Genomic DNA, 70242 nt, shown 5'->3' with positions numbered 1-70242 from the left:
ACAAGTGTTTATATGAATCTGTGCTTTCATTTCTCTTAGTTAAAACTTATTAGTGAAATGATTGGGTCACATAATAGGCATTTATTTAACTTTATAAGAAATTGCTCAACTCTTTTCCCAAGTGCTGTACCTTTCCACATTCCTGTAAGCAGCTGGGAGAGTCCGGGTCCTCCGTGTCCTCTCTAACAGCTGGTGCGGTCAGTCTTTTCCCATCATTTTAACAGATGTGTGTGGTATCCCACTGTGGTTTTCACTTGTATTTTCTGGAGGACTAAAAAGGTCAGCATCTTTTTATGTACTCATATGCCATCCACATATCTCCTCTGGTAAAATGTCCTTCACGTCTTTTGCTCATTAAAAAATTAATTTTAGATAATTGTAGATTCACATGCAGTTGTAAGAAATAATAGAGAGAAACCCCTTATATCCTTCACCCAGTTTCCTTAATGGTAGCATCTTGCATAACTAAAGTACAATATTACAAGATCTCACATGAAATTCAGATTTCACCAGATTGGCGGGCGTCCATTTGTGTGTATTTAGTTCTGTGCAGTTTTATCACATACAGGTTCCTGTGAGCGCCGCCATGGTGAAGACACAGAACAGCTCCAGCCCCAGGATCCCGCATGCTGCCCTTTGACTTGGTTGTTTTCTGTTCTTTATTTTTTTTATTTTTGTTGGTCAAACTAACTTTCTTTCTTTCTTTCTTTCTTTCTTTCTTTCTTCCTTCCAAGAGAGAGAGGAAGGGAGGAAGAGGGAGAAAGAGAGGGAGAGAAACATCAATGTGAGAGACAAATGACCAGTTGCCTCCCATACGTGCCCTGAATGGGGACCGAATCCTCAACCTAGGCATGTGCCCTGACTGGGAATTGAACAGGTGAACTTTTGGTTTGCAGGACGACATCCAACCAACTGAGCCACACCGGTCAGGGCGGCTGTTTGCTTTCTTATCATTGACCTTTGAGAATACTTTATAGATTTTAAATACAAATCCTATATCAAATATATAATTACAAATATTTCTTCAGGTGTCTCATCTTTTTATCCTCTTTTATTTTTATTTATTTACTTTTAGAGAGAGGGGAAGGGAGGGAGAAAGAGAGGGAGAGAAACATCAATGTGTGAGAGATTCTGACCCAGCTGGCGACCCTGGCATGTGCTCTGACCGGGGACCAAACTGGCAACCCTTCGGTTCATAGGCTGGCGCCCAACCCACTGAGCCACACCAGCTAGGGCACATCTTTTCATCTTTTTTACTGGCATCTTTGAAAGAGCAGACACTTTAAATTTTGATGAAGTCTAATTTATCAATTTTTAATTTTATGAATTATGCTTTTCTTGTTATAAATCATGCTTTACTTGTCATTTGTGAGAAATCTGGGTCTAATTCAAGATCACAAAGATTTTCTCCTATATTTTTCAGAAGTCCTATAGTTTTGGGTCTCTCGTCCACTAGACACAGGTAGTTAGTGAATACGTTTTCAAACAGAAGTGTGTTTGTGCACTACTTTGTGTAATAAAATTCACCTCCTGCCCTGGCTGTCATGGTCGTGTTGGTTGGGCATTATCCCCAAACCAAAAGGTCACCAGTTCAATTCCTGGTCAGGGCACATGCCTGGGTCATGGTCTCCGTCCATCCCCAGTCGGGGCACTTGCAGAAGTCAACCAGTCAATGTTTCTCTCTTACACTGATGTTTCTCTCCCTCTCTTCCTCCCTCCCTTTCCCTCTCTCTAAAATAAAATAAAATAAAATAATTTTTTAAAAGCCAACTCCAGAGGTTTAGCATTCCTCCCTCTGGCCTGACTGCTGGTTGGGATGAGGTGGACTGTCAAAGACACTTTGCAGACCAATAGGAGAGAAAGTCAAGGGACAATTAGGACCCCCCAATGAACATTCACATGCACCCACCTCCTGCCAGGTCCTGTGCCAGCTACATCAAGACTATATTATGAAGATTTCCTGCTCGGTGCCTTAGCAACACAAGGGAAAGATGAATTCTTCCTTGGAAGAAATCAGGCAGGCTTCCTAGAAGAGGCAACTTCTCCCCTGGGCATTCCATGTGGGAAGGGCACAGGGGAAACAGCCTGAATGAAGATGTGGTGGTAGGGGCGGGGGTGGAGGGGGGTGGCATATATCTGAACAAACATGAAGCTTCGACACTTGGGGGAGAAGCAGTTGGCTGTGGGCTGGGGGCCAACAGCTCAGACTTGTCTTTCTTATACTGTGTGACCTGGAGCAGGACCCTTCCCCTCTCTTAGCCTCCTCTTCCTAATTGAAAAAATGACAGAAGCTCCTACCTCCTTAGATTACTGGGAGGAGTCAGCAAGATTAGGGCCCCAAAGCATCTGTTATTGTCTTGACACATAGTAGGTGCTCAATAAACAGTAGGCAGGAAGTGTCTGTTCAGTTTCAGGCCAGCCCCCAGGACCCATTTGGCTGCAGTTTTACTTCTGGGGGGTTTAGGGAGCCAGGAGAGACCAGCTTTCCAGCCCTGTGACCCCGTGAAGTGTTTCCTCCCCTGTGCTCCCCTCAGACTTCGCAGCGAGACGATGGCACCCCCTGCGCACACGCCCCTCCGAGGCCTGTGGGGGAAGAATGGGCTTCATTTCATTCCAGAAAGTGTCCGGTCCTGCCAGTCGTGGTTTTTATCTCTTACATTTTTAAGGCCTGACGAGGACTTTGAATAAAGACTGCCTCTGTCTCTTGTTGCCAACTGGGCATTTTCCTGGCCCTCTCCTTAGTAATGGGAACTGAGTGAGCGCACTCGCCTCTCAGCCCCACCCACCAGGTGAGCTCAGGGAGCAGACCCCTCTTTTGGTGGCCAGGAAGTTTGGAAGACTCATTAAATGAACCTACATGGTCCCAAACCAGGGCTCATGCTAGGAGTCTCTTGGGAGGCCCTTTCCACACACCTGGCACCATCTGATTTTCACAGCTGCGCCCCGGCGCTGGGAACAGCTGCGTTATTATAACGCACCATTTCACAGATGGGAATATTGGGGCCCAGAGAGAAAAAGGGAGCAGCTCTTCACACCCCCAAATCCTGGCCCTACCATAGACATGCTGTGCCTCAGTTTCCTCATCTGAAAACTGGAGTTCATGCTTATTGCTCTTTGTCTCGGGGTTGTGAGAGTACACAGGCTAGCCGAGTGGTAACTGCAGCCCCTGGAGACCAGTGGAAATATCTTTTCATTATTTCTCTGTCACCACATTACCCTTTGTGCCTGTGAGGCCCCGCCTCTGGCCTCCAGGGCTCAAGGCCAAGGCTCCCATTTTCTAAGTACTCACTGCAGGAGGCAGAGGTTCAAGTATTAACCTAAGATCGTAACAGGTCGTAAAATTTATGTTCCCTTTACAGTTGAGGCCACTGAGGCCCAGAAAAGTTGAGTGACTTGCTTCAGATCACAAAGCCAGGATGTGGCATTGAACCTAGGCGGCCTGGATCCTGAGGCAGTGACTGTGTGGGGCTGGAGGAGGGCTTGTGCGCATGCGTCTAGCTGCGAAGCGCATCTTTGTTGCTGCGTGCTCGTGTCCAGCACGTTCCCCACTGCCCCTCCCAGAGTCTTGGCCTTGCAGGCTGCAGGGCGGGCCTGCCCTGTGCCACGTGACCCGCTCTGGCCCTGGCCCTGCAGCTGCTCCCCAGATGTGCCCACAGCGTGGTCTTCCAGCCGCCAGGCCGGCGCCTCTGGGCTGGGACTGCCGGAGCTGCGGGGGAGAGACCTTTGGCTCTGGCTGTTCCCGCTCGCCCGCCGCCCCCCCCCAGCCCCTTGTAACAGGAGACCACAAGCGCCCCCCTCCACACTCTACCCCAGAACTCTGCACTCAGCCAACACTGCGTCTCTGCCCATCACACCGAGAATAAAATCCAAAACCCTCCCCAGCCTGCAGTTCTGTCCACCACCACCAGCCCCACCTCCTGCCCCTGCCTTTCTCTCACCGGCCCTGGGGTCTCCTCTCCTAAGCTAGCCGGGTCCTACCTCAGGGGCTTGGACTTTGCTGTCCCCTCTGCCCAGAACACTCGTCCAGATCTTCCCAAGGCTTCTCGCTCTTCAAGTCTCAGGTCAAATGCCACCTCCTCAGAGGCCTTGTTAGAACCTCCCTGGGCTATTCACTTTCTTTCACATCCCCCTGGTCTTAATTATTAATACGATTTATTAGCATCTGAAATGATATTTGTTTTCTTGGGGATTGTCCATCTTCCTCTACCCCAATGCCCTCCCCAGGCTGTGAGCTCTAGGGGGCAGGGACTGTGGCTCCTTCCATCACTGCTGTGTCCCTAGAGCTGAGCACAGGGCCCGGTGCAGAGACAGTAAAGGACTTGTTCAAGGTCACAGGGCGCAGTACTTAGAACGGAGTCATATGTAGAGTAATATCTGTTGAATTAATGAATTGTTACCTTTTGGTCCTTGGTTTTTTCCTCATGTGCAAAATGGGGACAAAATTTTACCTTAACACACAGAGTTATGACATTTCAGCATTTAGCACATGGTAAGCACTCAGAAATGGGAACAAAACAGTTTTGTGTGCTTCCAAGGGGTCTCATTTTCCATCCCCCTACCCCGAAGGAGGAGGCTATATATGGGCACATGAGGGGGCGCTTCAAGCTTTTTGTCCTTAACGGCTGTGAAACCTCTGCCAGGTCCCTCACTCATTCCGGAACTCAGCTTCCCCATCTGCAAAGTGGGGATGGTTGCCGGCCCTCCATCTTAAGGGTTTTCCGCTGGCTCCAAGGTCATTTTAGGGACTGTAGGGAGTCCAGGCCTGGGTCTATCTTTTGCCTCCCATCCTGTTTTCCAGAGAAGCCCCAGAACAATGGACAGAGATGCTGGAGCATGCCAGTCTGGGCCCCTCCCTGGTTTCCCTGCAGATAGAGGGTGTGGGGCCTTCCTGTGGCCCGACGAAGGACCACTTCTGCCCTAGGTCTCAGGGCCCAAAGGGAAGGGCAGAATAAGGGCCCAAAGCCTTAGCTGGTGTAGCTCAGTGGATTGAGCACGGGCCTGTGAACCAAAGGGTAGCTGGTTCAATTCCCAGTCAGGGCACATGCCTGGGTTGCAGGCCATGTCCCCATTAGGGGGCATGTGAGAGGCAACCACACATTGATGTTTCTCTCCCTCTTTCTCCTTCCCTTCCCCTCTTTCTAGTAAATATTTTAAAAAGAAGGAATGTATATATAAGTTAGGGGTCCAGAGAAGTTCCTTCTTAACCTGCAAGGACTTTACATACCCACAGAAAGACTCAAATGCACACACCTACACAACCAATACAACACAAACACAACACATATATGTAAACAGACAACTGACAGAAACACCTCAACACACACACGCAACAGAGCAGCCTGTCCACACGCACAGCCCGGCAATGCATCATTACATACACACTGACATCAAGGCCCACGACACAAACCCAGATCTGCACAACCAACGCACCAACAAAAACACAGAGACCAACACCTGACAGTCTCACCTAACAGAAACACACTAAGACAACGCCGCACAACAACAAACACAGTGCACAGATACACAGGCTGTACACTGCACCACACATGCACCAAATGTAGTACACACCTACTCCCCCATGAGCGCTGCTCACCCCAGGATGCGGACACACGCACCCACACCTTTAGAGAAAACAGACAAACACAAACCAGCTTCCCCTCTGCGAGCCCTCCCTACAATGCACGCACCAACTGATACCGCCTTTACCAGCTCTGAGACCCCATACTGCCTCCTACCACCTCTCAAATATAGAAACCACCCCACAACACACACACAGTTCAGGATCCTGCATAAACCCAAGGACCCACAACTGCTCAACCACACCCATCCGGATCCCAGGAACTCCTGTCCAGAAGGCGGGCCGGAGCCCTACCCAGGGCAGAGGTATGTGAGCTGGTCTGACTCTGGAGGCTGCACAGGCTGATGCCACAAGCCAGGAGTACCCCAAATCATGGCCCTCTCTCTGCAGGGCCTGACAGAGACCACCCCCTGTGATGTAAGGCCCATGCTGGACCACTGACATGGAGCAAGGGATACTGGGCAAGAGGCCTCCTGGGGGGCTTTTGTAGTTTTCCCTTATGCCCACTACGGGATAGGCTGGAGGCTCCTGAGACCTCCCTCCCCAGCCTCCTGCCTTGTGTCTGGCCCAGCCCTCCTTGACTCACCTGCCTCCCTTACACCTGGCTCTCCTGCCCCCAGGGCCCGGAACAGGGAGGGAACCAGCTGAGGGAGTGTCTCTCAGGGCCTGGCCAGCTCCCTGCCCACCTTGCAGAGCCCCGAGCAGTCCCACCCTCTCTGCTTTCCCCAATCTTAAGTACTCTGTCACCAGGGGTGGCACCTCTAGCTGCACCCTTGCCTCCGGTCACAGGTGTGGCTGTATTTCTCACATACTATGACTCATGACAATCTCTTAAGTCTTTTTAAAAGTCTTATTATTTTTTTTTGCTGATGCAAAAGTAAAGCTGATCTCGTTAAAGGAAGTTGACAACTCAGAGACACTCAATGAAGAAAGAGACCTCTTTCCTAGAAGACAGGAGGGCGAGGTCTCTAGGAGAGCCCAAGAGCCCCGGGTTCTCGGTCAGTCCACTGCTCATGCTCTGTGTGAGCACAAGTCACTCCACTTCCTCGAGTCTCAGTTTCCCCATCTGTGAGAGTGCAGAATGGTATGAGTCCCCATCTCTAGGAGGATGAAATGAGTTAAGTCACATAAGAAGCGTAGAATAGTAGCCAGCAAAGTCAGCATCCAACAGACACTAACGATTATTACGCTGAGGATGACTCTGCCACCTCTCTGAGAGGTGAGCCCTGTGAAATAATCGGGTACACGCGCCATCACTGAATTACATAACTTTAGAAGCATTAAGTGCCAACCATTCAATCCTTAAACAATTAGTGCACTTCTACTCTGTGCTAGCACAGCAGTGACTGGATGAGAAGGCTGGGCGGTACATCCAAGCAGCCGTGGTCAGTTGGGAGTAACCAAACGGGAATAAACGCCACTGGCCAGGCGGGTAGTCCCTGGGGACTCAGGTGCTGCAATACGTGGGCTGCGGTCATCCCAAGGGGGTACTTCATAGGAATTAGCGAGCGAAGCCCCTTATTTTGAGTAGATGAAATGTGCCTTCCAGGGGCATGTTCTGTAGCACCTCATGCAACCCACAGCACGCGCAGTGGTCTTGCAAAACGGCCCTTGCTGAGGAGTTCCCGGTGGGATGGGGGAGACAGTCACTGTGGTGGAGAAGCACAAGGGGCCGTGAGAAGTGTAGTCTGAGGAGAGCCCCTGGTCAGCTAAGAGAGGTCAGGGAGGCCTTCCTGTAGGAGGAGGCACTATCCCAGCTGAGATGAAAAAAACATGAGGAAGAGCAAGGCTGAGGCTCCCGAGGCCCAGCACTGCACATCTGGAATGTATGCAGGACACAATTACCACATCAAACTAAAAAAAAACTTCAAAGTCCGAAAATACACAACGTGGTGGGGATGTGGGAAAACAACTCTCCTCCCCTGCTGGTGAGTGTGAAAGCTGTTACTCTCACTTGAGAGCTCAATGTGGCAACACTGAGTAAAAGTGAACCTCGGAACACCCTGTGATCAAGCAACTTACTCCCACGGATACTCCCTGGACGTCCTGCGCAACGAGGCGCTGGAGACAAGGGCAGAAGTGCCGGCGCTGTGTCTACAGCAGCGACAAGTTGGAAAGCACCTACCTGTCCACCGACGGGCGGGGGAAATGAACCGGCGGGAGAATGGTACACAGCAGCCATCAGGAACGGACTAGACCTGGGCATGCGCACGCACAAAGAGGGAAAGCGCAGAATACATTTTTTTTTTTAAGTGCAAATTTGAAAACACACCAACGACGCTAATACATTTATGTGTAGTAAACGTGTAAAAAAAATGGCCTGGAAGAAAACATGCCAAGTCACGATGTTAGTCGAGGAGTGCCAGGGTAGCACACAGTCTTGGAGCAAAGGCCGGGGGCATTATCCGTGGAGCTTCGTGCTTCAGAGAGCGGTTGGGAGGGGAGCTACCGCAGCCAACTGCCTCCGGCTGTTAGCTCCGGGTGGTGGGAATATTAGGAACACGGAACACGACTTTTCGGTCATTTCTACACGTCACAAGGCTAAAAACTAGGCTAGCAACGAGAAAGGGGCATTTCCGAGCAGAAGGAGCGTTTCCAGCGCGGGGAAAGGTCTTGGGGCCAGAGACGCGCGGGCGCGCGGGGCAGCCGCGGGGCTGGCAGTGGCGGCAGGCAGGCTGGCCGGCGGGCCCCGGGGAGCTGCGGGAGCGCCGGCCGCCCTTTGCCGGGGAAGCTCGGCGCTGAGCTTGGGCCCAGCTGGGTGGGGAGAGGCCCCGCACCCGCGCTTTGTTCGGGGCGCGCACCCCTCTGAAAGGCATTCCTGGGCACTGGGCCCCGCCCCTCGGGGGCGCCCTGCGGCTGGACCCGCCGCGCCGCGCAGATGGGCGGCCCCGGCTTCCCGCGCCGGACCCGTGGGAACCGAGCCCGGAGGGCGGGGGCGGGGGCGCCGGGAACCGCCCCGGGGGAGCGGCGCGCAGATGGGGCGGGGGCCGCGGGAGGCGGCAGATGGGTGCGAGGCCGGCCGGGGGCCGGGCGACAAAGGCTACGGGCAGATGTTCGCGGCCAGATGTTCGCGGGGTGGGGAGCCTGGGAAAAGCCGGCCTGCTTTCCCGCCGCCGCCCTCCCCCGGTGGCCGATGGGGGCGGGCTGGAGCGAGGTGCGGCTGGTGTGCCCGCCGCCTGGGGCAACCTGTCAGCGGGTAGCTGGGGATTCCTCTAAGGGCGTCTGTGGTGGAAGCATTTCACCTGTGCCGCCCCGCCCCCCACCCCGACAGTCCCACCGTTCTTGCCCTGAAGTTAAGTACCAGAAACACACCTGGGGTGGGCGGGGGGGGGCGAGGCAGGGGTTGCGTGCCCGAGCGTCCCGGACCCCTGTGACCTCCTCGCCTCCCCGAACTCCACCTGTACGGCGTTCTGCTCCTTGGGAGCGTCAGTTCACACCCCTGTCTGGGTAACCGCCGCCGCGACCGCCACCGTCAGCACCCCCGCAGCGACAGCGGCGATGCGGGCCTCCATTCGTTAGGCACTGAGAGGCGCTTTAGGTCGTGCCCGTTTCACTCTCACGGCCCCCCTCCCCTCCGGCTCCGTGCGAAGGCGCTCCGAGGGGCGGCACACCGGGATGAGGAACGTCGAACAGGGAAGTTTCAAACGACAAGCGCTTTGGCGACAGTCACAGCACGTCTGTGGTGGAGCGCTAGGTTTGGCGGCCAGGGTCCTCAGAGCCTGTGGGTTTCCACGTACCCCTCCCAGGGCTTCCTGCGTGCTAAGTGCCTTGCAGGCCTCCCTCCTTCGCTCAGTCAGCTGGCATCGGTGGGGCGCCTTCTGCGCGGCCCTGGGCCCGCACTGGGAGGTTAGCGTGGATGGGACGGACAGAAGTTTCTGTTCTGTAGCCCGTATCTGGGGGAGAGAGGCACACAAAGCACAGGGTGATGCAGTACGTATTATTTCATGTGGTGACAAATACCGTGGATAAAAATTATGTAGTCAGGAAAGGAGAGGATAGGGAGGGCCAGAGTGGGGGTGGGTTGCAATTTCACATGGGGTTGGGGGCAGGTCAGCAAAACCTCTCTGAGAAGCTGATCTGTGGGTCAAGAACTTGTGCTCTCACTTCCTTCAGCTACTGGGGGAAGGCTCTGGGGCAGAAGTGAGCCTGGTGTGTTCCAGGTCAGCGCGACTTCAGCTGCGTGAGCGAGGCATAGGCTGCTGGGAAGCGAGGTCAGGGAGATAGGGGCTGGGGGAGGGCGTAGCCGGATCCCACAGGCCACAGCGAGGACTGCAGCTTCCACCCTGGGTGAGACAGGAGCCACGGGAGGGTTTGAGCAGGGGAGACTCATTGCGCTGAGTCGCAACAACCCTGATCAGTGGCCACGAGGTTATTATCCCCACTGTGCATGAGACGTAGCCCTGCCATCTTGGGCCTTGAGTTTCTCCATTCGTAGAATGACTGTTTAGATCAGTTTCTTAACTTGGAGGCTCCTGGGTGCGTTTCAAAGTTAGGTGAATTTGGTGCATTTTGGGGGGATTGGGGAAAGGATGAACAGCTTCTAACACATGGCCAAAGGGGTCTGGGAGGAACAGAGAAAGTGTTCCTAGCAGCCTTGTTCATAAGAGCAACCAATCAGAAACAACCTATGTTCACTGAAAGGAGAACAGCTAAAGGAACGAAATACACCATGTGGCCCTGGGACAGACGCCACGAGAGGGCACTTCCGCCTTCCGCCAGGGATTTGATACTAAGGATGCCCGCAAATGAATGAGATGACACCTGCTCAGGAAGAACAGCCAGCGGGAAAAGGCCTGTTTGTCCATCGCCAACTGGGGACTGGTTGAACGAAGGCTGTTTTCTCCATAACGGAATGCACGCAGCCCTGAAAGGGAATGGGGAAGCTCCCTGTCATCCTGATCTGCTAAGGTCCCCAAGGTGCATTGTTAAGTGAAAAACAAACCAAAAACACAAACCCAAAACAAGTTGCAGAGTGGTATACATAGGCTGCCATCACCTGTGTTTAAAACAGAGGTAAACAAACAAGGAAAAAAGCTCACGTACATGTTTTCTTGTGTCTAAACAGGACACCGATCATGGCGGCTGCCTCCAAAGTGGAAAACGGAAATGCTTGTACATTTCAGAGTTTGTTCTATGAGCATGCTTCATCCACCCGAAAATGAAATTAAACTGAAATGAAAAGGAGAGAGGTGTGGACCCAGAGAAGTTTAAGGGAGAGTGCTGTGTCCCCAGGGGGTTCCCCGCTCCAGAGAGTCTATGGTTTAAGCAGTGGGAGAAACTCACCCGAACCTACCACAGGGCTGAGAATTGCTCACAGTCACGGCCAGCTGGAGGTGCGACCGGGGCTGGGGGTAGTCGCTGAGCCGGAGGCTCAGAGACAAGAATATTTTTAGAATTTATTTATTTTTAACAGTTTTGAGATTATGATTATATTGAAGATATAGATATATACGGATGTCTTACTACACTGAGATATGTCATGTGTCATACAATCTGCCCGTTACAGGTCACACTGTTCACCCAAATGAGCTGTGCACTTGTCGCCACAATTAATTTTCAAAAAATTAATCACCCAGAAAAGAAATCTCATACCTCTTCACAGTTACTCCCCATGTCCCCTGACTCTCAGGCCCCGGCAGCCACTGTCTGTCTCTGTGATTTCCCTATCTGGGTATTTCATATAAATGGAACCATAGAAAATATGGTCTTTTGTGACTGGCTTCTTTCATGTAGCATAATGTTTCCAAGGTTTCTTTAAAACTTACGTGTTAAATGCTGAGAGAGCTCAGCAAGCTATGGTAGGGGTTACCTCTGGGGTTGGGTTGGGGGATCAGGTTCAGGCTGAAGGTAGACCCTCCCCTTCCTGTGGTGTGCGCCTGTAGGGTTTGCTTCTTCGTAAACACAGGTTCCTTGCATTAACGCTGTAAAAAGTGATAACGTCTATTCATTATAGAGCATTTGGAAATACAGATCAGCTCTGGACAAAAGTTAAATAATCCTTATTTTTTTCCTACACCCATAAACACATAGGGAAAACCTCTGTTGGAATATTGGGGGGGCTGGATTTGAGCAGGGTGCAGGAGGGGAAGCTAATGCACGGGGCGCAGCAGTGGCGGAGCGGGGGTCCAGTGATATCCACTACTGCATTTAAAGGGGCAATGATCTGATGTTCTGCTCCGTGCTGTAATTGGTGAATATTCCTCCTCCCAGACACCTGCTGTGAAGACCTCCCTCTGCCCCCTCCCCAGTCTCTGTGACTGATCACAAAGGTGGACTTCTGTCTTATTAGGGGAATCACTTATTTGTGAGCATTTTGGTTCCTGGAGAGTATAAACCAAATAGGGAGAACAATTCAAGCATCACTCAGTTAAAGAGCCAGCACATAGGAAGAGTTTGAAATCTGCCAGGGCACCAGGCCGGTATACAGTAGGTGCTGTGGGCCTCAGTGTCTCCTACTGCAAATGGGGTCCCAGCAGTGTCACCCTCAGGGTGTGGTGGCGATTGCTCCACCCTCTCCAGTCGGGTATAAAACAGTGGTGACTACGAGTTTATCATTGACCTCGCTCTCCAGGTGACTGCCGTTGAAGCTCCTTGAGCCTGTCGCTCACCACGGTTCCCACTGGCATTCTCCCAGCCTCACTGTGGCTCACAGACCTTCACCTCCATGTTGCAGGCAAGGAAACGGAGGCTGCAGACTGCTGCGGGTGGTAGGGGGCGTCCAGGACAAGGGCACTCTCACTGTCTGACTCCCAGGACCAGGGTGCAAGTGGGGTTGGGGGCTGGGAGGAAGGGACTCTTTTCTTCCGCCCTCCCTCCCTTCTCTGGGAAAATCCAACAGGTGGTGGGGCCAAGGAGCTGGGGGCCATTGTGCGCTGGCCTGGGAGGGTCGGAGGGCCCAGTGTGTGTCTGGGAGAAGATGGATGCCTTCATTACCATGTGAATCCTGGGAAACCGCCGCTGGGGCTGGGTGGTGGGTGGGCGTGGGCCTCGGGGGCCGGGGGGGCCTGGTGTTCTCAGGCCTGGACCACACAGCGGCTGGGATGGGGGTCCCCGTGGAATCCTGAAGGGCCCATTAAAAAAAACAGATAATGGGATTTTCCCTCTTGTTTAATTTCTTATTTTAGTCCATCTCCATCCTGTGGGGCTTAAAAGAGACACAGACTGAAAACAAAAAGATTTTTTTAAAGGAAGAAAAAACCCTTTTTTCCCCTCTCAGTTGCAACTTTCCCACCGATTGCTCTGAACATTTGGGCCTGAACAGTTCAAGTCCGAGCTTTTCCCACCAGGCGCACAGACCGGCCTCTCTGGGGCATTTCCCAGCGCTGTTTACTGAATGGCTTTCTCACTCGTGTAAAATATGTCCCAGGTAAATCCAGGGTGATTAGCAAATAGTTGCTGAAGTTGCTGAGCCAGTTGGGAGAAACAGGTTTTAGACTTAAAACACACAAAGGTGTCATCAATTTGGCTAGAGCAGAAAGGACTGGCCAGTGTTTGCAGAGGAGGCAGGCGGTAGAGAGAAGAAGAGAAATCTAAATAACAACAATAACCAGTAGCTAGTGTGGACGAAAAGGGGCCACTCGGTAGCCCTGGCAGGCTCAGGGGAGGCCTGTGTGATGGCCTCACAAACTCAGAGACCTGAAGTCACCATGTAGGATGGTCTGAAATGATAAACTTTCTAACTCAAAGCAGGTCATGTGGAGCAGTCCCGTCCCAGGCTAGTCTTCCCTGACAAAATCACTGTTTACTTTAGCTGAGGCTGTCTGTTGTCTCTCTGCATCTATGGAAACCTGTCTCTGGAATGTCAGATTTCCTAGTTCTGGACCCCCAAAGCACAGGCACCCCACCAGAGGGAGACCACAGAGCCCCTCTTCATTATTGTTATCGTGTGAGTTGTGGGCTGTTAACTCTCCTGTACCCACCTGCATTAAAAAAGTAGGTGTCTATCATTTTACTTTTTATCCAATCCCAGAGGTTCCCTCCTCGAGTTGCTTTCTCCCGCCTCCCTAACCTACCACCAGTGGATTTCATGTAACCCACTTATATCTTCTAATTGTGATGCGTATGATAAGGTGCAAAACTGCCATTTTCTGGCACATTTTCTGACTCCGTTGTGGCTTTGCTTCTTGGCAACTGTCGTCAGTTTGGCACAAATAAACTCATAAAAGTTCTTACAGGCTTGGACGTTTCTTACATTGACACTAGGTTACCCCTGTTTTACAGTTGAGAAAACTGAGGCTTTAAGTTAGTTGGCAAAGACCACCCAGCAGGAGAATGGCAGAGTCGTCACTTCAAGCCCTGTTCTTCTAACTCTGGAGTCTGTGCTTTATCTGCAGTTTCTCTGTGAGGCCAGAAGAGTGGAAGACACAGGGAGGTCCATGGACACACCAAGACTGGGGCGTGACCCAGGCAGAGGGGAGCAGGGACTGCAGAACGAGACCTGGGACACACAAACTCACACACACACGCGTGGGCAGAAAGTCAAACAGTGTACAGTCGCCAGCCCTATAGGCAAAGCCTTCCCCCAAGCCCTTCACAAACCTTAACACTCCCGCAGTCACACAAGGTCTTCCTCTCTCACACACATACCAGTGCGGGCACTTGCTCACAGATGTCCTCACAAACACACACAGTCAACATACCAACATGGATCCAGGCACATAAAGCACATGTTCACAAACGCAACCAGGGAGAAACACATTGACAACACTTTCCCCAGTAAGATTTCAACACCTTCACACTTGCCCACACACTTGTACACACCTAACACTTAATTCTCACAAGAACACACTCTCTCACACACAAATACACAAGCTTCACAGAGAGCCTCTCAAGCAGAAAGGACCCGGGTCAAGCAGAAAAGGGCTCGGCCCCCCAGGCAACTCCACACCTTGGCAGCTGGCTTTCCAATCTAGGTCCCCTGGCTTTTCTCTCCTCCCCAGCGCCCCACCATCTGTGACACGTGTCTCCCTGTGCCTTCAGCTTCCCTCCCCCACTTCAGGGCCCAGCTGGACCCCAGAGTGGCCTGAGAGCAGGTGGGCAGCCAGTTTTTAGTAGCAGTGTGTGTGTGTGTGTGTGTGTGTGCGCGCGCGCGCGCGCGCTCGTGTGGTGGGGTGGCGGGTGCCTGCTGGGAACAGGCACGCAGAGGCCTTGAATGCAGCACCAATGGGCGCGGCCTTACCTGGGTCCCCTCCCCTACTCCCAGGGCTGGTCCCAGGCAGGCACAGGGTTCAGCCACTCACAGCTTTGAGGAGAGCAGGGCAAAGAGGAGAGGGAGACAAGGCCTGTCACAGACCCTGGTGGGCAAATCCCGGTCCCCCGGAGGTCAAGCAGTCTGCGGGTTTGCCTCACCCAGTCTGCTGTCTGGGCATCAGACGAGATGACAACTGACCAAAATTGGAACTGCAGGTTGTTGACTGCAGAAGTAAAATCGATATCAAAATAATATGCACGCATGTGAGTTCCATCGGAAACACATAATAAGCGTAGGAAAATATCCGAAGTCTATGTTAAATTACGAATAGCAGTAATCTCTGAGTGGCATGGGTATGTTGTTTTATTTTCCCATTTTTGAAAACACATATTCTAATTTTGTACAAGGCACAGATGCAGTTTCTGGATAATAAAAAGTTTTTATAAATGAGTCTTTAATGACATGAAAAATGACAAGGGGCCGGTAGCCTTACGTGAGCCCAGAGCCAGGGAAGGCTCTCGATCCCTGTGCGGACAGGTCCCCTCTCTGTGTCTTCATTCCTTCACCTGGACATCGGAGACTCCCGTGGCGAGTGATGGCGAGGGATGTGTTAAGGAAGTAAAGCAGGTAAATGCTCGTACTGGTGTGTGGCACATAGTAAATGCTCAGTAATGGTGGCTGCTGTTATTAATCATCTGTGAAGTTTTCTGTTTACACTTTCCAGTACAGATTGGATACTGCACGCTGGAAGCGCACCTGCAGGGGTGGGTGTGCGTGAGTCCCCTAGGCTGGCACATGTGCAGGTTCACGGGTGGACATATAGGTCTGTGTGTGCACACGTGTGCTTCGTGCACACTGAAGTCTTTATGTCGCACGAGGCAGGTTGCACTTGCATGGGGGCGTCAAGCACAAGTGCATGCAAACCGGATCATGGGCACTCGGCACTGAGACAACACCCTGGGTCGGAGAAATGCCGTTCTCGGTTCTCTATCCCAGCACGCTCACTCCCTGCTTCCCTTCAGCTCAGCACTGCTGGGAATTTAGGCTTCTTCCTGGCACCTGACTAGATCCAGGGACCTTGAGGGGTGATAGGGCATTTTGAAGGAGGTCAGTGGTATGGGTTAACAACCTCCAAGGAAAGGCAGTTGGTAAGTAGAGTCGGGGCACTGGGGTTGTGGCCCTGCCATGCTGCTGAGGGGTATCTGGGCCCACCCTCTCCATCTCTCTCATCCATCCACCCCTTGACCCTGGCCCTGGCCCTTTGATGTCTCAGAGCATCACCCTCAGGGCTCTGGAGCCTCATCCCTGGCTTCCTAGTCTTCTCCATTTCTAATGCCTGGACAGGACTGTGTCAGTCCTCTGTCCAGACTCCTTCCTGGGCTCCCCACTCCCCGCAGGATAAAGCCCAAGTTCCTAGCCTAGCCTGCGGGGTCTGCTCACCTTTCCTCATGGCTGCTGGCCTTCTCCCTCTCCTCAGACTGGGACCCTCCCTGGAAGCAGGGGTGAAGAGTGAGTGCCAGAAGGGAGCATCTCTCTTCGCCCCTGTTTATATGTGATCTGGAGTCTAGCAAATCTGCATTCAGATCTGTTTGCTGTTTCCCAGCTCTTCCTGACGCTGGGCGGGTTTCAGACCCTCTGAGTGTTAGATGCCTCCTTTGCCAGAGGGAGGTAAGTTAGTGTTTCTTTTTGCTAGGGCTGGGTTCATTTTTATTTTCAATTGTATTTGTTTTGAAAAGTTATGTTCACCTAGCTCAAAATGTTAATAATATAAAATACACAGAAGATAACATAATACAGCAAACATTTCCTCTCACTTCCTTGGTCTCAAAGTTACTCTTTTTAAACACCTTGTAGACTCTTGCATAATTGTCGTCTGTGTGTTCTCCATGGACGTTCTGTCAGCCCTTATAGCCACCTATCTAGGAAAGGGGGAAACTGAGGCTCAGAGACAAGAAGCTACTTGGCCCGAAGTAGTCGACCCAACATAAAGCGTGAATGTCCAGTTACCCAGTGCCTACTCTGTCCCAGGTCCCCAGGACTGTCCCAGACCTGGGACGTTCAACACATCATTCAACAGATCCTGTGTGCCCTCATCCTCTGGGCACTCGGCTGGGTGCTGGAGACGGCGCCATTTTCCGGGTAGGAAAACCGAGGAACAGGAGGGGAAAAACCGCCCTGAAGTCACAGAGTGATAATCAGCCCCGTTTTACTGGTGGGGAAACTGGGGCACAGAAAAGAGAAGTGACTCGCCCAAGGAAACCCGTCCGGACTGACAGAGGATAGACTGAGAAGCTCCCACGGGTTGCTCGGCCTCCGCGAGCAGCCGCACGCCACTCCCCGGGGGCGTGTCCAGCCCTGGCCCCGCCCCCGGCCCGCGGCGGCGTTCCAGTCAGCAGTCAGCCCCGGCCGCCGTTTCCTGCCTGCGTCGCTGGGCGGGCGGCCGGCCCATCTGGCGGCCCCCACGGGGCGGGGGAGGGGGGCGCGGGGAGGTGGCCCAGACTCGCTGGAGCCAGGCGCCGGCCGGGCCCCCTTGCCCGCCTGCAGAGCCCAGGTGTGGCCGCGGCAGGGGAGGGGGTGTGCCTTCCTTCCCGCTCGGCCCTTCCTGACGCACCCGGGCAGGATGCAGCCGCCTCCCGCCCCTCAGCCTCCGCCTCCCACGGCACCGCCGTGAGTCGTGGAGGGAACGCGAGCTCTAGGGGAGCGGCGCTGGCTGGAAGCCTCAGGCCCCGCCTGCCTCTGGTACGCGCTCCTTGTGAGACCCTGGTCGAACCTTGCCCTTTTCCGGGGGCACTCAGTTTTCTCATCCGTGCAAGGACAGCTGGACTCTGACCTCCTGGATCTTCCAGGCTCTGGCCTCGCCCCTCAGGGACCCCAGGCAGGATTGTGAGAGCCAGAGGCAGCTATTCTGCCTCAGATCTTGACATCATTCATTCATTCACCCATTTCTAGTCAGTCTCCCCATCACAACGCAGCCCCGGCGCTTGACCCGTGTTCCCCGCTGTGCCCATGGACTGCATAATGCCCAGTACATACCTGGGGCTGGGGCCTGAAAGGACATTTCAAGGCTTCACCCCCCACAAAGCTGGAGCCTTGTCTGGAAGGGAGGTTCTTATCCATTTCACAGCTGAGGAAACAAGAGTGGGCAGGCCCGTTCCAGTTCCCCAGTGGCAGCCAGCCCTGCTCAGTAGGACCCTTTCTTCTCCAGACAGCCACCAAGAAATGGAACCCGGAATCCAGTGTCCTGACATGTCCAACAGCACCTCTGGTGAACATCACAGTCTGGGAAGCCAGGCACCCTGGGTTCAAGTCCCCTCTAGGAACTTAAGGTCTGTTTCAGTTTCATCTGTAAAAATGAAGGTACCTACTCCACGGGGTTGTTTTAACAGTTAAGATTCCTGAAATGCATAGCACAACGCTAGACACATGGTAAGTACACACGAAACAGCGTGTGTACTTGGGCTGTCAGCAGGGCTGGTCTTCCCCCTTGCAGTCCCCTCCCATCCACTGTAATTAAGGGAGAAGGAGGCTGCAGAGACTCCAGCCTCAGGGACAGAACTTGGGGGTTTTGGAGCAGTTTCCTAAGAATCCACCCCCACCCTGGGGTGAGGCTGGAACCAGGCCCACCCAGGGCCCAGCCCAGAAACCCACCCCCGCCTCTCGGGCGTGCAGGCCCAATCCGTGCCCGGCCTGGTGCCATTTTTCCATGGGACTCTGGCGGTGGCGGTTCACATCTGGAGTCTAGACTCGGAGGCTCTGCGGGCCGGGCCTACCGCCCGGGCTGGGCCACCGCTGCCCGCTGTTTGCTCAGCTGAAGCTGGTTAATTGGAATTAGAGTGGCCTCTGCGGTGCTGGCTGACCGGGCGGGCCCTGGATGGCCGCTGCCGAGGTCTGTGGAACATCTGGCCCGGCCAGGACGGTCATTAGGTGGCAGGCGCCCGGCGCCACTGCCACCTCAGCCTCCGCTGGGGGCCGGCGGTGACTCAATGAGGCCTTTGTGGACCCTGGGCCACAGAGCCAACCACACTGTGTGCCTGGGCTGCCTGCCTCATCTGCTGCCCTCAGAGGGGCCTTGTTCCAGGACCACACGGCCTTCCCTGTGGAGGCAGTGAGTGGGAGAGATCCGAGAAACCCCTGAAAGGAACCCACGCCCTCCACCCAGCCAAGAGGAGCCTCTTCCTACCCTTTCTTTCCTTCCCGTAGAATCCTAGGCCCAGAGAAGTTGGATGGCTGGCTCAAAGGTGCCCAGCACACCGGCCAGTGACTCAGGCCCAGGGAGTGGAAAGGAGTTGTGCAGTCCTCAGGGAGCTCCGGGAGTTGGTTCAGAGAACACGAGGCCAAGTCCATGCCTACGGGCCGGCTGCATCAACCCTCTCATTTGCACCCTGGGGTTGTATGACTGCCAAAGCCCAAGACTGTGAGAACCAAGGGACATCCTCTGAGGTGTGTGGTACATGTAACAGTTCAATAGCCAGCGAGGTCATTGTAGCACTTCTGATTCTCTACTCATCCGTCGTCTTTTAGGCACTTCCAAACTGTCTGGAAGTCACTGTCATCATCCACCTTTGAACCTGAAGCTTGGTCAAGGGAGTGCCCTGGGCTGGGAGTTGAAGGACTGAGTCTCAGGCCAGTGGGCACCCTCTCCCCTCTGTTTCTCCACCCAGTCACCCCACACCAAGCAAATGCATGAGGGCTGTGCCCACTCCTCGCCTGACCCGCTGGGGGTTCCCCTGCAGGCCAGGACTGCTGTCTTCTGCAAACCTTGGGCTCCAGTGGCCTCTCAGAAGTGCTGGGCCCACTCCCTCCCCACCTCAGCGTCTCCAGTGGCTCTGGCCCTTGTGTTGTGACCAGCATTGCTGGGGGTGGGGGGAAGGAGGTGGCTCCTAGGCTCAGGACTCTTGGCCTTGCAGTAGTCATTTCTGGAAGAACCTGGGGAATGACAGCAACTTGGCCTTGACCTCAAGGGCGATGGAGTCCAGGTGCCCTCCAGCTGAAGCCATGCTGACGATGGGAGCAGGGGGGCTGGCTGCTGCCAAACTGGGAATACAATCTAAACTCTTCCCTGGGGACCACAAAGGCCTGCCTATCCCTCTGGCTTTACAGACATGAGTCCCTTTGCTGGGCGAGGCCAGCCGTTTGGTACCAATCCCTCTTCTCCCTCAATGGGGTGGGTGGAGAGGTGACACATCCAGCACCTGTCAACAGGCTTGCTGCCCCCTGGTGTTGTGAGAGGAGGGCTCATGGGCCCCCTCTGCTGGCCCGAGGTCATCCTCGGGGTGCTGAGCTGGCACGCTGGCCAGGCGCTGGGTGGGCATCCAGAACAGAGGGGCCCAGAGGTCTGGGCCTCCTCCCAGGTTTAGATCGTCCAGTCCCCAGGAAGGGGCTTACAGGGAAGTTGAAAGGTTGGGGGGGGCAGTGAGAACTAGTAGGCCGAATGTGAGATGCTGGGTGCAGAGAACCCAGAACCCCTCTGGGAGCACGACGTTCTGCCTGGGCAATGGGATGAGTTTTTAATATGAGGCAAAGTCAGTCCACAATACAAAAATCTAAAAATCAGACCCATTTTTCCCACCTGGCACCTGCGGCAGTGGGAGAAGTTGGGGGCTTCCTTTGCCTTCAGGTGGTGGGGAGGGGCAGAGGAAGGCCAGAGAAGGGGAAGAGGGAACCAGGCCACAGGGGCCCAGCGGCAGGATCCCGCTGCCCTGGCCCCTCCCTAGAGTCGCCGGGCCTCTGGCGCCCTCTGCCTGTGCAAGCCTGTGCTGGTCCGTCCCCGCCCGCCTGGTGCGGCCCTCCGAGGGTCAGGCAGCGGCCACGTCACTTATCCTTCTTCTCCTGCCCCTTTGATGGTGAGGCCTCTGTTCCTTCTTTGGGTTCTGTCGCAGCTGCTGAATCCTTAGGATTTGACTCCTCGTAACTGACAAAAAAAACAACAACAACACACACACACACAAAACAATAAAAATAACACATTTAGAGGAGCAGGAGAGCAAGATCCTCGTGTCCCACCAACCATTCCGCTGTCCCAGAAAAACCCCTGGGCTCATGAGGAGCGCCTGCACCTGCTGTACCACCCAGCCCCCGCCAGGGCTTGTCCCCACCCCACTGTGCACCACCCCCTCCCTGAGACAGGCGGCTCTGCCTCCCCAGTGCCCCATGGTGCCCAGTGATGCCAAGGGCAGTGGCACATGGAGGAGAGGTTGGGCTTTGGCTTCTCGACTCTTCTGCTGGAGACAGGGGGAAACGGGCAGCCGGGACAAGGCTACGGGAGGGGGTTGCTCTACTGGCAAGCGGCAAGGTGCCACCCTCGAAGGCGGACACCCTGGCTCAACTCTTACTACGGGCTCCACTTATTGAGCAACCGAGTTCATGCCAAGGACAATACCCGTGTTTCCTCACCAGAGCGGCCCTGTGAGGCAGAATGCACCCACTTACAGATGAAGAAAGAGAGACTTTGAAAGAAGAAAGTGACTTGCCCAAGATTATACACGTACAGCTAGTAACAGTCTCTGCTGCTCTACGACAAGGGCCGTTGACACCCACTCTCATGAGAGCCCCCGTTACCGGTGAGGACACCGAGCTCCGGGCTGCCCTGCCTGACGGCTGTGGAGGAGCTGCCTCTTGCAGCTTGCCCCCCGCTACGGTCCCTACCCCGTTCACTGGAGCTGGGGTGTCTGCCCTACCTTGGGCCCCGGGGCAGTGGGGGGAAGCGGGCAGGTGGGCACCCGCTGGGCATTACATGGCGCTGGGGTTCTGCGGGCGCCGGCGGCGAGGGCCGGCTAGCTTCTGCTGCATGGAGTCGGCCAGGCTGGCGGGGGAGCCCGAGACCGTGGGGAAGTGGGTGAGCCTCGGGGTATGAGGCAGGATTTCCGCGGAGGACTCGTAGCTGTGAGAGACAGATAGAGATACAGAACACAGAGATGGCGAGGAAAAGACTAAAGGACAGAGACTCCTCTTCCCGGGAGCGGGGAGCAGAACTGTGTCTGTCTTTCTCTCTCTCTCTGCACTTCTGGGCTCTCTGGAAAGAAGCCACTGGTACTCGGAAAGTAAGAAAGGGAAGGTGTGCCGATACAAGGGGACTCGGGGCAGCTGGCGCCAGAGGTCCGAGGGCTGCGGGGAACACCCTCCCGTCGCACTGTCGTGTGAAAAATCAAGAAGCAGATGCCACCCTCTGTGCAAGAACATGCGCCCACACACTCGGTCTCAGGTGCAAAGACGTCTCTGAACGTGGCCACACCGAGAGAGCTGGCCTCCGGGGGGTGGCTGGGGCACTGAGGGCGTTGTCCCTCTCGTGGAATTCTGAACCACGTAAGTGTGTTGCCTATTTGAAAAGACGAAGGGGGGAGTGCCAATCAAAAAGGAAAGGCAAGCAAAGGGTAAGGTGGAAAATTAGGGAGAGACACAGAAAGAGATGAGAGAGAGACCACCTACTTTTTCACCTCAACCTAAGAACCTCCCGAGGGGTGGGGGCGGGAAGAGGGGGGCAGAGTGCCTACACAGCTGGGGTCCGGAGTTTGACCTCACTCGGACACAGCAGGATGGGCCAAGACTAGGTGAGAGCCAGAGGCTGAGGGCAGGTGTTGAGTTTAGGGATCAGGTCTCACCCCTGGCTCCAAAGCACCCCCAGATTTGACACCAAGTTCACTTTAGCCTTGTCTCAGAGTCCACAAGGCCCTGCCAGGCCAAGAGATAAGGGCAGTCAGGCTGGGAGCGTGGGGCCTCTAGGCAGGGCAGGTACGGGGGAGGGTGAGTCACAGGTTCCCTCGGAGGCAGCCAGGTGCACAGAAAGCCCTGGCGGGCGCTCCAGGGACAACTCGGAGGCCAGGCAGGTGGAGCTGGGTGGAAGGCCTGAGTGGGCAGCTTCAACTGCAGCTGGCAGCTATTTCTGGGTCCCGGGCAGGCGGGGTCAGTGGTGCTGGGGAGCAGACACCTGCTGGAGTCACGCAGACTTTGGGATGTGGGTGGGGCTATGCCTGGGGTGTGGCTGGTGTGCACGCGGCCATGGGGAAGGGGCACGTACGTGACTGAGAGAAAACAGCTAACTGTGGGTTACAGGCACAGAGGCGCCTGAACAGAGACCGGCACTTGATTTCTAATCTGGGACACCTCCCACCTCACTGGAGGCCCCCCTTTTACTCCAATGTGAAAGCTGGGGCCTGGGGAGGAGAAGGACATGCCTGGAGTCACACACTCGGTGGCAGCTGATAGCAACTCGGGACGCCTGAGAGTGAGGCAGCCTGGGGGGCGGGGGCGGACGGGGAATTCTACACCAGTCAGTTCCTTCTCGAGACAGCTGGCCTTCGGCCGTGGGGGCTGTCTGGAGAGACCCGGGTCCTTGGCTCCCCTGGCTCCCGGCCCAAAGAAAGGTTCTTGCTGGTGCCCACAGGTCATGCACCCACATGCGGGTGGCAAGGGTGAGGGGCGGGGCTGGCGGTGGGAACAGTGTTCCCCTGGACACGTGTGAAAACAGCCCCGGCAGGCTCCGCCGGCTGCCTGCAGGTGAACCTGTGCCATGAGAACGTCTGCCCCCACCCCCGCTCACCTGAACATCTCCGTCACCTCTCCCTTGACCAGGGCCACCAGGACAGGAAAGCCGATGCAGGCGGGGACCAGGTACAGGAGGGCAGGCTGTAAGAGGACACAGGCTGGTGAGGTGGTGCTAGGCAGAGTACCTGCTCGGGGCCATGCCGATCACCCCAGCCCTTTCCTGGGCACGACAAGGACAGCGCTGCCCAGGTTCACCGAGCCAGTCAGTGGCTGGGCCTGAATCCGGGACTCCCGGTTCCCAGGCCAGGCTGCTCCTCCCTGGGAGGGAAGGCACGAAACCGGCTGGCAGCATCTTGGTCACCTAGGACATGAGGTTCAAACATGCGACCTGCTGGGTTAGCCCTATTCCCAGAGACCCTCCTTCCCTAGGTCTGGGGCCGGAGGTTCGCATTTCAGTTCACAGGCCAGCACTCAGTCCACTGACCACACCAGCCAGGGCAGCATTTTAAACTAAAGCCCCAGGAAACACTGATACAATAACATGATGATGCTGACGACACAGCTGCTATGGGTGGGGCACCTGCTGTGGCCTGTACTGGGGTCACCCAGCTGGTTGCTGGCTCTCCCAGGATTCCTCACACACAGGTGGTCTGGGCCCAATGCCTGCACTGAGACTCCATGTGAACCTGGGTTTGGAGGACAGCAATTGTCCCAAGGGTGCTTATTCACGGAGCACTGACGTGCACCCTGCCTGCACTCAGGCCTCCCAGGGGTGTTTCAGGCCCTCTGCGCACCCTTGAGGAGTGTCTTCCTCGTGCCCAGGAGAGGGCTGATGCTTTGGGAGGCGAGGGGACAGCCCAGGCCCCAGAGGGTTAAATGGCTACCTGGGGGTCGAAACTCAGGCATTCTAGACTCTAAAGCCATTTTTTCCTTGTAGCACCTGAGAGTGGACTCTGCTCTTCAACCCTCCACAGCCCCAAGGCTCTCGGTCCGAAGCCCCCATGGGGCCCCCTGCTTCCTTCTCCACCTCTGCCTGACCACACTGGCCTCGCTTCGGTCCTCATGGTCGCCTGTAGCCTCGGGACCTCCGCACGCATGGTCGCTGCTGCCTGGGGAAGCCCTTCCCCACTCTGCCTAGATCCCTCCTCCTTCGGACCTCAGCTCAGCTGTGACTTCCACGGGGCAGCCTTCGCTTGCCTGGAATCAGGACCTCCTGTTGTACACTCTCAGGCCGCTCTGAGATCTCCACGGCATGCCCTGGCCATTCTGAACAGAACATCCCTGCAGACCGCAGCCCTTCCCCTGCTAGACTGGGACCTCCGTGAGGACGAGTCACAGCTGTCTTGTTCATGGGTGGATTCCGGCTCTCCGAAGAGGAAAATACTGAGCAAACGGTGTCTTCGTGGATGCTCACAGAGTTCAAAGGATGTCTTGGAGATGACTGAGTGAGGGGACACTGTTCTTAAGGCCAAGCCAGCTCCTGGCCAGCAAACAGGGCTCCACAGACCCCCGAGTGTGGCACTCAGATCATTTTTGGCAACTGTTTTTCTGGCTGTGAACCACAGCATTTCACATTAAATTATCCTTGAATCTAACAATACCACAATACTAGCATCTGAGTTTCACAGATGACACACCTGAGGTTCAGATGGAGGCAATGACTTGTCAGAGGTAACACAGGGTGTCTGTAAGTGGTCGAGTTTGGATTTGAACCTGGGCAGCTGGCCTCCTCCACTACGTCACTTCTCTGCTATGAGCTAGGCTTTGAGCCAAGAGCAACAGAACTCACAACGACAAAGGTCCCCACCAAACCTCATGAGGGGCAGCCAAAGCAGGACTCACAGCTGATGGGAGGGGCTCCCTTGGGAGGCGGCGAGTTTGTGACTATTGGAAGGACACAAGTCTATTATTTTCTCTTCTCTCAAGGCACCAGGGAAGCTTTCCAAAGAAAGTCGTGCCAAAGAGAGGCTGTGATGTACAGCTCGGGGTGGTGAGTAGGGGGCTGGGTCTCCTGGCTTTTCGACCTGCCCTGGCTTTGCTGTGACCACGGCAGAACCACTCCTCCGCCTCTGTGCAATGCAAGTCCCCGAACACCTCTGAGGGCTGTTCTAGAAGGCTTCTAGACCCCCAGCTTAGAGTGGCTTTATTTTTAAAAAATCCTCACCTGAGGACATGCTTATTAGCTTCAGAGAGAGGGGGGAGAGGAGGAGGGAGGAAGGGGGGAGAGACATGAGAGACATGGGTCTGCTGCCTCCCACAGATGCCGGTCAGGGATCGGACCCACAACCTTTGGTGTATGGGATGATGCTCCAGCTAACCGAGCCACCTGGCCAGGGCCAGAGTGGCTTTTTGATAGAGGTTCGATGGGTCGGAGGCCGTGTAGGTAGCAGACCCTTACCAAGGGAACCACTGGCCCTGGGACTGCCTGTGTCTTGAAGAGTGAGAGGGACTTCACAGCACAGGCTGCCCTTGTGTCCTGGATCCGCTTCCCATGGTTTTCAGGGAGACGACCACATGGACGACTGGGAAGAGCCGCTCGGCTGCTCCTGGGGAGCAGCACAGGTCTGGGCCCAGGGGACAGGAGTCCAGACTCCAGCTGGGGCCCAGCCTGACTTGCCAGGTAATCCAGGAAAGTCTCCTTTCCTGTCTTGGCTACAGCGTCCCCCAAAAGGAGAGGGCCGCCTCTCCTGCCTCCACCCAGCTGTGGGAGAGCTCCCAGAGGAATCCTCTGTGTCTAGCCATGGCGGAAGGCAAGCCTGCCACCTGGTGGCCACTGGGGGAATGGCTCCGAGCTTCAAATCAAGCGGGCTGAGAGCTAGAGGACAGCCGCCTAAGCTCCTTCCCCAGTCCAGGCTCAGTCACTCTCTGAGACTTCCTTGACAAGTATAGGTGACTCTCAGCTTGCACAGACCCCAAGGCTGTTTAGACCAGAAGAGAATGAGAGGTAGCTCCCACTGGTTCTTGATTTCTTCACCTATGGGTAGAGGACCTTGGGTCTTAAATCAAGCGTAAGGTCAGCAGCTTGTCCAGGGTCCTGCAGCCAGCAGACAGAGGGGTCTGGATTCCCACCAGGGCTCTCCCAACACTGCCTTCCCCAGGACACAGGTTTGAATCTCGGCTCCACTGCGCACTTGCTGTCTGGCCACTGAACTCCAGCTTCCTCATCTGTTCACAGCGACCCTCATCAAGTCCCGAGTGGAGCCTGGCACATGGGAAGTGCTTTTATTTCCAGTAAAGAGTAATTCTGTCTGCTTACTTTGCCCTCCAGTCTTCCCCTGTCCAGGTCGCACTGCCAATAGCTCCCAGCCCCCACCCCACCCCAGTTCACTCTGTGGCAACTCCATATCCACCTTGGTGAGACAGGGAGGCAGAGCCTGGCCAGCTTGGGGGGTGGGGCCTCAATGCTCCACCACTTTCGGCAGGGCAGGCACTGGGCTGACATACTCACCACCACCCCAGCCCCATTCTTCTGCCTCCCCTACAGAGGCTGAGAAGTCACATCTTCTCTTTCTTAGACTCCCTGCAGCTGGGGCCAAGTGACACTGATCTGGCCCACGAGACATGGGCAAAAATCTGCCTGTTTCTTTATTTTAGAGAGAGGAAAAGGGAGGGAGAACAAGAGGGAGAGAAACATCGATCAGCTGCCTCTTGCATGCCCACAAATGTGGACCTGGCCCACAACCCAGGCATGTGCCCTGACCAGAATCGAACTGATGGCCTTTCGGTTTATAGGCTGATGCTCAATCCACTGAGCCACACCAGCCAGGGCGGTTTTGCCCTTTTGATGAAGGCAAGAGGCATGGCTGGTGGTGTTTCTCCTCCTCCTTGCCGTTCATGTGTATGCTGCCTGGATTGTCTTTCATCAACCATGAGTGAAAGGACAGGATAATCAGATGTACTTGCTCTGACATCACTGGGTCACGCCTACCTCTGCATGTGACAAATACACCTTGTTACCTGCAGTGAAGCACTCCTGAGACACGGAGGACGGCCCTGCTCACCTGGGCGTGTTTAAAGATGTGCATGATGAAGATGGTAAGGCCCAGGCCGAAGATGTAGGCTGCAAAGCTGGTGTAGAAGTAGGTGTGGGTGTTCTTCTTCAAGCTTCAGGGAAAGGGTGGGGGGAAGAGGAGGAGGGTTAGATGCAGGCCTCCGTTCTGAGGGGCAGCTGGGAAGACGGTGCAGGCTGTGAGGTGGCTGAGAGCTCTGGGCTGGGACGGCCCGGGGGTGGGTGTGCCCTCTGGAACTGCCCCTGCTATGAATCTTTGAACCAGTCACTTCCCTTCACCAGCCTCAGTTTACTCACCTGCAAAATGGGGAAACCACAAGCTATTGCTCTGGTGGTTGTAAATATCAAATGCAATAACCTAGCACAGTGGCTTAAGATTCCAGCCACCATAAAAATCACCTGGAAAACTTGTAAAAAAAAAAATACAGAGCTCAGGTCCAATTCCCTGATCTAATAGGTCTGGGGCGAGGTCCGGGGATGTGAGTTTTGAAAAACGCAGGGGAATCTGATACAGGTGGACCATGCTTTTAGAGAAACTGGAAAGCTAAATTATTACTTTTAAATGCAAGCAATGCAAATAGTAGTTGAGTAACCCATTGTGAATACCACGCAGGTGCTGACTGCATGGGCAAGTGCCAGAGTGACTTCTTCCTGGTCACTGGTGATTCATCCACGACTAGCCTCAGAACAGCTGAATCCCGTGCAGCCTGGCGCTGCCATTATATGACTTTCCTTTACAATGCCAGTTCATGACCTCTGCGTGTCCCCAGCACCTGGGACAATGCCTAGCAACATTTGTGAAATGGACGAGTACTTCTGACTCCCTTCTCTCCTTGCTCTGGCTGTTTCTAAGCCTTGAGCTACAAGCATATTGAGAGCTACTCTGCTGTGAAGCCTGGGGTGCAACTGACTCCCTTTGGGAATGTTGCACAAATTCCGGAACCAGCTCTGAAGGGCTTGCTTCTCCTGCAAGTCCAGGCTAGGAGTGGGATTCTGCCTCTGAGGATGCTGGCAGCTGGATATGTGTCCCCAGCAAACAGTCCGATGACTCTCGTGGGTTTCTCTTTGTGTCGCCTCTGAATGGCCAAGAGTAGAGCTGGCTGGCACAGACTGGCCTCTCTTGGCTGTGTTCTCGAGGTCCAGAGTGGCACTGCGCAAATGACCCAGATGGATACGAGGGGAAGGGCTAAGTTTCACATGCAAACTGGATGTCAATGATACTGGTACCGAGTTTTTCATTACCATGGTCAATGCAATGACTGCTTTTGCAACTACTGGGCACGAGGAAATGAAGTTCATAAACCACCTCAAAATTAAGCACACACACAGCAGCCCTCCACTGGGACAACCAAACGCCACCTGCTGGCAGCAGGTCCAGCTGTCCAGGTGCATTATTAACTCAATCTGGACATTTCCTGTGTTTTAACTGGTGACTCAGGCTGGCCCCCGTCTCTCCCCCTTGTGCTCATTTTCTACAATGGACTGAAAACCTCTGAGTAAGGAGAGGGTGGGGGACGGCTCGAGCAGCTGGGCCATGGTGACCTGACCCCCGGCTGATAAAAAAAGATAATGACCGTGACTACAGCTGGATTTCCCTGGAAGTTACCGAGGTCAGCCTATGCCCAGCACTCTACAGATCTGCTCCATGCTCCTAAGGCAGGAACGCTTGTTTACCACTAATGTAAGGATGAGAAACCTTATCTGGAAAAGGTCAGTTCACTTGCCAAGGTCAGAGGGAGAAGTGCTATGTGTTTAATTCTCTGGCCTATGAGTCTTCACTTTTTTTTCCGCCACAGGCTCTTTGAGCACTTAGAACCTCAAAATGCAAAATGCAGTAAAATCAGAATTGCTCTGGCTGCTGTGGAGGTGCAGGGTCTGGGCCCCTGAAAGCCACTGGAGAACCCTGCCAGGGGAAGGCCCTTCACTCACAGAGCCTAAGGGTTAGGGGTCCTAGGTAGCTCACCTGATGTCAAAACGCAGGAGCAAGGCAATGAAGATTCCTGCAGGGAGAAAGCAAGGGTTAGACAGCAGCTAGGAAGTCAGCACCTCAGCACCTGGGCCAGGGAGGAACCAACACACAACCGGGTCCCCAACCTGGTGTTCCCAGTCATGGAGCAATCGACAGGGCCAAGGGAGCTGGCACTGCCAGTTGCCAGCAGAAATCCTGTTTCTCTACCATTGGGCCTAGAATAGCAAGGTCCCAGGAGTTTGCTTTGGCCTGGGACCACACTGATCTGGCACCTCAGAGCACCGTACTACCACAATGGCTGCACCTATCCAAGTGTTCGTGGAGTGCGCCTGGTACCAGGCACTGCAGGCCATAGTGGGCAAGCCGAACCACTGCTCTCAGAGCTTAGGCACAGGGGCACGGAGTGTGCATGCTGCTCGGGTAGAACCAGTCAGTGTAAGGTGACAACTGTGAGAGGCCACTTCCAGCGTCTTGGGACAGTGTAGCAGGGTTAGACCCAGGCTGGGGGGAGAGGGGGCAGGGGGCAGGCTTCTTTGAGGAAGTGACACTTGCCAGGGAGAAGGAACAGCATGTGCAAAGGTCCTGAGGAAAGAAGGCTCGGGGGATGCAGCAGGACCCAAGGAGGGCTAGTAAGGTTGCAGCCCAGAACAGGAGATGGAGGGGCTACACCAGCCATGCAGGGTCCACACGGCACGAGGAGGAGCTGGGTCTCCATCTTGAGCAAGGGGACACATAGGAAGAGCTCTAAGTGGGAGAACGACTACACAGCGAGTTTGAAAAGACCCCTGTGGTGGGCGCAGGGAGAAAGAGCAGGAGCACTCAGGGGAGGGTGGTTAACTCTGCCCACCTGCTGCACTCCTACTGGCACTTCAATACCCGGCCCGGCCACCCTGAAGCCTCAGCGTCCCTCAGACACACCCTCCGGCTTCTGGATGTTGCTCTCGAGCGCGCACACACACACACACACACACACACCAGTCTGTGTCTCCCTCACTGGTCTTCGGGCTCAGCAGGGCAAGGGCTGAATCTCATTTAGTTGAGAGCAAGCTCTCAAGAACCAAAATATTCTTTGCGGATTAGCACTGACTGGCAACACATGCTTGATTTTATATATATATATATTTTTTAAAGATTTTATTTATTCATTTCTAGAGAGGGAAGGGAGGGAGGGAGGGAGGGAGGGAGAGAGAGAGGGAGAGAGAGAGAAAAATCAATGTGCGGTTGCTGGGGGTTATGGCCTGCAACCCAGGAATGTACCCTGGCTGGGAATCGAACCTGCGACACTTTGGTTCCCAGCCCGCGCTCAATCCGCTGAGCTACGCCAGCCAGGGTGATTTTATATTTTTTAAAAAGATTTTAATTTTTAGAGAAGGGAAGGAAGGACAAAGAGAGGGAAAGAAACATCAGCGTGTGAGCGAAACACTGGTTGCCTGGTGAACACCCCCAACCATGAACCTGGCTTCTAACCCGGGGACCAGGCACGTGCCCTGACTGAGAATCAAACCGGTGACCTTTCAGTTCACAGGCCAGTGCTTAGTCCACTAAGCCAGACCAGCCAGGGCCACACACTTAATTTTAAAGAGGGAAATGAGTTAGTCCCTACTGTAGACTGGGTGTGAGCAGGGAGTTGGTGAGTGGACTGCAAATGCTGCCTCTCTGGAAACAAAGTGGGGAGTTTGGTGCCCCCTGGTGGCTGAATTCTGCAACTGTTCTCCAACTGACCCAGGGGTCAGAGCTCTGCCAAGAGCTTTCACTATTCCTGATGCATCTGGTCCTCAAAACAGTGATCTCCAGCAACCTGTTCTTCTTTGAAGCCTATCACTTGGGCTCCGTGAGGGTATAATTGACTTCCATTTATTGTGACTGCTGAGAGACCAAGAGACATGTGGGTGTACGCAGAAATGCAGAGCTGTCCCGTGAAGTCCTCAAGCCCAGACTACAACCAACAAGGACGCCGGGGAAGCCTGCGTGGGGAACCTGTGACAGACCTCGCTGCCGAGTGAACCGAATACTGGACGGGACTTAGTTTCTTCTGCCTACTGGAGCTGCCTCTTCCTGGGGAAGCACGTCTGCCTGCCCCACGGCACTGCAAGTTGTGGGAACACCCGGGTTCAAGACCATACCCTCTGTTCCCAAGGCTGTGGGCAAGTCTCTTTGAACCTCAGTCTCTTCATCTGAGAAATGGAAATGCTGTCGGCTTCATTGGGCTGCTGGGGGCAGCGAAGACAAGGTATAAAAGGCACTGAGCGCAGTGCTCGGCTAACGGTAGCTGTTGTGATGATCCTACTGCTGTAATAATGACCGTTTCACCAGCAGTTCTGACGGTGTCACCTGTTTTGGCACTCGGTCAGACCTGGTCTCGGTCCTGGCCCCGGTGCTTGCTAGCGGGTCAAGTTAGGGAAGTCCCCTCACTTCCGAGCCTGTTTCCTCAATGGCGTGAGAGAGAAAGTCTCCGCCTCCCCACTGCATGCAGCACAAAATGAAAGCATCACAACACCCAGGCTACGAGAATTACTATTACTTCCTGCAGTGGGAAACAAACTGGCTTTTAATTTGTTGCAAACTTTCTTCTTTTGCACATATTTCTATGCCTTTTCCCCAGCTTTTGTAATTTTTATCTATCTATCTATCTATCTATCTATCTAATTGAATGTATCAGGGTGACACTGGTTCACAAAACCAGACAGGTTTCAAGTGTGCAACACATCAAAATATCATTGGCACACGGCATCGTGAACACATTGTCTTGGCAAAGTCCCTTCCATCCCCCTCCCTCTGGCAATCACCACTGCTGTCTGTGTCTGTTTTACACACACACACACACACACACACAAAACATACACATGCATACATATGTATAAAAACACATATGATTTTGCACAATCCCTGTACCTTCTTTCATCCAGCCCCCAACCCCACTCCCCTCTGACAGCTGTCAGTCTGTTCTCTGTATCCATGAGTCTGTCTCCTCTGTCAGTTTATTTTGTTCGGCAGATGTCACATGTGAGATCACATGGTATGTGTCTTTCTGTGGCTGGCTTACTTCACCTAGCACCATACTCTCCAGGTCTGCCCATGCTGTCGCAAAAGGTAAGATTTCCTCTTTTTAAGCAAGCACTGGGGTCCTTTGAACCCTCCGGGGCTGGGGAATGGGTTCGCCCTTTGGACGTTCACTCGCCCGTCGCCAGGCCCTGATCAGTGGACACAGACACCCAGACCTCAGCCGCTGCAGCTGCTCTCGGAGTGGCAGCTCAGCTTTGCCCTTAGTCTCTCGACTGGTCGTTGCGCTGCTGGTGCCCCGAGAAGAGGCAAGGCCATGTGGCCTCCGGGGAAGAGTGCCCACAACTGGCCTGCAGACGAGGGCACCTGTGTGCACACCCACAGGTGCACCAATAAGCACCCACACATCAATAATGGGTTCAAGGGCCAGCTGTGTAGACAAGAAAGAGTATGCACGTAGGCCTCCACCAGGAGCGCAGACCCAGGAGCCTACACTCTTGGTGCCCCCACGTTTATACCCGCCGGCACGTTCTCCCGGAGCCTCCCAGCACCAGGAGGGGAGGACCGAGGGGTCCTGGCGGTGTGGCGCATCTGTACCTTAGGAATGTTGGTGAGGGGAATGGAATGCACGTGCGAGAGGGGTCAGGGTCTTTTCAGACTGTCATGAAAAGCGGTGCTGTTTTTCTAAGTGTGTTTCACTCTGTCACATGCACCTATCTATTCTTGTTGAGTAATGTCTGTTCACCCCGGCCGGAAGCTCTGAGAGGACACTCTTGCTCACTGCTGTCCCTCCAGTGCCCAGCCCAGGGCCTGGCACTTGACTGGGGCTCTAACACGTGCTGAGGTGGATTCCTTCCGCAGACCCTGGGCTGAGCCAGGGCTGGGGTGCGGAGTCACCTTCCCCCATCCCTTTCCCATGGGGTAAGGCTGTCTGGTTCACAGCGTTGCTCCTCCATCCAGGGAATACACCCCCAACCCCAGCCCGGTCACCTGGGATGACGATATCGCCGAGCCCCAGCATGGCGAAGTTGTCCGCTTCAAGGCCCTTCTCCAGCAGATCCTGGGGAAACACCACTGCAAGGGAGGCAGGGAGGCGAGGGGTTGGTGACGGCCCAGCTTACTTTGACCCCTGGTCCCCACCTCTGTTGTAGGGAGCTCACACGGCCGCATTTCTGGGTGGGGGGTTGGGACAAGGAGATGAGACGATGCTGACAGGCTTGAGGGCAGTGTCTTTATCTGAAACCACAGCTGGTGGAGCGGGGAAGACCCTAGGACCATTTAGTCAAAGGCGCAGTGCCTTTATTGAGCTATGTAGCAACACAACCCTTTGGTGAAGGGGACCGACCCTAAAACCAAGTGCCATATATAAAAGCGTACACAGTGCTGACATCTGATGGGCTTTCGGACTCAGCACAACAGGGGTCTGGCCAGACAGGGCTGTTTGTTTTAAAGGAGGGGGAGCCTGGGCTATGGGCTCTTTCTAGGTCTGTTGCAGGGAACTGGCCACACCTACTAATTCCTGGCTTAAGGCCTCTCATTCAGAAACCCCGCTGGCAGGTCTGTTCGGATAAATGCAGACTGAGAGACATGCCTCCCCGGGTGTCCAGTTATGGCCAGAGGCAGCCATCCCACCTGGATTTCACCCTCAGGGCCCTGAGAGCAGAAGAGCAGTTAGGTGTGGGCTCCAGGGTCAGAACCCTGGCTGTTGTGTGACCTCTCTGATGTGTGACCTCGCACAGGTGACTTAATAGCTCTGTGCCTTGGCTTTCTCACCTGTGAGACGGGCACAACACCAGAAATGAGCCGGTAGGGCTGCGGTGAGAATCAGAGGACTGGCACGTTGTTAACCGCCCCCTCACGCCTTCCACTAACCCAGTCCCAACTCCACGTGTGCAGCCCCTGCAGGGGATGGATCGAGTGTGCTGTAGGGCTCAGACAGCCAGGACAACCTGGCCCCTGAGTTCCTGACCTCCCTTGCTGCTTGGGGTGGTCATGTGGCCCAGCTCAGGTCAGTGGTCGTAGGCAGAGGCACACTGGGGGTTGTGGGTAAGCTGGAGCTTCCCTAACAAGCGTATGGCTGCCCTTCCCTGCTCATTTCTTCCTGCTTTGACTGCACAGTCAGAGTGATCTACAGGTCTTCTCCTTCAATCTTCTCGGTTCTGGAACCATTCAATTCTCAGGGGCAGATACGGAAATCAGGGTCCAGAGAGGAGAAGTCTCTTTCCTAAGGCCTCACGGACAACAACTGTCAGATCTGGGATTCAAGGCCAAGTCAAGTCCCGTGACTTCAGCACATGTGCACTTCACCACTCTGCTCTTCCACCTCCGAGCCCTACTCCTGGCAGTGGAGGGCAGCTGGCCCTCTCCCCTAGCTGGAGAGCCAGACTCCAGGCACCAGAAACCAAACTACGATAGAGCCATTTCCCTGGTCGGAGCCTTCCAGTGGCTCATGACTCCCTACCCAACGGTGTCCAAGACCCCTGGCACGATGGCCTTGGCTGTGCCCAATCTGGCCTCTTTCCTGCTGCTCCCTGAAACTCAGTCACACTCCCTCCCTGAGCCTCTGCCCCCCGGGCCCTCCACAGTGTCTGCTTCCAGCCCCTTGCTGAAGCTGCACTCACTCTGCCTTTCATGCCCACACTGCCCCTGCGTGCTCGGTGAACGCGTATTCATCCTTCACGACTCAGGGAAGCTTGTCCTGATACCTGGGCTGGGTTCGTCCACCGAAGCACGTGGGGAACGACGGTTGCCCCGGCCTGCCCGGCATCTGGCCTCTCGCTCTGGAGAACTGTCCTCACCCGGCACCCCGGGATCTGGGTGGCTGCTAATTCAAACACTGGGCCTCGAGGCACAGGGGAGAACAGTGACCCAGGCCCATCCATCCCGACGCTCCATCTCCCCGACGGGAGTGCCTGGCTCATGGGCCGGGGCAGGCCCTGTCCATTATTTACGCCAAAGCCGGGAGGAACTTGTTTCCCTCAGGGGCCCGGAGCTGGGAGCACTGCCTTTAGGAGCAGCGTGGCCAGGAGCCCCGCCTGGCTCACGGAGAGGCCCCGGCTCACAGAGAGGCCGTCTGCAGCAGGGCAGAACCAGACTGCAGGAAAGGCAGCCACTCACTGACCCTCCGAGGCCGACTTCGCTCCGACTGCCGTGAGCCAGCACCTCCCACGGAGCTCACTCACTGTTCCCGCCTTCCCGCCAGGACCCTCCCCTTCATCCTTGCTGTCACGCCTGTGTGGGACGGCTTCCAATTTGGGTCTCCTGATCCCAGGAGGTCACTCTAGAATAGTCTAAGGCTCCAGCTCTAAGGTAATCATGCTTTCCCCCATCTCCCTTGCTGAGGACTGTTTGGATTTGAGCCTGTGACCCAGTTCTGGCCAGTGAACTATAAGGGAGGCTGCAGGGAAAAACATTTCTCTCTGATGAGAGAGAGACAACGTTCCCTCTTTCCGCCTCAATGCTGGGAACTGCGGGACCATGAAGGGATGAGTTTAAGGGACAGGCGGGCATGCTAAGGGCGGCGGGGAGGGAGGAATGAAACCCAACCCTGAGGCGCTCCACCAGTGGGTTTGCTATTGTGTGCAACAGCAAAACTCCCACACTGCTTAAAGATGCTTGCTGCTGGGTTTTCTAGTATTCATAAACGGCAGATGCACTAAAACACACGACCAGGGCAGCACGAGATGCGTGGGATAGATGGCGCCCAACAGCCAGGCGCCAAAGGGATCCGGTGAGGGGCGAGTCAGGCCCCCGCGTCTGCAGCGCCCCCGCGCGCCCTGCCACAGGAGTGCCGGCTGCCCCTGTTTCCGGCTGCCCTGTTTCCACACGCGCACCCATCCCAGCTCAGCCCACAGCTCACTGCTCCGCTCTGTGATCGAGTGACTGGAGGCCAGGACTCGGGCAGAAGGTGGCTGGGTGTGAACATAGCCTGACGAATCAGCTGAGGACACCGACACCAGGCTGGAGACACAGGAGGGCTCAGAGGAGGATGGGGGTGTGGGGAAGAGCTAAGGGACGGGTATGACCAACACAGGGGCCACAAGGGAAGGGCCAGTGGGCGGGGGCAGAGGGGCTCCCCATGTGGGTTGGTCACTTACATTTTATTGGTGCCTCAAAGGACCTGGCCACTGTCACCATCACATTGGTGCCAAACACCTAGAAGGAGAAGAGAAGAGTCTGGAAGGAGGTAGGGATGGGGTAGGACAGAAGGGCTGACCTCAGGGTCCCCAGTGACCTGCTGTCTGGGACCTGCAGGGAGAGGGCAGGGAGCTGGGAGGGGCTCCAGGGCGGACGTGAAGTTGAGAATAGCTGGCCACCAACACTGGTCATTTGGACACTTCATGGGGCTCCTGGTTCTGGGCAGCAAAGAGGGGCAACGCAAAGCAGTCAGGAAAGGGCCTCCGGTGGCCCGCGCCAGGCACCTGATGTCTGTCCGGGGCTCTGCCCTGCCCAGCGATGCCCTTCCTTGACCATCCACTTAAAGTGAGGAGAGGCTGCCTGAGGCTGGAGAAGGGCTGACCACGATCCCACAGTGATGCCTCTTGGTGTGAACGCAGCAGGCCCCTTAGCCCAGGGCTGTGCAGCCAGAGCGTGCAGACCACAGCGGCCTGTCCTCACAGCTCAGTGCCCGCGCCGGCCTGTTACTCAGCGTTAACCACCCCTGCCAGGGCCACCGTGAGAAAGAGAGGAGGGCGGCTGAGCGCACTGGGCACAGGGTGGGCTCTCGGTCGGGGCGGGGGGGGGGGACCTGCTTTTCTCCTCTGTTTTGTGGATGAGGCCAACTGGGCCCACGGGGGACCTCCTCTGGGGCCCCGACTTCCAGGCCACGGCTGCGGCCCTCGGCCAGGTGACCGCTGCCCGGGCCCAGGAAAGGGGGAGGGTGCAGACTCACCCAGAAGACGTCGTAGATGAAGAGGCCGCCCAGCAGGATGCAGCCGGTGCTGACGTTGTTCAGGTGCAGGAGCTCCACCCCGTTGAGGGAGAAGGCCAGGCCGAAGAGGTTGTTGGCGATCCAGTGCTGGGGAAGTGGGGAATGAGACCGGTCCGCTGTGCCCCCTTGCCCTGCCCCACCCAGGCCCCTGCCCGGGCTACCTACCTTCCTCAGCAGGTACCAGACGCCCACGATGCTGCTCAGGCCCAGGCACACCAGGTCCTTGGTGTCAAACTCATAATTGATGATGTCTGGGCAGAGAGGCCGGGTAAGTCCACTCCCCGGGGCGGGGCTGCCCCTCCCACCTGTCAGCCCCTGGACGGAGGAGGGCATGGCAGTGGGCACTGTCAGAGGCTCATAGGCAGGGGGTGCTCACGGGAGCCACCCCCAGCCCCTCCACCTTCCTAGAGGGAACGAGGCTCAGAGAGAACACAGGCGCATTGCTACGGCATGCGGGGTCAGTGGGAGGGGCTGGAAGCACAGGGGCTGCACCTGAAGGTGGGGGACCCTGGGGCAGGCAGTTCTCTTTCTGAGCTTCAGTGTCCTTATCTGTAAAATGAGGATCATGTCCCCTCCCTGACAGGCTGCTGTGGGGAGCAAGTGAGACGGTCCTTATGAAGTGCCCGGCGCACAGTGGGGGCTCCATCAGGGCCAGCTGCCACTGAGCCCAGGTCTTTAGCAAAGTCCCAGTTCTTCCAGGAATCTTTCTCTTTTCCCACCAAAGGGATCAAGAAGGCCGTAGGCAGCCCCAAATCACTAGTAGGGAAGGAAGAAGGTAGGAAATGGGGCCTGGAGAAAAAGCAGAAGGGAGTCGCCAGGTCAGCTCCTCTGGGAGCGATGTGGGCGAGACCAGTCTCTGTCACTCCCCAGGTTCCTGCTCAGGGAGCCCAGAGTGAGGGGGGCCTGGCCCAGGGCCACTGGGCACCGCCATTTCGTTCAGATTCCAGAGCGCAGCAGACTGCTGGTTGGCGCCACTTCTGTCCTTTCCTCTGTTCTGACAGTGCCCTGGTGACTTTTATTTGGACATGAGGCCAACCAGCTTGTGGCCACATTTCCCAGCTTCCCCTGTTGCCAAATGGGACTAGGGCACAGCTGCTTCTCTTTCCACGCGGGGGGCTGTGGAGTGACGCTGCGCCACCCCAGGCCCAGCCGCCACTGAGTGCGGCAGATCAGGATGGGTGCAGCCCGGGGCCCTGAAGGCTGTGGCGCAAGCTTAGCCTTAAAAAAACCTTCAACAATCATTTCTTGGGCACAGATGCACTAGAGATGCAAACAATAATCATACAAAATCGCTGCTCTCTAGGGGCAAGACAGAACTCGCAGGCTCCAGGAAGAGAGTGCGACATTCACGGGCCCAGACTTTCACGCGAGAAACACCTTCCACTTCGTGATGCCACTGACCGTCCTGCTCCAGCACGTGAACCCACGTCCTAACTACTCCCCGAAGTCCAGGCTTTCCCCAACACTCTGTCCTTTTCACTGTTTAAAAAGCCATGGAACCTCCCTGTCAAATTAGGTGGGGAAGTGATCACACTAAAAACACTCTCGTTACATGATAAAAATAGCCACGACAGTCAGCTCTACTGAGCGTTTACTACCGCCAGGCAGCACGCTGAATGCTTCCTATTCATCACCTGCTTGCGGCCCAACAACCCGCCTACAAGGGAGGTAACATCATCATTTTTATTTTACAGGTGGGAAAAAAAAAGCCCCAACAAAAACACCCAAGGCTCAGAGAGGTAAAGGCGCTCGCCCAGAGTCCCCCGTGCAGGCAGTGGCAGAGCGGGGATGTGAACCCGGGCGGAGAGACCCCAGAACCCACCTCCTCCATCACTAGCTCAATGGTGGAGTCTCAATGTCGGAGGGACAAAGGTGGGGGGGGGGTTAGGGAGACACCCCCGGCAGGGGAAGGCGGGCAGCACTGACCTTCCTTGTTCTCCCCGGTGCCCTGCGTGAAGAGCAGCTGGTACTGCCGATTTGGGAAGCTGGCCGGAAAAAGCTTATTCATGAAGGGGCTGGAAGAAAAGACAGAGTGGATTGGCACACGGAGCGCCCGTGAGCAACCACAGCCCCGACAGCCCCACGAGGCCCCCGTCCCCAGCTGTGGTCTCCAGCAAGCACCCTCACAGCCGTCCTGGTGGCAGGTGTCACTGTGCCCATTTGACACTTTAGGAAACAGAGGCCCTCAGCAGGTAAGTGACTGCCCAGGGTCACATGGGGAGTCGGTGTCTAAGCTGAGACATGAGCCTCAGGCCCTGGGCTCTAGTGCTTCCATACTGCCTCCTGGTCATCACCCAAGGAATACACACAGGCAGACTTGCGCGTACAACACAGTTTCTAGGACAGCAGTGGATTCCAAAGTCTGGTCTATGCACTGTCTGTACAAGAGTCCCTCCCTCAAGAATGCATATTCCTGGACTCCCTTCCAGACCCACTAAGTCAGATGACCTGATGGTCACCCTACTCCCTTGACCTCGGAGGCCTTTTTACAAACTCGCTGGACTTGATCCACCAGGTGAATCACAGCCCCTAGGGCAGAAATACCCCCATTAACTCCAGGATGGGCTTGGCCTCTTCACTCATTACCCAGCTTACTCTGCTTCCTGGCCAGGCAGGGAACAGACTTCCTTTTCTGGATCACCTACAGAACAAGGTGAGCGTATCAGGCCTCTTGGCCCAACCTGGTCCCGGGGGTGGCAGAATGTGGAGTGGCGACAAGCTTGGGTGGCCTAGCCCTGAAGCCTAATCTGTCCTGCAGCAGCTCTGCGGCCCTGGATGAGCCCCTTTAGTGGCCGTCTGCATGTGGGGACACTACCACCTGTGTCAGGTATTGCTGTAAAGAGAGGGGAGAGGGCAGGGGAGAGGCCAGCCCAGCGCTGGACCCACGGCAGGAATGCAGGAACTGTGAGCCCCCCTCATCACTGGAGCTCATCCAGAGCCTCAGCCCGGCAGCATCTGGCAAGGCCCGACAGACCGACGGGACTAATGAAGCAGGTGACTCCAGAACAGCGTTTCCCATGACACGTGAAGGGAGGCAGGCTGGGGGGTAACCAGGGCACAGTGTAAAGGCAGGGAAAAGGAGCCCTTATTCTAAGACCCCGCCGGGGCTTGGAGAAAGAAGACATGGAGTTAGGAAGAATCTCTGGACTCAGCGCTCCCCCCCCCAATTTTCAAACAGCCAGTCCCCCCAGGTCCGCAAGGCTGTGGCGTGACCAGAGGCGTGGCAGGCCTGAGGACGGAATCGGGAGTGGGCTTCCACAGCCGGATCTGAGTAGGTGTGAGGCGGAAGCTGGGATGAGTGAGGCTGGAAGCTACCTTCAGCTCAGTCTGCTGAACCACTTTTTGGCAAGTCTGAAGCCAGAGTGTTTGTGTAGAGGCAGCAAGGCCTAAGGAACTAAGCCCTTCATTCTAGTCTGGCCTCTTCCTTAGAAGCTCGATGCTTGGCTTCTCAACCAGTAGAAGGCAGCGACTCAGAACATGGGCTCTGGAGGTAGACTCCTGGGTTCAAATCCCAGATCTGCCACTTATTAGGTGTGTGACCTTGGGAAAGTTACTTAACTGTTCTGTGCAATGATTTTTTCATTTGGAACACTACAATACCTTCCTCATAGTCTTATGAAGATTAAATGAATGCTTGGCACTCTCTAAGCTTTATTGCAGTTTTAACTTCAAGTAGGAAGTCTGTACACTGATATCTTTCTTATCCCCAAGAAAAAAGGGGCTGCTGGATAACACAGGGCGACAGGCAGGCAACCTGGCTGGTATGAGTCTGAACTGGAGAGCAGGGGTCCTGTCTCAATGCCGTCACCCCGCCCACGCCAAGCCTGGTGCAGGAGGCTGCTGGCAAACACCTGACTGAATGCCTCTTGAGTGCAGACTGTTCCTGGCTGCTGGTGGCTCACATCAAAGCGAAAGGTCACTGCTTCCTGCTGGGAAACCACATCCTGCTGCGCGCTCCCGTGGGCATGGAAGGCCAGGCTCAGTGACACTGGTGACATGGCCTCCGCTTCCCAGAATGGCAAATTTTGGCTTTCAGGGACTGTTTCCCCCCTAAAGCAGGGGTCCCTCAACCTCCGGGCCGCGGACCAGTACCAGCCCAGGCCCGTTAGGAACCGGGCCGCACAGCAGGAGGTGAACTTGGATGTAATGTGCTGGAATCATCCCCAAACCAGCTCCCTACCCTCTGGTCCACGGAAAAATGATCTTCCATGAAATCAGTCCCTGGTACCAAAAAGGTTGGGGACCAGTGCTCTGAAGGTCAGCTGGGTATGAGCTCACAGGTGATAAAAATAAGCTGAGGTTCATTGGCAGGAGGACTTTGGCACAGGCTCAAGTCCTGGTGATTGTGCAAGGTAAAGGCAGGCGGTAGCGGCAGGCGGCCTACGGCTCCCGCCTCCCCCAAACCCCAACCTGCGGTTTCTTTCCAAAGAGGCCTGCAGTGGGCGCGGAGGCGGTGGCGGAGGTGGAAGGAGCCCTACAGGCCTTGGGGCTCTAGTCTCTCAGCCTTCCAGCAGGCCGCTCCCCCGCCAGCCCCTGGAGATCTCAGGCCCCCTGGGTGACAGGGTGGCTGGGCGATCCCCTCTTTAAGCTCCCTCTTCCCCTTCACTTTTGCCACAACTGGAAAGAATACCGGCCACAGAATCAGACAGATCTGGGCTCAAAACCTACCAGCTGTGAACCCTGGTGGTCTCTGGGTCTCGGTTTCTCTGTATCAAGCCTTCAGACCTTGTCGGATCCTGAGGAGGACCTGGCTCTAAATCAGCTCACCAGAATTCCACCACCATAGACTTTGAGAAAGTATTTCACACAACTCAATTTGGTTGAAGAATAAAGGTAAATTTAATCCTTGGATGAACTTTTTAAATAGCATGATCAAATTGTGCCCTCTTCCTTCTTTTTTTTAAAACTAAAATTATATTCAGCCAGTTCTTTTCCACGTAAGTTTCACAGTAACAATTTCCTTCATCTCAGTTTCTAGTCCATTTCGTATTGTTCAGAGGACAGCTCTGACCCTGTATGGCAGACACCTCTTCTTGCCTGTGACTATGCATTATTTTTGTAAGGTCTAATCTTCCCAGGTCAGATTTTGTGCTCTCAATGTTATCAAGCAAATGATTCTTCTGATGACTTTTAGTCACTCGCAAACGCCCCCATGTGCAGTTTGAGCTGCTGTTGGTTCTATTTTGTTGACAATTTCTATCAGTAAAAATTTGTTAGAAGGCAGACAAACAACTGTTTCTTAGCTAATCCACGACAAATTCGGGATTATGTTCCTCAGTTACTGTACTAAAGAAAAAAAATGTCTTCGGTATCAAAATGATACAGATTAAAACCAGTCTGCTTGGGCAGCGGGATGGAGCTCTGTTGCACGGTTGTTAGAATAAAAGTGAAACCACCTGTGCCCCAGCACATGGCCCACCAAGCTACCAGGTGACGGTGGCTTTCAAAATATACTGGGTTCCTTCACTCTGTGAGGGAGGCTGGGCTGTGGGGAGTGGGCGGGGACTCAAGCCTCTCAAAGATTCCGGGGTGGAATAGGTGAGCACTGGAGTGGGGGCTGCGGTGGGGGAAGACCCTCCTCAGGATGGGAACCGGTGGGTCCCAGTGTCTGGCAGTGACTTCCTGGACCCCACCCCACCCCGGGGCCATCAGGAAGGGAGAAGTCTGCCTCTGAGGGTGACTGGGTCTGTCGCTGCCTTGCTGCCTTGCTAGGGCCACATTAGAGGTGCCTTTGATTCTGCAGGATGGGAGCTGGACTAGAATTCTCCCAAGTGGCTAGATGGAAGGCAGGTATAGCTGAACAACACTGAACTCAGTCAAAAGACAATTCAAGTCCCAGCTGTGACCTCGGGCTGGCAGCTCACTCACGGCACGCTCGGCACCATGCTCGGGTCTGCAGCAGGCCTGGATCTGGCCCACGCCCCGACCAGGGGAGCCTGCAGGATCTCCATTTTATAAGTGAAAAAGCTGGTGTGCAGAGATCGCTCAGCTAACACGAGTATGGAGCTGGCCGAGCCAGCCTCGGTTCCAGCACCATCTGCCTCCCGAGCTCACGCTCATGCACTGCCTGCCGCGGGCCGAGAGGGATGAGGCCAGCTCACCCCGGCCTTCAACGTCCCTGTGAGCAGATCCTGCTCTTCCTCTCCAGATTTCTCTCCGACTGCTAGGGGAAGATTCTGACCAACCCTCAACACGCACAGCCCTCCAGCTCCTGGCCTTTCTTTCCTCGCCTCTTCCAGATTTCCTACTCTTCCAAGCTAAGTTCAAGTTGCATTCCTTCATTCTGGGAGCTTTCCCTGGTCTGCTGGCCATGTCAAGGTTGTTCCATCAGCTGTCCTTGGCCTGAGATGGCAGCACTTTAAGAGGCCAGATGGAAACCGATGGGGTCACTTTTGTAGTTCGGCTCGGGACACAACTCCCACGTGGCGTGTGGGCTAGGGACGAGGAATGTTTACAACGCACAGAGAACTGGCATGTCCAAAACACCCCCAGCAGGCTTGCCTGAGGATCACTGCTCTGGGTCCTTCATGCCCACTGAACTGACACAAGACGTGGCAATCCGACCAGGTGACAGTGGAAAAAAGGATGGGCCCTGGGGCCACACAGACCTGCCTTTGAATCTTGGCTCTGCTGCTTATAAGCTGTATGATTTTAGCAAATTTGTTAACTTCTCTGAGCTTCAGTTTCCAAGTGTAACACAGGATTAAAAGCGGAAGCTAACCTAACAAGGTCATCTGGCAGGTTAACACAACAGTAACAATAACAAGAGTTAGCAGTTACTGGGCGCATTCAGTACCAGACATGGTGCTCAATGCTTCCCACATGGCCCAGGAGGAAAGGTGCTAGCATTCTCCTCCACAGTCAGGAGAGGAAATTGAGGCCGGAGGGATTAGGTAACTTGCCCAAAGTCACAGGGCTATTAAATGGCAGAGTTTGGAGTCAGAGTCAGGTAGTCAAATCCCAGGGCCTGCCCTCCCAACTTCTCACGGCACCCCACCGCCCCCCCTCGTGAACTATGACCACACGTGGGCGCCTTGTACGATGCCTGGCGCAGTGGGCTGCAGCACCCGGCAGGGGGCACTGGCACTGCTCAGCTCAGTCCTGTGACAAGTGGGACACTGCCATTACTTTTCACAAATATTACTTTCCCAATAAGCAGGGACACACGTCTCACTCCCTGTAAGGACACTGTAGCCCAGAGAGGTTACAGTTCTCGTCCTAGGTCACCTGCGGTGTAGGATTCCCTTGGGTTTTACAGCCAGGATTCAAACCTGGCTCTGAGTGACGCCAAAGGTCATGCTCGCATCCAGGACCCTGTACCGGTTCCTGAAAAGGCTGCTTCAAAGGCTGCGGAGATGCCTTCTGACCTGATGGTGTGGGACAGGGCCAGGATCCCCAGCACGAAGAAATACATGGACAGCAAGAGGTTGATGTACTCCTGGGAGAATATCTGAGGCAGAAATACAAGAGAAACAGAGAGTCAGGGCTGCTGGTGGCTGTGAGGAAACCAGAGTCCCCATTCCCCCTCTTCTGGAGGTCGGCCGCAGCCCTCCGTAGCTGGGGTGCAGTGTCAGGAAGAATCTCCAACAGCACAGAGGCGTCCCAGTTTCTGTGGCTATGGGGGAAAAAGAGGGGACCACCAGATGCACCTCCCAGAGGAGTCAGTGGGTTTTCACTCAGCGGCTTGGTCCCTGGAGATGGGCAGTGCTGCGGTTCCGTCCAGAGCCCTGCATGGGGATCGTGGGGGAGGGGGCCTGGACTGCGGAGTCCCCAGACAGCTGTTTGGATCTAAGAATGCGCTCTGCACAGTGTCCTTCTCTGAGGCCCCGAGCACACTGCTGACAAGTCACCTGCACCCAGCCCCTCTCCACATGCTGCTCTTCCAGACAGCTCCTCCCAGTGGGAAGTTATGACAGCCAGCCCTGACAGCTGCTTCTTGGCCTCACGGTGTGCTGTTAGGTGAAACTGAGAAACTGAGAAACACTCTCTTATGGTGCTCCAGAACCAGCTGTCACCCGCTGTTAGTGCTAGGCTTTGGGAAGGCTCTGCCATAGTCACTGCATCGTCTTCTGACTTTGCTACATGAGGGCCTCTCACTGGGAGGCAATCAGGTGCTGCCGGCTGGGCCACAGGGACACCGGGTACTCCCAGGTAGGGCTGTTCTGGAGTCTGTTTAAATCTGCCCCACTGATCATGTTGCTCCTCTGCTTAAAGCCTCTCAGTCGCTTCCCTCTGCTCTCACAGCCCACGGCCTCCACCCTCGCCGGCCTCTCAGACCCGCACGGTAACCACCACGGGCCTCCTCAGCTGCAGCTCACACTGTGCTGTGCTCGCTCCACACGCTGCCTGCACGCTCTCCTCTCTTCATCCGGGCCAACCCCACTCACCGTTCTCCTGCTCTCGGCTCGTATTTACTGCCTACCACCTACTACATGCAGGGCACTGTGCTCACCGTGGGGGATTCAGCAAGGAATATGGCAGAAAAGTCCCTGCCTTCACGGAGTTCATGTGCCAGTGGGGGAAAAAGAAATCTGCAAAGAAATGAATATGCGATATACTGTCAGGTGGTGAGGGTGTCAAGAAGAAAAGCAAGCAGGGCAAGTAGAGAGAGAGAAGCGGGGAGAGCGGCTATTCGGATGGGTGGCCAGGGACAGACCCCCAACAGGACGACACTTCATTCAGGACAGAATCCTTAACAAAGGACGCAGCTGTGAGGGTATGTGGGGGCAGAGCATTTGAGGCAGGGGGAAGGGTGAGTGCAAGGGTCCTGAGGTGGGTACATGCTTTCGTGTGCAAGGAACAGTGGGGGCCCGAGTCTGGAGCTGAGAGAGCACGGGGAGGGCATCAGGAGACGAGGCTGGGAAGGGGAGGGAGACAGACTCTGCGGTGCTGTGGAAAGGCTTTAGATCCACCTGGGGGAGACAGGCTGCAAGGTAAACGTGGAAGCAGAGGCCAGTGGGGAGGGCACTGCATAATCCAGTGGAGGGCGGACGGCGCCCTGGGCCAGAGGGAGGGAAGTGACAAGCAGCGGTCAGACCCAGACCTGCAGGGAACTGGAGACGCCGGCTGTGCCGAGGGGCTGGCTGTGAGGGCTGGGAAGGGGCAGAAGGATGGCTCCCGGACTGTCTGGCTGAGCAGTGGGGTGGATGGAGGCACTGCTGTCTAATGGGGGGGGGGTCTGAGCAGGAGCAGGGGTTCACTCCAGGATGGTTCTTCTGTTCTTTTCTGGTGCTACAGATTTTGCCTTCACAGCACTTCCCAGGACTGTACCTTGCCATTCACCTGTGTGGTTATTTAATGCGGGTCTGTCTCCACCATTTAATAACTCCTTGAGGTAGGAATGTGTGGGCTGTCTTTCTCACTCTGGTGTCCCCAGGACCGGACCTGGTGTGTAGCAGGCTCTCAATAAATGTTTACGGGAAGAGTGAATGAATGGATGAGCAAATCAATTGCCAATAGAGAAAAAGACCCACAAACACAGGCTTGTGGACTGTTTTTTCCTCATGACGATGTGCGGCACCTCTCACGTAGTGCTTTGCAGTGTGCGCCCTTGAGAACTTTCTCTCTGGCCACCCCTTTGAGTGTCTGGTTGGCCTGCCTGTGTGCCCAAGTCTCGATTCTTTGTGTTGAAGCTGCAAGAAAGTTTAATTTTTCTGAGCTGCCTCAAAGCACTCAGTTTTAGAGGAGAAGGGATAAAGTAAACCTTAGGACTTTAGGAAATGTTACAAACTCTGGTGCTCCACTCAGGAGGACAGGAATGGCTGCAGGATAGCCACTGTCAGGCAGACCAACCGACCAGCCGTCGGTCTGGAGCTCAGGGGGAGTCTGGTGGCCGCGTCGTCCAGGCAGCTGCCTTTCAGCAACGCCGACGTGGCCGTTCTGAGGACACGGGGAGGAGGTGTGCTGTGTCCTCTGGCTCAAGGCAGGCTCGGCCTTACCTGCCAGGAGAGGACGGCAGGCTGAGTAACAGGCACCCAGTGCCTTCAATAAAAATGTGCATACCCTCTCTTGCCAGAAATTCCTTTCTGGGGAATCCAGCCTAAGGAAGGAATCCTAAATACTAAAAATGTTAGAAGATCTTGAGGCAAGGGCCTGGCTGTGTATTCCTGGCACTTAGCACAGCAAAGACTTGAGAAATATCTGCTAAAAGCCAAGTCAGACGCAATGGGCTAACTGCACGCACAACCACAGACAGACCTCAGAAGTACAGGGGAAGGAGGAAGGAAACAGGAGATGCACTGCCCAATTCCAGCTGCGGAAATTGGACCCTCAGTACACACAGATGTGCCGACACCGTGCATTTCATGAGGAGACACGTCTACGGACACCAATCCAACCACTGGGGCAGGTGCCTCTGGCACGGAGGGAAGGCGAGGGAAGATGGAGGCGGGCGGAGGGGACAGAAAACAGGGAGGGGCCTGGCCTGGGCGGATGATGGCGTGCTCATGAACTAAAGCATTTAATGAAGTCAACTCTTCCCCTGAAGTCCAGGAAAAAAAAACAACCCACCAACAAATATCTAATGTTACTTGATGCACTCTTATTCACTGACAAGAGTGAAAAATCAGAATGATTTTTTTCTGTGTAAAGTGAGGGGGATGGTGTAAGTCAACTGCGGCTTCTCTGCTTGGGGGCAGAGGCTGAAACCACGGAGAGGAGTGGTTCTGACCCAGCAATGAAGGCGCAACGGAACGGGGAACGGGCCTTTGCAGTTCCATGTCTGACTCCCGTGCAGACCGGTAAGAACAAACCGGTAATGATCTGGGGTGCTGCCCGGCGTGGGCGGGAACCCAGGGAAGCCAGCATACCCGTGGCTGTTAGAGGGGGTCAGCTGTGTGACCCCTCCGGAGGGACATGGCACTGCGCGTCCAAACCCCAGATGGAGATGCTAGCGGACACTGCGGGCACACTTGTAAAGGTGTGAGCGCCCGCACAGACTGAGTCCCCCTCGGGGCACGTCCGTAAAACAGAACTACAAGCGCCTGTGAAAAAGACTGGGGTAGATTTAACTGTCTTGATACAGAAATACCTCCGTGGTAAGAGTTGTATGTTTGAGACACGCATTTATTTCTAAATTTTGACATAAATGTAGCTCTCTACGTAAAAATTCACAAGAAACTATACCGAGGACAGGATTATGGCTCATTTGCACCTTTCCTTAGATTGAAAAAAATTTTTTAACCATGTACATGATATTTTTAAAATGTAAAATATAGGTTGTCCTTGAGGAATTTTAGTATGTCCTTTGAGTATTTTATTTGATCAGGAAAAATGTGCTTGTGACGTACTATCAAGAAAAAAAAGACACAACACTACTGTTAAAATGATTATTATAATTATGCTAAAAGTATGCTTATTAGAAGCCCAAAAGGACAAAGGCCAAAATGTGATAAGGGATTACCTTTGTGTATTTTTTCCCTCTCTTGATACTTCCCCCTCCTTTTCTTTAAGTTTTCTGTGTATATTACTTTTATAATTAAAAAATAAGACATGTTAGCCCTGGCTGGTATACCTCAGTGGATTGAGTGCAGGCTTGCAAACCAAAGAGTCACCGGTTCAATTCCCAGTCAGGGCACATGCCTGGGTCACAGGCCAGGTCCCCAATAGGGGGAGCTCAAGAAGCAACCACACATTGATGTTTCCCTCCCTCTCTTTCTCCCTCCTTTCCCTGCTCTCTAAAAACAAATAAAACCTTAAAAAAAAACAAAATAAAATGAAAAATAAGACATGTTATATTTAAAAAGGTTTAAGGAGAGTTTGCAGTAACATGAGAAAATGTTAATGAGATTATTAATGGGAAGTGGAAAAAAAGCAGCTACATGGCTAAACACACCACGTGGTCACGGCTAGGGCACAACCATGCACGGGGAGGAAGAGTGGAAGGACACACCTCCAAAGGGGGTCTGGAGCTGCCTCTGGTAGTGGGGTTTTTGATGACTGATGTTTTCCCCTTTTTACTTTTCTGTGTTTTCCAGGTTCTCAACACTAAGCCTGTGTGACTTTTATTGGGAATACAAACCTCAATGAATTAAAAAAAAAAAAGCAATTAGTATGGCAGAGGTATGTCTGAGACACGAGCTGCCCCCCACCCCAACACGAAGAGTACCACGAGACCAAACGGGCATCACGAAAACAAAACGTAAAGCTCCATGCCACAGAGAAGACCGGGGGTAGAGGCCTAGACACCAGCAGCGGTGGTCTCTGGGTACTGGGTCCAGGGATGAATTGTTATGATTTTTTCCCCTCTTTGTTTGCTATAAATGAACATGCGTGTTTCCTGTGATGGGAAAAATACAAGAAAAAGTTACTGAGACCCAATGACATGACAGGCGGCAAAGACTTACTTTGAAAAAGAGGTAGAGCCCCAAGAGTGTGCAGCTGGCGATGATGGGGAAGCGGGCAGCGTCCCGGCTGGTGATCGTCTCCGGCACGTCCGAGGCGTTCTGGAGGGGAGAAGAGACGTGCCTACTGAGCACAGGTTGATTCTGGCTTCCAAGGGCTGGACACCGGTGAGAATTTGACACCCCTATAGCCCCACCCACTCCGAGCCTCAGTTCAATTAGGTACCTCAGGCGGTCCCATGTTTTGGTAACTCAATGCAGTTCCCTCTGCCAAGGGTGCTGTCCAACCACCTGCCCTAAGGCAAGACGCTCGATCCTACTATTTTGCAACTGAGGATATTCAACCCAACAGGGAAAGTCCAGGGAGGACCTCAAGCACGCTCGTGGCATGGCTGGGGAGGGCGAGCTACGGCAGGGAGGGCTGTGACAGTCGGGGTGTGTAATAACCAAAAAACAAAACCAAACAAACCCTGGAAACTGGTAACAGCAGAGTTGTCTTAGAGCTCATGAGAACTCTCTCCAATTTTCTTACGGATTAGCTGTGAGGTACATATGATTCATCTTTTACATCCAGTAGGCAGTGACACTGAGGGGAAATGCACCAACGACGAACAAAACTGGCAGTGGCTGAACCCGCTCAGGAGAGGGACCAACAGCGAGAAGCAAGTCCTAACAACACTTAAAACTTGAGAAATTTGGGAAAACCGAATGTGGTAAGAGTGAATGCCACACCTGCATTTACAATGGTAGATGCTATGGTTGGCAAGAATGTGGTCTGGGCAAGGAGATGACAGAGGATATTTACATGAAGAAGAACTGAATGCAATAAAAATAACTTCAGTATTATAAACATGGAAAAAATTGGAAATGGACTAATAGTGCAACGTAGGAATTAAATATGGGAACTCTTTACAGAATTCACAGCAACAGACTTGGTAGTGAAAACCCACAGGTCGCAGTGCAACCCAAAGCGGGAAGCTTCCGGGACCGTGGCGTTCCCCTGCCCTCTGCTAGGCAAAGCCCGCCGTCCTGAAGGACCTGGCAAGCGTCACCACCACGAAGCTTTTCCAGATTCCCCTACTGGGATGAGCCTACTTCACAGCGGCGAATCTCACTGCATTTTATGTCTAATCCTATTGCGAACTATAGCTACTGAAAGCCCTCACAACATCAGGTTAGACTTTTGCTCAAGCCAAAGAGCATTCTCTCCACAAGAGCCACAGACTCATCACAGTGCTGGAGATTCCACCATCACGTCCATCTTGTGAATCAGCATCCCCAAGAGAAGGGATCATGTTCAGCTGCAGAGTCCATTAATATTTTGGCTCACAGCTGCCTCTTAAAAACCAACAGGACAGAACAAGCTAAGGGAGAAGCTGCCTGGGGAGGTCGACTTTGGCCCAGGGAGGCCCTCATGCACCCCAATGGAAGGGGAGGGAGACGGGGGCACAGCGCGGGAAGCCCATGAAATGGTCACTAGGAGACGGAGAGGTGGGGAACTGGGATGCCTGCATGGCGTCCGACTATACCAACTGGTCCAGCCTTTTGGGGAGGACACTGTGGCAGGTGTGTCAAGCTGTAACCCGCACATGCTCCAGATACAAAGAGATTCATAGAACAGGAAGTGCAAGTGGCTCTTAATCACAGGGAAGATGTTCATCCTCATTCTTAACAAGAAAGCTCAAGTTACAGTACATTGAGATTCCACTTCCCATCACCGGAACAGCAAAAACCCGCGTCTGACAAGGCGCGGAGCTGGCGAGGCGGTGGGGGCCCAGGTGCTGACCCACGCCACCACCAGCAGGGCACTCTGGTCTTGCTGTGGACAGCACGTTGGCTGTAGCTGTCAAAACCACAAACGCACATACCCTCTGACCAAGCAATTCCACTCCTGGGAATCTTTCCTGCAGACATAATTCATACTCGTGAAAATGATGCACATAAAGCACAGGCAAGGTATTCGCTGCTCTCTTAATGGCTTGCTGGGTGGCTGAGACAAGCCATTTACTCACCTGCCAGACGACAAGCTCTAGTTTTACTTACATCTGAAAGGGCCGAGGGGCTTAAACCAAACGAGATGCGGGATGTCGGAGAGCCGGCAAACTGTGCAGTGTTGTGACCTCGGAGGGGCTGTGATTATCAGGGAGGCAGGCCCCCTCCATCACAGCCCCACGCAGGCACTGCCGAGAGGCCCAGGCGCAGGGAGGAACTCCCCTCTGGAGCTTCCAGAGGCGGCTCCTTGTGAGTCAGTCTCGGGCAGCATTGTGGGGAGACTGCGAAGGGGTGGGCGGGCACCCCTGACACAGAGGACTGGCTGTCTCCCTTCCCTCTCCTCTCCCAGCCCTTGGTTTCTGCTTCTGGCAGGAGTGTGCTGGGCGCTTGGGCAGGTTCCACGCCCTGTATGTGCACCTCCACAAATTCTGCTCCCCATGTGGCAGCAGTGTGAGCGCCAAAACCAAACAAAAATGCAACCTCCCAAAAACTAGCAAAACTTTGCTAGTTTTTGCAAAAATGCAAAACTAGCTCCTGACCTGGAAGAGTTCACAGGCAGGCAGGCCAAGACCTGGAGAGCAAACAGAACATCACAATACGCTGTGACACATGACATAAGACACATCTGCTGCTGTGGTACACGGTACAGGTGCCAAATGGTGAGAGAGGGCTCTGATGTCAGAAAGCCCGGTCTGCCTCCCCAGCGGCAGGACCTGGGGGCGATTCTCTCTCTCTCTCTCGAGGCCTCAGCTTCCTCCGCTGCAGTGTGGGCTGTCAAGTCTATAATTTCTGCACTGGAAGCATTTAGTGCTGTGCCGCCTTGAACGCGTCATTCAAGCTGTATAAATGGGCTGTATTACTATGATTACATACACGGAGGTCACGAGAGAGCAAACAGGACATACCCCAGCATGGAAGTAGGGGAGTGTCCGAGGTGGTTGGGGCGGATGCCACCTCAGCAGACTCTGGAGGCCAAGTGCACAGCCGTGAAAGTACATGAGGGACTCCCGCTTCACCTGCCGACCAGTGTTAGGGCTCACTGCCGCATGTTCCTTTCAGTCCAGCCCAGTATCCTGGGCGGAGGAGGCTTAGTATTATTTGATGACAAACCACGGTTGAACAGATGCGTCAGCACACAAAGGAGCAGGTCCTCCTCCGTGGGCGACCGTTATAAATACTCCATACTGAGATGCTGAGTCAGAACGGGAGACCTGATGTCCGCCTGACAGTAACAGTAATGAGGATGACATTTACCGAGAGCTTCCTAGAGGCCAAGCACTGTTCCAGGTGTTTTACACGATTTCATCCTCACAAAAACCCTACGAAGCGGGTACTCTTAGTAGCTCCATTTTATGCACAAGAAAATGGAGGCTCAGAAAGGTACAGTGACTTGCTTTAAGGTCACACAGCAGGCAAGTGGCAGTGCCAGGATTCATACCAAGGCCGTCTCGTCCCAGAGCTCAATCTCTGGGCTATTACCCCCTGAGACCTTTCTGAGGGACAGACTCCTAACAACAGAACAGTTAATCTTCAGAGTTACAAAAATACTCAATGTTAGGATTCTCCCCTAATTCAATTTGGATTTTTTTTTTTAAACCAGATGCTCCAATGCTAATGCAATAGCTCTAACACATGGAACATAATTACAGAGTTGGCGGCGGCGGGGGGCGGGGAGCTGACACAAACAGCAGAAATAAATTCAGCTTCCAGTGACACTCTGGATGTTCCGTTACGAGGGCGGGAGCAAAAGCAGTGAGGGAAGACAGAGGCCAGGTTTCAAGCCACTGGTTCAGTGCGAGCTCGGGGAGCCCCGCTTCCAGGCCATGCCCCAGAAACGCTCTGGGTTTGTGGGCTATTCTCCGACTCTGTCGCTCCAGCTGGAAATCCCGGGTGTCCTCTCCTTACCACAATGTTCGGTCGTTCACCCTGCCGCAGTTCCGCTTCCCAAGCATTCCCTGTGCTGATCCGCTGATCCCACACCCCAGTCCTCTGCCCACCCCCGCCCCACCTCACCAGCCCTTTTTCTTTCTCCCTCCTGCCAGGAGCGCCTTCTGAAGCTTAGAACTGACTGTATCACATACCTGCTCAAAAACCTCTGGAGAATGAGCTACTAAGCAGCTACTACACGGGAATTGAGGTCACTGCTGGTAGGAGCGTAAACTGATATAACCCCTATAGTGGATAATTTGGTGGGGTTGAAACACTCACGTTGCCTTTCACCCACTAAATCAATTTCAAGGAATTTATCCTACGAATACACAGATAAGTGTGAAATAACTGTATGAGATTAATTTCAGCATGGCTGGCAACAGCAAAAGGCTGGCTCGACCTGAACGCCCAGCAGAGGACTCTAAGTTGGGGTTCTCCCGTGTGAGCGCGCCCGTCAGAACCACCAGGACCACGTGTGAAACACTGCCAGGCCCGCCTGAGTCTCTCAGATTTGCATTTCTCACAAGTTCCCACCGGATGCTGATGCCGCTGGCCCAGGAGCCACACTTTGGGGGCACAGGGGGAACACCGAACAGGTATCAGGAGACCACGACCACTCCATGAGTACCGACATATTTATCGCCAACACACATTTGATGAAAAAAGAAAGGTGCAAAAAAGAAGTGTATATGTAACAAAACATAACAGTTATGTATCACAAGTGGAGAAAAGCACAGTTATTTATTTGGAAAGGCCCAGAATCTCTTGGATGCTTATCCAAGAGACAGACAACGCGGTCTGCCTCTGCCGAGGGACTGGGCAGCCGGGGTGGGAGGGACACTCCCTGCGCACCCCTCTGTTCTTCCAGCATCCCACACCGTGGGCACGCACTACCCGCCCCCCGGCCACAAAACAGTGAGGTAGACCCACAGGTGCAGACAGAGGGAAACAACCAAGACTGCTGAAGGGAAAAAAACCGAATTGCAGAGCAGTCTGCCCTATGAAGTCTCGTTTTTATAAAAACAAATTTACATACGATCACACACACAAGCACATACATATATTTGTATAAACACAGAAAAAGTTCTGGGAGCTTACACACCAAACAGCTAACCGGGCTACTGCCGAGGAGCGGTACTGAGGAGGGTTTTCCTTTACACCGCTGCACTGCCTGGTATTTCCCACGGGCAGGCACGCCGTCATTCTGTAACCACGACGACGAACTGCCGTGCTGCCTTCAGGATTCAGCACCCCAGAAAGCCCTGAGCATCTTCCTGTCGCCGCACCCAAGCCCCCGTCCCGGGCTCACATCACACTGCTCCCAGTCTCCCTGAACACACCTTATGGTCCCAGAACAGCCCCCGCTTCCTGGTCCACCTGCTGAACCCTTCCCCATCCATACCAACACAACTGCTGCCAACTCCAGGAGGCACACCAGCATTCAGTCTGGGGGGCCAGTCACACACCTGTTCCTCCCTGGCGGCTGAACTCTGCAAGGGCAGGACTCGGCCGGCCTTCTTTGTCCCGGCACCCTGGGGCTCAGCCCAGCAGCTCAGCAGCCCAGTCCCGTTGGCTGAGGGGCTCCTCTGAGTTCCACGCCAAGGGCCTTTGGAGCAACTCGCTGAGCTACTGCTGCGCCTGCGATCTGCTCCTTTCTGGGAACACGAGTCTGACGGGGTCGGACACCCTCTAAGATTCCTCCTCCCATGCTACTTCTTCTTAAGATACTCCCGAATACTCCACTTCCTTCTCCCCAAGATTTCACAATTCTTCCTGCCCATTATGGACAAGTTGGCCCCTGTGAGAATTCTGTCCTCACATGCCCTTTCAACAGGCTTTTGGGTTTAACACTGGCGGGAAATCCAAACTCTCAGGCCCCTGTGCTGACTTTTCCTTCTCCTTGCCAACTGACCAGGGAAGCACGGCTCAGGGCAGAAAAAGGAAGTCATCTGGCCTGTCCTCTCCCTAGGCTGCTATGTCACCTGTGTATCAAGAAGAGCACCCCAGACTAGGACTAGTGACACCTGGTTCTGTCCCTAACTGGCAGAGTGATCCTGAGAAGTCATTTTTTTGACCCTCAGTTTCTTTCTCTCTACAATGGAAACAATAAAGTTGGCTCTGCTTGTCACACTTGGTTGCTGGGAGAATCGAAGAGGGTGAAGGCTTTGTAAGTGTTATGCTCTCCTAGTGGTGGGAGGCTACTAAGGATCAGGCCTTTTGCAATTTCCTGCAGTCTTCCAACCCCTGCAGACCTGAAGGAGACGCTGGGGGTGGGGCGGGGGAGGTGGGGAGGTATTTAGAGGAGACAGTGGATCTAAAGCTCTCTTCTGCCCAGACCCTCTACTCCAGCAACATCATCTTCTGCACTGCCTCACACCTCTGTTCCCCTGGTTTCCTCATTCCTGCAACATCTTCCACATCCAGGCTCAAGCCCTGCTCCAGCACAAAACCGCCCTGCCCTGCCCTAGGCGTGCTCAGTCTTTCTCTCTAAACCCTGAGCCCCGCCTGTATTACAATCACAGATCTGGTCATCCCTCCGTCATCCAGACACCTAACCTCCCTGGTGACAGAGCTCTGACCCACTCATCTCTGTAGCATCCCCACAGTGGAGACGATAGTGGAGGTTCAGGAAACTTTGCTGCCTGGAAGGTGTTTTCTGAAGAGATTAGTGATCCACATTCAGAAGGTGCCAAGAATCACTCAGTTTGGGGAGCCCTTCAGAGAAACTGCCCGGCTTGCACATGCTGCCCCTCACTTCCTCTGTTCCGGTCTGTTTCAGAATTTCCCCCTGCGCCAAGTGCCTGCCCAAAAGGTATGGTAGGGAGGCTGAAGGCCACTTGAGTTCTGCTTATAAGAGGCAGAAAGGAACGGTAAATGGGGCCACCTAAGCCCTTCCTGACTACTCCTCCACACCTGACCACAGAGAGAGCCAGCTGTTCAGTTCTCTGATTTTGGGGAAGGAAGGTGGCAGGCCTCAGCCACTGCTCAAGTTGGCTAATGTTTTGAGAACTAGGGTTTGAGCAGTTTCAAAAGTAGCAGCTGCTTCGTGGGCCAGCCTCTTTGGGTGGCACAGCTTCCGTTTGGGTTCAACTTCAGGTTTGGGTGGGGAGGCGTCACAGGGAGCTGCAGATCAGGAGGTTGTGGAGGAGGGGATTGGGTGCCACCAAGTGAGAAGCCATTGGCTTCTTCTATAGGGAAGAAGGACAGGGGCTTAATATAGGGAAGAAGGATGGGGGGAGGAAGTGGAGAGGTGGGAGCTGCTAGAGTTCTCTTTGGCATCCAACGGGACAGATGTTGAGGAAGGCCAGGGATGGGGCCTGGCCCAGTCTCACCTGAGAGGCCAAAACAGCTGTTAGTGGCTGGAAGGCCCAATTTGGGGGAGACTGCCTTGGGGGTACAGGAAGAAAGGCGACTTTGAGGTAGGTTCACAGCCTGTGGTGGGAACAGGGTGAGGGATTAGAACAGGGTCTGGACTGAAGAGAAGAACAGGCAGGACAAAGTTGGCTGACTGTCAGGTAGAGAAAACCAGCCAAAGAAGGGGTCTATGCCCAGTTGAAAAGGGAGGCAGGCACCAAGGTGCCAGGTACTGAGGGGCTAGCTGACTGAATCTGGCTCCAGACAGTGAGGTGAAAAGCTGGAGGCTATATTCCTGGGCTATTTTTTTTTTTTAATGCAGGGGGAAGGGCCTGACCTGGGGATTCTGGGAGAACACACTACAGGCCACAGAGTCCAGCTAGACAGGTGTCAGGGTCTAGGGACAGCCTGGATGCCAGAATCTGCCCTGGGATGGGGTGAGACAGGGTCTCTAATGGAGGAATGACACGAGACTGTACCACTCAGGAGTTCTAAGGACCAGTATCCCATCCGGTACAGACTGGAGTTAAACCACAGTCTAGGATGGGGTGACTGTCTCAGACGAGATGCACAGCGAGAGCTGAGGGTGGGGCTGGTCTAGCTGGGTCCAGCTGGCTCAGAACAATTAGTGCGGGAATCACAGTGTAAGGGTCAGCTGACAGTGTTCCCAGTAGGATGTAGAGAGGGAGGGATGTGTCAGGGTCTGAGAGGGGGTAGTGACCGGGCCCTATTCGAGGAAGATGTCAGTGGCTGGTTCGCCAGTCGATGCCCCGATCCTGGGCCAGCCGCCGGATGTGAGCCTGAGGTGGGGAAGCGGTGGTGATCAAGGCTGGGAAGGGTGCGCGCAGAGAAAGGAGGTGTCGGTTCCTTCTAGGGCAGGCGTGCGGAGGCGAGTCCGTGCCAGCCGTTTCCTAGGAGGGAGGTGGAAAGCACCCGGTTTTGCCGCTGACCCTACCTTGCCGCGGGCGCAGCGCACCGAGCGCAGGGCTCCGAAGAAGATGGGCAGCAGCGCCATGAGCAGGAGGCTGCCATAGGCCAGCGCGATGCCCTCCGGCGTGGAAGGCGGCCGCGTCGTGTTGCTGGCTGGGCTGCCAGCCTCGGCGCTGCCGTTATGCGGGTCGCTGAGGGCCGAGTCCATCACCACGCTGCGCTCAGAGTCCCAACTCCAGTTCCGGCCACTGCAACAGAGTCGCAGGAGGAAAGACAGCAGCAGCGGGGAAAGCCACGTTCCCCTAAAGAAACAGGAAGTGACGTGCCTCCCTCGCCGGCCCGAGCCGCGCACGCGTGCGCGTTCACGCCTCCCCGCCCGCACGCCCTCTAGCGGTGGCGGAGGCCCCTCTCCCCGCGGTCGGTTGCTAAGCAACCTGCTGGAAAAGGACGGGAGAGAAACGCCACCACTGTAGTTGACATCCATCCGGAGGGAGGCCGAGGGTCCTATTCTCAGTCGCTTCCTCCATCCTAGGCTGTCCCACAGATCGTTATACTCATGACTAAGAATTTGTTTACTCATGCATACATTCATCCAATATTCCATCGTTCCTTCACTCCTTAAGTGTTTGAGTATCCCATTATATGCCCGGCACTGTCCTAGGTTCTGAGGACAGAGAAGAGGAGCAATGCAGGCATAAGTCCGCTGGAGCCCTCATTAGTGTGGTGGAATGGGGAGTGTTGGGAAGACAATAAATAAAATGAACAAAAATAAAATATAAAGTCTATAGGGTGCTAGTGTGTAGTTTTATGTTACATAGCATAAGCTGATGGAGATAAGTAATTTAGAGAGACCTCTCTGGGAACCTAGTGCACCCCAGGGAAGCCAGGGTGGTTCCAGCCAGTTCCACAGGATGAAGATCAGGTGGCTGGCTCTGCAGATGAGCAGCCCTGTGGGGCTCCCAGTGTATGCATGCCCAGGGGTGAGCAGAGGGTGTGGGTAGGAGTGACCTGGACTTGGGTGCAGACCCATGCTGTCTGGAGCTCCTGGTTATATTACTGCTGCCCTAGTTAAGAGCTGGAGATAGTGTGTGTCAGACAAACTAGGGAAAGTTGCACCTGGAAGGCACTTTGCACTGAGAACCTTTGAGCCAAGCAGTGGAGAAGAAAGCATGCTTTCCAGGAACCAGAAAGTGAGCCAATCTGGAACCAGGAAGGAAAGGTCCATTCTCTTCCTGTGTCCCTCTAGTGGACCTTACTGAAAAGGCTTAACACATGTCAGCTGGCAAGGAGAAATATTTACAAGGCTCAGCTCCATTAACACAGAGCTGGCAAAAAGTGGATTTAGATCTGAGAGGCAATAAAATGGCAAAGATGGTGTAAGATCACATGGCTTGGTCCGAGCTTAGTAGGTGGTGAGGTGGGACTGGAGCATGGGATTCATGGTAAGGGGAGACAAAAGCAAGAGGTCAGACTGTAAACGTTTGAATAATAGAGGTGTTTGCTTAGTATACTCCAGGTACTGTACTAATAACTTTATGTGTGTTTTCTATGAGCCCATAATACTTATAAGGGATGACTGGTCCAATTTTACAGATGAGGAAACTAAGCCTCACAGAGGTAAATTAGCCAGTCCAGGTCATACAGTCAGCAGTGGGAGAGTGGAGACTCGAACTCAGGTCTTTAAGACTCCAAGACTGCTCTTTCCAACACTCCAGCTACATAGAAGGCTAAGGAGTTTGGACCAGGGTACGTTAGTTCTGGGCAGATGGTGTACACTTTCAGGCTCTGTTTCCCAATAAGCCGGACATGACCTGAGTGAGTGTGTGAAGGCAGTGTGCCTGATGAATTCATCCATCAATAATTCAGGCCGTTGGAGTTGCCCAGCAACCAGCCCTGGTGGCTCTGAGCCTCCTCATCTAAGAGCAAACAGTTGGAAATCAGAGACTCCCCTGCTTCACGCTAGGCTGAGCACTTGATTTAGCTTGGCCTGGGGCTGATCCAGCCATCTCTCTTTAATACTCCGGAGTGGGAGATTGTGCGTCTGACCCAGAGAATGAAGGAGTTGGCCCAAGTTCAGAAAGCTCTTGTCAGGGGTTGGATTTCTGGCTTAGGGTCTACATGTCCTGATATTCTCCAGAGATAAGGATAGGGCAGTCTGAGGGTGGGCACCTGAGGCTTTACCTGACAAAGTCTCCTGTGTGAGGCAACTTTTCCAGGGAGATCTGAACTGAGGTCAGGAATGGAGGTTGTTTAGAGCCTGGGGTAGTTAAGTTACTAAATATTTGTTCTAAAGAAATATGCAGCCCTGGCTGCTCTGGTTCAGTGGATTGAGTGCCAGCCTGCAAACTGAAAGGTCACTGATTCGGTTCCTAGTCAGGGCACATGCCTGGGTTGTGGGCCAGGTCCCCAGTTTGGGGCGTGTGAGAGGCAACTGATTGATGTTTCTCTCTCACATTGATGTCTCTCTCTCTCTCTTTCTGCCTCCTTTCCCCTTCCTCTCTTTCTAAAAATAAATAAATATATAAATACAAATTTTAAAGAAACATGCAGTTCTTTCCCACATCTTTTCACTTAATATTGTATTCAGTCACTGTGAGTAGATTTCCAATTTTTTCTCTTGTGTTCACACACATGTACACACACGCTTGGCACACACCATTGCATCCTTAAATAGTTCTTTAAAATTTTTTTAAAAACAATTTTAACTATTTTCAGAGAAAGGGGAAGGGAGGGAGAAAGAGAGGGAGAGAAACATTGATGTGCAAGAGATACATTGATAGGTTGCCTCTCACATGCCCCCAACTGAGGACCTGGACAGCAACCCAGGCATGTGCCCTGACTGGGAATTAAACCAGCAATCTTTTGGTTCACAGGCTGGCATACAATCCACTGATCCACACCAGCCAGGGCTACATGTTTAAATGGTTCTGAAAATAAGAAGCAAAGATCATCAGTGAGGGAAAAGTTGTTAAGGAACAGGATATTTACACAGTCTTAAAGTGTTGCCCCAATTTAAGATTACTTATTAGGTATAAAAGGAAGGCGTTTCTTTTATAATGGAGTGATCTGGTGGGCACTCCCTTCACGGAATGATCAAACAGCCTCAGCAGATGGGATGGAACAAAATGGCAAGATGAATGCAGTGTGAAGGACACGTTACCTGGGTGATCTTGCCAAACGTGTTTAACCTGCCTCTACTCATGAGGAAAGGTCAGAAAAATCAGCATTGCAGTATTTTCTACATGACAGCTGGCCTGATTCATAACAAATGTCAGTGCCATGAAAGAAAAGGAAACTCCATGAAATTTTTGTGGATGAAAGGAGATTGAAGAGAGGTGAAAACCAAATGTAATGTATCATCCTTGATTGGATCCTGGATCACAGCATTTTTATAAAGAAACTGCTCAGGCAGGCAGGAAAGTTAGAATACAGATTGTTTGGATGTGACGATGGTACGGTGGTTCTGCAGGCCCTTTTTAATCCAGGCGTGGTCCCCGGACCCAGCAGCGTCAGCATCACCTGGGATCCCATAATAAATGCATAATTTCAGGCCCCCCCCACCCACCAGATATCCAGGTGATCCACATGCACGTTTAGTTGAGAAATGCCAGTGTAGAACTCCCTTATTCGCAGAAGGTGTATTCTGCCTCAGGAGCCCAGGTGGCCCTGGGTTTTTGGCTCTTGTGAGAGAATGGGCTTGAAAGTGGTAAAACTCTATATAAATATTTGCTGTCCTTTTCTCTGTTGAGGCCACAGGACCTTTAAATATACATGGTCAATAAATATATATAGATGAATGAATGCATTGTTTCCTCCACTTAACCTTTTTCTCACCCCACAACCCTGGTGAACCCCGACTCATCCCTCGGAACCTGAGTCAGATGTTATCTCCTCAGGGAACCTCAGGGAACACCTGCATTTCTGGCAGGGTGGGGCCCCCACTAAGTGCCGTGGTGGTTTTACGAACGTAGAAGAAACCGGTAGAAACACTGGACCCCCATACCTCCTTGCATCAGGGCTGGAATCCTGGTTTGGGGAAATGTTTTTGGAGGCCAAAACAGCTGAGGTGCACTGTGTCTTTGGCTCCACAACCCTAGAGAAATTCTCAAACAGGTCCACGAGGGGACATATCCAAGGATTTCCCTAACAGTTCTTTTTTGGCCGTTGTTTGTTAGGGGCGAGTTAGAGCAAACCCAGGTGCGTGTCCCTGGGGAACAGGTTGACAGAACGTGCTGGATGTGCACTAAGGGACATTAGGTAGCAACAGGAAGCGCAAGCCAAGTGCACGCTCAGCTGCGCACATCCTGGTCAGGCAGGATGACCATAGCTTCTGCCCTTTATCCTGGCTTAATTATTAATAGAACCCCTTGCACTCTTAAATGAGGACCAATTTGGATGATAATGTACCATCACCATCGCAGGTCAGGTTCCCCAGAAACAGAGCCTGAGGTGGGGATTCTTGTTTCGGTGATTTTGGGAGAAAGTGTACTTAAGAGCATTACTGGGGATAAACGAGTTAGGAGACTCCCCTCCTCGGTTCCTGTCTCGCTCTCGACAGATGAATTCAGGCGAGAGACCACATGCATAGTGGACATGAGATACTAAGTTTATTTATGAAATATACTTGAGCACGAAGCTGCAAGCGGGCACCCAGCTAGTCTGAATGCCCCCCTTCCTGGGGTTTTAGGGGGTTTATGCTTGTAGCCAGCTTCTAGGATCCCCCTCGTCCTCCCTTCTCTGGACCTTGGGATTAACAGTCTCAAAGGCTTTCTTTCCCAGACAGTAGAAATGATACACCCAGAATTTCAAAGGCTCCCCTCCTCCTGCACTATCATGATTTTTCTTGTGATTTTCAGAAATCTTACCCGGCAATCTTCTCTGACTGGGCTCAGGACTGCTGAAGTAATGGGTGAGAAATGTCTCTCTCCCCTTCTTGCCCGTTTGAGGGAAGGAAAGGCTAAGGAACTAAAAGGCTAAGTGAGGAGGGGGTCTCAGCCAGAGACTTACTTCAGCCTGACCCCAGGGGGAGCTCTGGGGCACACACTGCAGCATGCAGTCGTTCCCACCTTGGGGCTAGCCCTCTCCTACTCCTGGACCTGCCAGGCCATGGTCTAGGGGAGGCGGGGTGGCGTTGCGTTCCTGGCTAATTGACTTCTGTTTGACCAAGAGCAATTCTCGGGAGAACGGAGAACGTGGCAGCTGTGAATGGCTTTCAGCCACCACTCACAAGGCGGGGCAGGGTGCTCAGGCCACTATGTCTGGTAAAGGGCATCTGGGTGAGACACTAACTTCATCACTTATGATCCCCCAAACCCTCATCAACATCTATAAATCTTTAAAACACATAGCTGAGCATTAAGAAAAATGTGCTATATGATCTACATAAATTAACAGTACATATCACATGGCAACATCGCAAGGCTAACAAGAATATTTACATATTAAAGAATACATATCAAGTACATTAGAATGGTTGCCTACAGAGCGGTGATTTTCAACCTTTTTCACCTCATGGCACACACAAACTAATTACTAAAATTCTGCAGCATGCCAAAAATATATTTTTTGCTGATCTGACAAAAAGTAGATATAACTTTCGTTCACTTACATCAGATGGCTATTGTTTTGTTGGATGTTGTCATTTTTTTAATTTGACCATCCAAGAGAAAAAGAAGTCAGTGCCCCTGACTAAATAGTCAGGTTGTTGCATGTTTTAAAATTTTTGTGGCAAGTGGGTTTAACATTGCTGCTGTAGGATGGTGATGAGCATAGGAACTGCTAATTAAAACCAAAAAATATGCAGAAAACAGCGATGACAGTCTACCAAGTAGGAATGAGAATCATGGACGCATCTCTCCGCTCCTGATGTTCAAAAAAGTAAATAAAAGATCTTTGAAGACTTGAAAACAAAGCTGTCATTTCAGAGTTCCTTTTGTTCTTTGCTGGTTGGGGACAGGCTGGATTGGCAAAAGTGGGAATGTATCAGCTGTTGAACTCCAAGGAAGAGGTGAACGACCAAATGCCTGCAAAGGACAGGCAGGGACAGGGACAGAGCTGGGCCTCAGTTACCCCGCAAAGCCATGGCGTCCATGCTGTCAGGGTCCTCTCTCTACACGTCCTCTCTCTACATGTTCTCTGCACACCATCTGTACTCCCCTTCCCAGAAAACCTGTGTGCTACCAATGGCAGGCTTCGTGATCTGAATTCACAAGTTATGATTTGCCTCGGTGTAACGGAGGACAGGCCCCCACTGGGGGAGGGGTTTCAGTTGCGCGTGTGGAACTGGAGGCTGCGCCCAGGGCTGAACGCCGAGGCCAGAAAAGAGGCAACGGCAAATATGGCTGGCACTGGCCCTCATTGGTTGGAAGGTTGGACCCTCCCACTGGCTCTCCGCATGCAAGGGATTCTGGGAGAGGATTTTTGAATTGGAGTTCTCTGGGGAAGGAAAACTTCAGGTGGTTCTTTCCCCTCCCCCCAGCAGGGGGCGTGTCATCGGTTGCCGGCAGGCCGCCAACAGTGGCCAGGGCAGGCCCGTCACAGACTCTAAAGCTGCCTGAAGCTGGACAGTGACTGGAGATCAGCTAAGCCGCCCATGATTATGACAGTTCTGGGTGGGAAAAGAGGTTCCTGGTGCAACCTGAACTAAGCTGGCAGAGGGCAACAGGAGATGTTTCTATGGGTGATAATGGTCAGCCCTGTGAACAGATTTTTTGTTCCTGTGTTATTTTCGGTTCCTGAACCTATGTAGTAGTTGTAATGACAAACATTTAAATAGCTACTTTTGTTGTCATCCTCTGAGTTTTTTCCTTATTTCTGTTACTCAGATATTTGAGGCAGAAACTTGTCATTAAATAAAAGATTCCTTTTTTTTTCCCCCACCACACTCCATCTTTGGAGATTTGCCTGGTAGGTGGCGAGTGTCAGGACGCCCTCCCCACCCCCACTGCTTGGGTTTGGTCCCATCAGAAACCCTGAGGCTCCTGTGTTCATGAGCCTCCTGGGCTCAGTGTGGTCAGGGTGGCCAGCTCTACTGTCTCAAGGCCTCTGGGTGGGTGAGGTTTTGGTTACACAGTCTGAGTCTGGGGTCAGTGAGGTTTTTCGGAATCTCGGGCCAGTCCATTGGATGTTGAAATGATGGAACGTTTGAGTTGTAGAATGTCAGCACCACAATGTACTCAAGGGTGAAAAACATTACTATTTGTCATTGGTATTTTTTTCTAGGGAGGGAACCATATATATATACACACACACACCATATATATGTGTATATATACATACCATGTGTGTGTGTGTGTGTGTGTGTGTGTGTGGAAGGTATGTTAACAATCTGCCTGAAGGGAATGTGATACCTTAAGAACTTTGGATGGCAGGTGCCAAAGAAGGAACAGAAACAGCCAATCTGCTTTGCATTAGAAACGAACTGGAATTTGCGGGAGGGGGGAATGAGAGAGACAAAATGAGGGAGGATAGAGGAAGGAGACGAGCCAGTGAGAAGGCGTGGGGCTGGGACACCACAGGGAGAAGGGTGAGGAGGCCAAGTGCCTTGTTCGTGAGGCTCTGCTAGGAGCTCCTCTGCTCTCCCGCATCTCGTAGTTCCCCGAGCTTGCAGAGTGCCCTGGGTGGGTGGGGCTGGGCGTGTGTTTGGTCCAACACTGGTTGGTGTGAGGGGTTATAAACTGAGGAGTGAGGATTGTGGAATCAGAGAATTCCATGAGCATTCTGGCTGCTGAGTAGGACACGGATTGGCCAAGACAAGAGTAAAAATGACTAACTAGAGCAATAGAGATGGTGGTGGCTTCTGCTAAAGTGGGCCTGGTGCAAGTGGGGAGAAGTGGATGGGATTAATACCTATTCAGGAAATTTCTGATTTAGGATTTTGTTTAGAAAACAGTCCGCAGGACTCCCCGATGGGGAGTCAGAGAAGAGGAGGAGCTGAGTCCCAGGTTTCTGAATTGAGCTGCTGGATGATGGAGTTGCCATTAACTCAGATGGGGAAGGGAGAAGGGAGCCAGGCACCCTTCTCTCTTTCAATCTGGAATTGTGTTCTTCCAGAGGCCGCTGTTCCCCTTGCTCTGGGAGGAGGGCCCTCTTCTGCCAGCAGAGGGCAGCCTAGGCCAGTCAACTCGCAGACCTGGTGGTAAGTCTAAGATGGGTTTAGGGACACTGGCAATGAGAAGGCTGCTGCAGGCAGACTTATGACAAAGCCTTATGGAAAAGCTCTGGGGCTTAAATCCTGCCTTTGACTGAGATGCCGACCAAGACACAGAAATGTGGGGCTGTCTATGTCCAAGGCTGTTGGCCAATCCAGGCCACAGCCTCTGTCCTGGGCTATTTCAACAGCTTCCTAATTCAGCTCCTGAAGTCACCTCCACCTCACACCTCTTTGCTTGAAATCCTTCCATGGCTCCCCATTGCCGTCAAGATCATTCTGTGATCTTCGAGGCCCTGTATGTTCTGCACCTGCCTAGATATCCAGCTCAGCCGTGACTGCTCACCTCTTTTACACCAAGCTCTTTTTTGCCTCAGGCCTTTTGCACAGGCTGTTCCTCCCTGACGGGTCTTCTCTCTCCCTGTTTGTTTGTTTGTTGTTGTTGATAAGTTAGCTCCTTCTCATCTTGGGCCTCAGCTTAAATGTCACCTTCCCTAACCACTTTTTCTATTCTTTTTCTCAGTTACTTTAAAAAAAACCCTCATAGCACATAGCACTTCTTTGTGTAATGTGCTGTATACCAAGATAATTTGATGTATCATTTGTGCTCTTTCTCTCTATTTTCTCTTTCCCTTTCTGTAACTGTTGCCTAGGGGAGGTTTGGTCATAGGATTCAAAGCAAAGGCTGCCTCCATTTCCTTTCTGGCTTCCATTTTCAGTAAGTCCCAATAGAGCAGATATTGCAGACTGCCAGTTTCATGGGCCCAATCCTGCTCACAGATGTGGTTTTACAACTGTTTTCACTCAGTTGCTATAGGAAGGGAAAAAAGCAATTTCGAAATACAGCGTTGGCTATTGGTGTTCTCCTGAATTTTTAGAGAACCTGGCAATCTCAGCACCACATTTTTACATGATGAGTGCTGATATGTATTGAGTACCTACTAATGTCAAGCACTGCTCAGAGTACTTTCTTATATGAGTCATACGGGTAGACACAAGTAGTATTCCTTTTCGTGGTTAAGGAAACAGGCACAGAGTGGTTAAGTGACTTGCCCAAGAACTCACAGGCAGTAAGAGCAGCACCAGAATTTGAACCCAGGCAGGATAGGTCTACAGTGTGGGCTTCTAACCATTAGGTAATACTGTCTGATGGCATTTTGGTGAGCTGGGCTGTGTTGTCCCCTTCAGGTGGGTCATGAGCTCCAAGAAAGGAGCTTTTGGGGATTTAGAAGGGAAGGAATGTTGGAAGAATCTGCGGTTGGGGGCATCCTCCTGTCCCTTTCTTGGCAGTGCCTCAAGGGGTGGTCCAACTCTGTGGGGATGGGTGGATGGATGGTGTACTTAGGGAGGCTGGACCCGGGCTCAGTATCCTAACTTCCAGCAAGAGTCCCAAGCCCCTCTCTTGGCTTGGAAATGGGGGCTACTGGGGCTGTTGAGGGCTTGGGCACTGTGGTTCCAGGCCTCCCACAGTCCAGTGCCAGGGAGAGCCCCTGGTTCCCTCCTTATCCCCTGATGGGGAGTAGCTTCCTGTGAGGATGGAGATTGAGTTTCCCTCCCGTCCAGAAGGATGGAGGATAGGAGCAGAATTTAATTAGTTTTTTGAGAATGTTTTTTGTACACTTGAGTTGGGGGGGGCTAAGATTTACACTAGATACAACACATTTGTAATTATTTTTATTATTTCTGTTCTTTTAATTGTCTTTTTGAAGTTTTTTCTCCCCTATTAGAACTTAAACCCCTTGAGGGCAGAACAACGTACATTGTTCCCCAATGTTCACACTGTACAGGTACTGTCTAGAGAACACCAGGCATATAGTAGATGCTCAATAATCATCATGGTAATTACCATGGACATTCATGGAGCACTTAATCCCATGCACCGCGCTTAACCTTTACACGCATTAACCAGCTCATCTGACCCTCACACCCCCTATCTCTGGGCTGGCATCTCTTCTCCCCCATTTTACACATGAGGAATCTAAGGTACGAAGAGGCTAAATAAGCTTCCCGAAGTCACACAGCTTGGGTAGTATCTAATATTTATTTATTTATTTAAAGATTTTATTTATTTTTAGAGAGAAGGGGAGGGGGGGAGAAAGAGAGGGAGAGAAACATCAGTGTGTGGTTGCCTCTTATGCATTCCCTTACTGGGGACCTGGCCTGCAACCCAGGCATGTGCCCTGACTGGGAATTGAACCAGCGACCCTTTGGTGCTCACAGGCTGGTGCTCAAGCCACTGAGCCACACCAGCCAAGGCTCTAATAAATGTTTATTGAATGACCGGATGAGTGAATGATTTCCTGGCACGTGCAGTGTTTTCCTGCCATCAGGCTGCCCCTCATCTGTCAGAGTGGCATGCCACAGTGTAAAATTGCATGGGTCAGGCCCAGGCAGGAGGCTGTCTCAGAGCCTTCAGTGAGTCCCTGAGGCCCACGGGATAATGGTGATCTGGGACTGGTGATCGAAACCTTTCGATCACCTCTGGCCCCTCCCTTTATCCTGCTTTTTCCAGCATCATACCCTGCGCTTCAGCGCACTAACTAATCATAAGTTTCTAGATTCTTCTCAGCCTCCCTGTTTGTGCTGAAGCTCTTCCTTGTGTAAGAACCGTCCTTCTAATCCTGAAGTTCTGTTATTCCCAAAGGAGATACCAGAAAGGTAGGCCAGTTCTTGAAACCACAGCCACCCTCTGTTCAATAACACTAAAGTGCTTGGTTGTATCTGGTCGCCAGCAGCGATGATGGTGGTGCCGGCGGTGAGGTGCTCTCATCCCTGTCTCTCTGGTGGGGATACTGAGTCCCAGAGAGGAGAAGGGACTTGACAAAAGCAAAACTCTTGATCAGACTCAGCAGGGCACAGCAGAATCCAGGCCGCTGGCCTCCTAGCCCAGAGCCCTTTCCACAGTGGGCAGCTGCTGTCTTCGACATTACACAGAGACACGGCTGGACTGCTTGGAAGGGGCCCTCAGTCCTGAACTAACAGCGCTTGAAATTCCACCACTGGAGAGCATTTCTTTTGGGGGTAAAGGGTGTTGAAGGCTTTTTGGTCTTCAGGGAGCCCCAGTCAATGGTGAAACCCCCCCGGGACGAGTCCCATGCTCAGCTCATGTCAGCGGGTTCCCAGGAGGATGAACTGGCTGACAGGCAGCCAAGGGTGAGATGCCGTGGGAAGGAGATCCTGGCGGAGGGCTGGAGGAATGTGGGAAGCACCAAGGCAGGCAGAGGAATGGGGGCAGGGTGTCAGCCCTGGAAGGGGTGGAGCAGCTGCAGGAGCCTTGGGCTGGGGACTCAGGAAGCTTGGCTGCACCACCGACCTGCTGCGCGGTGCCAGGCACGTCTCTTTCCTACTCGCAGCTCTGATCTGGGTCAGGGCTATGGAACAGACTTATGTCTGGGTTTATCTTGAGGCTCTCGGTGTCAGGAAGTTGGCACTCCCCCACTCAGTAGTGGTTGCCTGGACAACCATCTCAGTGGAGCTAGTGACCAGGGCGATTGTTGCCATGACTACAATGACAAGGTGCAGGACCCAAGTGATTGGCTATCAGTTCTGCATTGAGACAGGTTCCTCCTGGTCACCTCCTTCCATCACCCACTAAAGTTCCGTGTTTGTGAGGCCCGATAAATTGACACCCAAGGGAAGTGTCAGGTGTCGAGGACAAGTGTTTCTGTATATGGACAGGCGTGGTGACCTTGGGCAAGTCTCTGCTCTTCTCTAGGTCTTAATTTTCTCATCTGGAAAATTAAGAGGGTGCACAAGGCCCTTTTACCTCTAAATTTCTACCAATTTGCCTTTAAACAAGAGGCAACGTTTTGAGCCAAAGGGTTGTTTCCAAGAGTGACTGATGTGAACATGTTAACAGCTGTTATGTCTGACATCCACTGACCTATCTACAAGACCTGGACTGCCCTGCTCTGGCAGGTGTTAATTTTTAATGCCTGTAAGTGAGGAGGTCTGGGTGGTCCCGGAGGGAGGGGCAGCCGTTATGCTTGGAGGGTGCTTGGAGGAAACTTGGAACAGGGATTATTAACAACTAGTTAGATGTGTATCTAAACATTTTGCCAACTCGTAGTCTATCCCTTTGCCTAAAGGCAGAACGCTGGCCTTGTCTGCGTGTATTGTGGTGGAACTACAGGCACTGCGAGTTGTGAAGGGACATTTTCTGAGCACAGGGACCCCACTGAGATCACAGAGAGCCAGCCGCTGAAGGAGCAGATAGATGGCTCTCAAGCCCGGCCCTGGTCAAGATCTCCAAGAGAAGGATCAATCCTTCTTCCTGGCCACTGTACCTCCCTGAGTCAGCTGCGCACAGTCCCCAGAGAGTCAGATTTGCCAGCGTCTCGGTTTCAGGATGGCTGATGCCCAGACAAGTGGGCAAGGCACAGCAGGAGCT

General features: G+C 53.5%; 1 protein-coding gene across 3 annotated transcripts; it reads right to left on the bottom strand.

The window, feature by feature from the left end:
• Nucleotides 1–20252: 20252 nt before the first annotated feature.
• HM13 (histocompatibility minor 13) lies at nt 20253–58054 on the bottom strand. 3 transcript variants are annotated; one of them, XR_003685374.2, is made up of 13 exons: nt 57729–58030; nt 49502–49600; nt 44525–44607; nt 39084–39172; nt 37323–37408; nt 37119–37244; nt 36325–36382; nt 33218–33301; nt 29222–29258; nt 27251–27353; nt 23305–23390; nt 21446–21648; nt 20253–20679 (listed from the first exon to the last, which is right to left on the bottom strand). XR_003685374.2 is itself a non-coding variant. In XM_028524503.2 (13 exons), exons 1-13 carry the CDS (start codon nt 57909–57911, stop codon nt 20580–20582), a joined length of 1281 nt encoding a protein of 426 aa, XP_028380304.1. In that variant the 5' UTR covers nt 57912–58030; the 3' UTR covers nt 20253–20579. The 3 variants fall into 3 exon arrangements, 2 of the variants coding, with proteins under 2 accessions (XP_028380304.1, XP_028380305.1); XM_028524503.2 differs by having other exon boundaries at nt 21502–21648; XM_028524504.2 differs by lacking the exon at nt 21446–21648 and having other exon boundaries at nt 57729–58054.
• Between the last annotated feature and the right edge of the window lie 12188 nt (nt 58055–70242).

This window comes from Phyllostomus discolor, chromosome 9 (genome assembly GCF_004126475.2).
Source record: "Phyllostomus discolor isolate MPI-MPIP mPhyDis1 chromosome 9, mPhyDis1.pri.v3, whole genome shotgun sequence".
Taxonomy (NCBI): Eukaryota; Metazoa; Chordata; class Mammalia; order Chiroptera; family Phyllostomidae; genus Phyllostomus; species Phyllostomus discolor.
The sequence above is the reverse complement of the archived record's forward strand: the minus strand, read 5'-3'. Positions and strand labels throughout refer to the sequence as shown.

What these genes read in the sequence shown, in the direction of transcription:
- HM13 (XM_028524503.2), bottom strand. Translation starts at nt 57,911, where the DNA reads ATGGACTCGGCCCTCAGCGACCCGCATAACGGCAGCGCCGAGGCTGGC. An exon ending in GGCTCTACCTCTTTTTCAAA is followed by an intron (nt 44,608 to 49,501) that starts GTAAGTCTTTGC and finishes TTTCTGCCTCAG; the next exon opens with ATATTCTCCCAGGAGTACAT. An exon ending in TCTGGTACCTGCTGAGGAAG is followed by an intron (nt 37,245 to 37,322) that starts GTAGGTAGCCCG and finishes CCACTTCCCCAG; the next exon opens with CACTGGATCGCCAACAACCT.